General features: G+C 41.0%; 2 protein-coding genes across 5 annotated transcripts in view; both read left to right on the top strand.

Annotated features, from left to right (window-relative positions):
* The first annotated feature begins 15,805 nt into the window (after positions 1-15,805).
* LOC131191675 (acetylcholinesterase-like) lies at positions 15,806-44,694 on the top strand. 4 transcript variants are annotated; one of them, XM_058170061.1, is made up of 5 exons: positions 15,806-16,175; positions 17,179-18,702; positions 41,742-41,896; positions 42,432-42,480; positions 44,221-44,694. In XM_058170061.1, exons 2-4 carry the CDS (start codon positions 17,204-17,206, stop codon positions 42,464-42,466), a joined length of 1,689 nt encoding a protein of 562 aa, XP_058026044.1. In that variant the 5' UTR covers positions 15,806-16,175; positions 17,179-17,203; the 3' UTR covers positions 42,467-42,480; positions 44,221-44,694. The 4 variants fall into 4 exon arrangements, with proteins under 4 accessions (XP_058026044.1, XP_058026042.1, XP_058026043.1 ...); XM_058170059.1 differs by lacking the exons at positions 41,742-41,896; positions 42,432-42,480; positions 44,221-44,694 and adding exons at positions 20,427-20,581; positions 21,149-21,197; positions 21,483-22,430 and having other exon boundaries at positions 15,809-16,175; XM_058170060.1 differs by lacking the exons at positions 41,742-41,896; positions 42,432-42,480; positions 44,221-44,694 and adding exons at positions 20,427-20,581; positions 21,149-21,210; positions 21,483-22,430 and having other exon boundaries at positions 15,809-16,175.
* A 20,373-nt stretch (positions 44,695-65,067) lies between these two features.
* LOC131191677 (cholinesterase-like) overlaps positions 65,068-72,089 on the top strand; it is a 10,925-nt gene continuing 3,903 nt past the window's right edge. The window contains exons 1-4 of the mRNA XM_058170063.1: positions 65,068-65,424; positions 66,399-67,926; positions 68,489-68,643; positions 69,232-69,280. Coding sequence (XP_058026046.1) covers positions 66,425-67,926; positions 68,489-68,643; positions 69,232-69,266 — 1,692 coding nt within the window. The 5' untranslated portion in view covers positions 65,068-65,424; positions 66,399-66,424 and the 3' untranslated portion in view covers positions 69,267-69,280. The remainder of the gene's footprint in view (positions 65,425-66,398; positions 67,927-68,488; positions 68,644-69,231; positions 69,281-72,089) is intronic.

The following is a 72,089-nucleotide window of genomic DNA, read 5'->3' as shown; positions in this document are numbered from 1 at the left end:
TGTTGCTTGTATCCAATGATTTATATTAATTGTTTTATTTAGTATCCTAGTATGATCTATGTTGAGTGCTTATTTAATATTCTATGACTATCACTAAGTATTATGATTTCTGAGGAGTGTATCTTATGATGATTATAACTATGATTTATAACTTGTTACTTGTATGTACACCAGAGACAAATTCCTTGTGTGTCCAATCACACTTGGCCAATAATTCTCTTCTCTTCTCTTCTCTTCTCTTCTCTTCTCTTCTCTTCTCTTCTCTTCTCTTCTCTTCTCTTCTCTTCTCTTCTCTTTTCCCTTCTCTTCTCTTCTTATTTTTTGTGCTCTAAAAATATAAGTAAATGTCACGAAAATTTTACTGGATACATTCTTTGGTGAGTATATTTCAGTGCTTTAAAAATATATACTTTTAAAAAATAATATTTAAACGGAAAGGTTTATACATCCTCTCCATGACCAGTTTTCTTTGTTACCTTCTGGGAGGAGTCTTTGCGGTATCCAAACACACACACAAGTATGTATCTATGCATGTATGTATGTATATATATGTATATATGTGTGTGTGTATTATTTATCTATATCTGTGTGTGTATTATATATACACACACACACGTATATATACATATATGCACACACACACACTCTCACTCATTCTTTTGAGAGCGGCCATCAGAATTTGATTTTCAATGTGTGCCAGTGTGTACATAGAAAAAGTGACAATAAATATTATCTTATCTAAGTGCAATCAGGTTTTTAATCCATAGAGTGAAAGGGCTATTCATTTATCTTTCCAATGCTGAAGAATCATCTTTTAACCATAATAAGGGCACAAAGAATCCATTTATACTATCCTGTTGTCAAATTCCAAGTACTAGATATATATAGTAAATTCAAAGTATGTAGTTAAAAGGTATGCAGCTAAAAACATAAACTTTCTTGTACAAAATCCAAGCTGCATGCCAAATTATGCCATTTTTGAACCCAGATACCTTAAAATGAGAAGGCAGGAATTCTAATATCCATTAATGCTGCTATAAGCCTACTGATTGGATCATTTGTTTAAGCTTTTTAATCGTCATATGCACCTGTCAATGATATTTCTGTGGAAGAGAAGAGGGAACTCCCTTAACTCAACTCTATAAAACTCTTTATCTTTTTGTCAGTTTGCTTCAACACTTAATTATGTGAATTAATAGATTAATGAATTATTGATTTAGCTCTTGACTTGCTTTCCATTGGGCCAATAAGGTAATAGGCTTTCAGAGCTTCTTATAGTACAGAAATCCAATGCAAAATTATCTCCAGGCATTCACCAAGTCCAGGTCCATGATCATCTCAATGGTGCCATCTGCTGGCAATCACCAAACAGTTTTATTACCTCTAAATCAATGTTTCCAATCTTGTCAATTTCTCAGAAATTTACATCAGTGGTCATTGGCTTGGAATTTTAGGATTGACACTCCATATTGCTGAACCATTAATAAAATGGCCAAGAATGGGAAACAGTACTCTAAATTAAGCTACGAAAAATGGAATCAAGAATAGGTTTTGGGAAAAGGAGGACCTTGAAAAGTTTTGTGTGTTAAAAAAAATTATAGAAATTGTTTTCATGCTGATTATAAACTCCTGAGCTTAATTTATGCGTTCTGGTAAATCATTTCCTTAACTTACAGCATGTGACCAACTGTCTGGGTCACTATTTTGCTTTTAGCTTCACCTGCTGGTCTTCAAAGTTCTTAAAAACAAAACAAAACAGCAGAGCAGTTCCTGCAAGCCATCTTAACCCTATCCCAGTTATCCAATTAAAAGAGCACATTCAGCCAAATGTATTAATAACACATCGATGTCCCCTAAATCTTGCTGAAACAAAAATTGAGGAATCTGATTTACCACTTGTAGAGAACGAACTATTATACCAAAAGCGGAGGGCTCACTTAACCTTCACTAGTTGTGGCTTTGGCATTGGGATGATAGTAGAGTGTTCGAAGCAAGAAGGAACAGAACACATCTCTAGTGGTAACCAGTGGGGTTTGTGGTAACCAGTGATAAGAGTTTTTGACACATTTTCTGGATCATTTGTTGAGAACTGATTCCTCAGCTTTTCAGAGCAGCTTCTTTTTGCTCCTCTGATCTGCTTTGTTAATACCTTTCTGGCCTGATTGCACAGCATTCTATCTCTTTTCCTCCTAGGCTTCCTCTTTGGCACAATGTAGCTGCTTGAGTTTAGCTGTGAACCAAGGCTTGTTGTAATTGTATATTCACAGGTTTTTGATCAGCATGCATAGGTCTTCACAAAAACTAACATACGATGTTACAGCATCTGTGAATTCATCCATGTCTGCAGAAGTATCTTCAAAAACTTTCCAATCTGTGCAATCAAGGCAAGCCTGTAGCTTTAACTTTGCCTCCTCAGTCCTTCATTGATTTAATTGTTGGTTTTGTGGTTTTAAGCCTTTGTGTATAAACAGGTAAAAGGTGAATCATACAGTGATCAGAGTGTCCCACAGCTGCTTGTGGTAAGACCAATAAGCATATTTGAATGTTGTGTAGCAGTGGTTTAAAGTACTCCTGCCTCTAGTAAGACAGTTGACATGCTGAAAGTATCTTGGTAGTTCATGGCTTAAGCAAGAGTGGCTGACTAACACAATGAGGAACAAATCTACCATATTTTTTGGAGTATAAAATGCACCGGAGTATAAGATGCAGCTTACTTTTGGGGGAGGAAAATAGGGGGGGGGGAATCTGCGTACCAGGTATTCATCTGGCTAGCATCCTTAGTCTGCTCAGCTTCAGCGTATTAGTTTGCTGGTTTTTTATCCCCTGCTTGGGGATAAAAAATAGCTTCTAAGGCATACAGCTGAGAGGAAGCAGCAATGAGAAAAGCAGGCAAAGCAAGTGGAGATCGCTTGCTAGTGCCTAGTTAGGGCTGAAAAAAAGTTTCTAAAGAACAGCTGAGAGTCAGAGGGAACAAGCAAAGCATGGAGATCGCTAGCACCTCATTAAAGTACAGCTGAGAGTGGAGGGAGCAGACAAAGCTGGGAAGATCGCTTCACTCGCTAGCACCTGGTTAGCACCTCGTTAGAGCTGAAAAAAAGCTTTTTCGGAAGCTTTTGAAAAAAGCTTTTTTGGAAAAAGCTACATTCAGAGTATAAGATGCACCCAAATTTTCAGCCTCTTTTAAGGGGGAAAAGGGTGCATCTTATAGTCTGAAAAATACGGTAGGTTTTCAGCCCACATAATGTGGTCAGCTAGAGTTTGTAATGTGTTGTTTATGCAACCTTGTGGTGGAATATATGTTGCAAATAGAAGAAATGATGAAAACTTTTGTGGAGAATAAAATGGTTTGCAATTGATATTTTTTTTAAAAAATTATTTTCTTTTAATACAAACATTTCAACTTTCATTAAACAGTGTGTCGTCTGGGTACAATTTTTTGTGCAATAACCATTAACATTGATTTAACCATTCAAAATCAACCATGTTCATTATTTATCTATTTTTGAATTAATGCTAATACATAACATATCTACTATTGTAATATTTCTCTTCTTAGCTTATTTGACTTTGTAGTACATTTTCACTATTTCACTCCCCTGCTTTTATTTCTAATTTTCATATTTATTCTCTAATCATTGATAAAATAACCCCCCATATACGATAATAGTCCAATTCTTCCTTTTGTTAATCTATTCATTTCTGCACATTCTAATAATTTCTTAATCACATTTTCATCCATGGAGACCTCTTCACTTTTCCAATTTTGTGCAAATACAATTCTAGCTGCAGTTATTGCATGAATAATCAACTATACATTTTCTTTACTATAAGTTTCTGGTAAAATCCCCAACAAGAATAATACAAGTTTGAGATCAATATGTTGCTGTGTCATCTTCTCCAACCACATACAAATTTTTGCCCAATATTTTTTTGCTTCTACACAAGTCCACCACATATGGTAATACGACCCTGGTATCTGATGGCATTTTCAACATCCAGCTGATTTGTCTTTAAACATTTTTGTGAATCTTTCCAGTGGCAAACGCCATCTATAAAACATCTTGTACAAATATGTCATCAATTTGGAGGTGCTGTGCTCCCAGAAAATACTAAATCTAGGTCCCCCATGAATTCTGTTGACTTTTATCTCATGCCAATTTGCCTCGACCATTAGTAGATCAGATTCAGCTGTAATAGGTAGCCTGTAAGAATCTTGCGATAAAGTACTTTGAACTCAACTCCTTTTTTTTGGTTACTTGTACCTGACATTAAGTTATCATTTGATTTAGCTTTGTTCTGATGGAGCGACAAGGTGGTTCCATAACTCAGCATTTGAATTGTAATGATACATATTTAAGAATCTATAATGAAAACAAAATAGAGATGCGGTGGCTGAGTGGCTAAATCACTGAGCTTGTCGATCAAAAGGTTGGCAGTTCAGCAGTTCAAATCCCTAGTGCCGTGTAATGGGTTGAGCTCTGTTACTTGTCCCAGCTTCTGCCAACCTAGCAATTCGAAAGCACATAAAAAATGCAAGTAGAAAAATAGGGACCACCTTTGGTGGGAAGGTAACAGTGTTCCATGCATCTCTGGCATTTAGTCATGCTGGCCACATGACCATGGAAACTTCTTCGGACAGTGCTGGCTTTTTGGCTTTGAAACGGAGATGAGCACCGACCCCTAGAGTCAGGAACGACTAGCACATATGTGCAAGGGGAACCTTTACCTTTACCTTGATGAAGAAAAATAGCAACATCTTGACATGTTGGTTTCCTGAAGTCCTCATGAAGCACTGGACTTCATTGAGACAATGGTCTTTGGGAGTGGGATCTGTGTAGCCTTCACATTTAAGATTCCACAAATTCATATTGAGAAGGTGAATTATTTTTATGAGGCATTCTCACTTTTTGATGCTCTCCTTACACACTGGACAAGCAAGGTGCTCATTTATTATGGGGATCTTGACACAATGCTTCTGTTGCCTCTTATATTGTCCAACATTGAAGAAGCCAATCAAACCCCACTGGGGAAAGTTTGGATCTCCACAGCTTTGTGAGGTTTCACTTTAAGCACAACTTTTAGATACTGGGACATCAAACCCTTCCATGGAGCACTAACCTTCACCATCCAGGGAAACCAAAGATCCAAATTCCATGATCTTATTTTGATTCAAGATGATTCTCTTGAATCGCTTTGGTCAGAAATGTTTGACTTCCATGATTCCAACTATAGATTGTCAAGGAAGACATGGAAAAGGGGCCTTGTGAGAAGAAACAAGGCAGGCTTCCTCCCAGGTTGGCCCAAGAAAGGAATGTCCCCGGAGAGCTACAACATCTACCATGCAGTCTATGCTGTGGCACACGCCCTCCAGGATAATATCTTCACATCTTTATCTAGCCATGTTGTCATTCCAAGAGAAGACAAGGTAGATCTTCCAAACCTTCTACAACCATGGCAGGTAAGAGTGAATTCGACTTAAATGACAGCTGAAGTAAATCTGATGTATTGGATGGTTTTCTTTTCCAGAATCCTTTTATTTCATTCCGGCTCTGGGAATATCTTCTGGTATTTCCTTCCAGCATGTATACTTGGTCCCTCTACATTCGTTTTTTTAAAAAACAATGGGTGATTGGATCCTTCGTTTGCTGAAAGGCTTGGAAAGCACTTCCATAGACTCTATTGTTCTCCTATGCTGTGAATTGTTAATCACAGAAGGTCAATGTAGCATCCCCCTTCATTGTTTTTGGAAAGTTGTTGTGTTTGTATACCTAAAGATTGGGAAAGGCTGGAATGGACAATTTTAGGGTAGACCGACTGTGGTTTTGACCAGATCTAAGGATGTTTCTCAAGACTTGTTTTGCTATGGGAGATATTTCACAGACTTCCGTAAAGGAGAAGACTCATAATGAAACATGAATTGTGACAGCGTGATGCAAATATTGTGACTTATATAACCTTATCTAGTCTCCTAGGCTATGGCTTAGTGGGTCGCCCAAACTCAGAAACTGTTTAAGGTATTTGTAGGATTTCATTCATTGATTATTGAGTTTTATCTAGTATGATGAGCCAACAAAAAATCTTATAGAAGATAAAAAGATAATGTATAATTTCAGCAAAAATGATAAACCAATCAAGCAAGCAAGCAAGCAAGCTAATCATGTAAAATCATTGTTCAGTTAAACTATGGAAAACATCTGAAAAAATATCTAGTATGAGCTGATATTTAGTAACCAACAAAGCGATTTTGAGTGGCTGAGATGAAACATCTATAGAATAACTAAGTGCTATAGAAAAGAATGTACTTATAACATATGTCCCTATTTAGAATAGTATATTTGATTTATTAAACTTCCTCAGAGTTATTATGGAGAAAGTAAAAAAAAATAAAGCTGGAACAATTTTTCCATAATGCAAACAAGGCCAGCTTGTTAAATATTGTTAAATATTGCTAAAGAAAACCATTTTAGGCAACCATTTTTAAAATGGCAAATTATTCATCTTTATCTTGCTATTTATTGTACATAAATACACTGTACAGTTACAAAGTGACCAGTTTGATATAATGGTTAAACATCAGACTAGAAAATGGGAGACTATGAATTCTAGCCCTGACTGGGCATGAAACCAGTGGGTAACCTTGGTCCAATCATTTTCTCTCAGCTTTAGGAAGGAGGAAATGGCAAACCACTTCTAAAATTTTTTTGCCAAAAAGCCTGCAGGGATTTGTCCAAACATTCTCTAAAAATCAGACACAATTGAACAGAATAAAGGAGCTTATGAGCTTTCCTACCTCATACTGCATGCTAATATAAAAATGAACCTAATATGATGATATAATATTATATATATATATATATATATATATATATTATAATTTTAATTATATATATATATTCTTCAAGATATGCTGTTTTATCTATGACATTTGTTTGTGTATACTGTTGTGACAAAAAAAAAAAGATGATCCATTCAATCGTGTCCGAGTCTTGGCAATTCTATGGGACAAGTTGCTCCACATCTTCCAACAACCTAATATAGGTTCATTTTAGACCCACCAAAATTTAGTATTTTTATTTGGTACGCATTTGTAGCAGCACAAGACTCATTTTGTCCCTCAAGAATTAGAGATGGATTGGTCCAAAGTCTTGCACTGAGATTTGAGGGTAAATTAAACCCCCCACCCAATTCCCCCATTCCCCCCCCTCAGAGTTTCATCCGTACCCTATCCTTGGACCAAGCGCCTGTCTCCTCCTGGAAGCTTCCATGGTTAAAGAGAAACTAGAACAGGGGTGTCAAACTCAAGGCTCACGAGCCGGATCTGGCCTGTGGGGTGCTTAGATCTGACCCATGGGACCGCCCTGGAAACAATGAAGGACCAGCCCACGTTGCCTCTGCCAGTGAAAACGGAGCTCGGGAGCCCATTTTCGCTGGTAGAGCACTTGGATCACTACTGGCACCCCCAACACGAGTGATGTCGAGCTGGCCACGCCCACCCTGGCCCTCTGAGGTCAAATACAACCCTGTTGTGGAATCCCCTGGACACCCCTGGACTAGAATCTGGGTTTCCTCATTCTAGCCTAGTGCCTTCGCCATTACACCACTCTGGCTATAGGACTGAGAAGAAAGGAATGGACATGTTTTTCTTTTCTTCCTTTGCTGCAACCCACACACTGATTTGTTGTTTTCATTGCGCTACCCTCCACCATCATTGCCATGGTGAAATCTGTTTCCTATGTGGTCCTCGCCCGAATATAGAAATGTAGAGGAATATGAAGAAAGAGAGAGATGGAGAAAGAGAGAGACAGGAAATGTAATGGGCCAAACAACCCTGAGGTTCTGCCTGTTGACACTTCTGCAAATTCAAGGAAATTGCTCACTGGGCCGAAGCCGAAGCGGTTATTTTATTTCAGCATTTGGGCCTTCTTAAGGAGGAGCCAATCTCTTTAACTGGTAATGGTAAAGGTTCCCTTGCACATATGTGCTAGTCGTTCCTGACTCTAGGGGGCAGTGCTCATCTCTGTTTCAAATCCGAAGAGCCAGCGCTGTCCGAAGACGTCTCCATGGTCATGTGGCCGGCATGACTAAACACCAAAGGTGCATGGAACGCTGTTACCTTCCCACCAAAAGTGGTCCCTATTTTTCTACTTGCATTTTTATGTGCTTTCAAACTGCTAGGTTGGCAGAAACTGGGACAAGTAATGGGAGCTCATCCCATTACATGGCAGCGCTAGGGATTCGAACCGCTGAACTACCAGCCTTTCGATCGACAAGCTCAGCGTCTTAGCTACTCAGACACTATGTCCCGTGATCTTTAACTGGTAATATAAACTATTTCAAATGCTCTAACATGCAGTTAATCCTTCTGTGCTCTGCCTATGTCAGAAGGGGTGCTTCTGTCAGTACTGAAATAGACAACGTGAGAAGGACACCTGTGAAAAATACTATTAAAAACAGCAAGCAGGTGTTCAAAAAGACAAATGTAATGAAAGAGCAACCATAATGCATTACAATGTACACTATAACAAAGAAATTGAAGATTTAATCTACTTGTCTTCCTATCTATCTATGGATCTGTTTATTTGTCTATCTATCTGCATATTTATATCTGGGGTTTTTATTGAGGCCTTATTTTTATAATCTGTCCCAAATAACTGTGAATGAATTGGGTGGTCATAAAATTTTTCTTAATAAAATTTTATTTTATTTATTTTTATTTATTTAGTTTGTCAAACATGTATGAGATAACAGGTATAAATATAAACATGGACATGAGCACAGGTAATGAGTACAAATAAATGAGGATAGTGGGACAGGGACGGTAGGCACGCTGGTGCACTTATGCACGCCCCCTTAAGGACCTCTTAGGAATGTGGTGAGGTCCATGGTAGACAGTTTATGGTTGAAGCTGTGGGGGTTTGAGGATGTAACAACGGAGTCGGGTAGAGCATTCCAGGCATTGACCACTCTGTTGCTGAAGTCTTCTAAATCAAAGGTCTCCTTCTATCTCACCTTCCTCATGTCTCCCAATGCCACCCCTAGCCAGCTAACCAGAGTCAAGTATTTAAAAGTCCCAGATTTTTTTCAAACATTCAAACAACAAAAAACAACAGATTCGCAAAGATTAAAACACAGGGGAAAATGGATATTTCTGGGAAAGACCACCAAAGGATAATTTTAGGACCAGTAGGATATTTTTAAAAGAAAGGGGATGTTTTAAGAGAGGACCACACCAATGTGCTTCCATGAGTCACATGGGTATGGAAGCATTCTTAGATGGTTTTTAAGTCTTCACACAATGCTCTCTTCACTTTCTGAGGGCCACCTCCTGCATGTTCTTTCTTCCACTAATCTCTGAATTAGGGGCTCAGCAAGGCATTTGCTGAATTCCTCTTTCGGTGCTTTTTGATATTACCCCTCGGCTAAAAGAGAAGAAATAACTGAGCCTGCTGGCCAATTATCTAACATTCATTTTTAGCAAGTTGTGGAAAACCAACCATGTGTTTTGAGCAATAAATTATTATAAAACTCTGTCTTAGCATGACTCATCAAGTTGTTTACTTGAATTGGAAGAAGGAACCACATGACAATCTGGAATTCACCCATTTTGAATAATGCCAATTGATGAGATCTATAAGCCCTCAAACTACATTTTGGTGGGCAAAGAGTAGATGAAACTGAGATCTCCTCTAATAATATGGAATCTGGAGACAAAAATCACTTTTTCCTGTCTTGTCTGGGAAACCCAAAATCAGGTAAGTCTGGAAATTGTTGTAGTCTCATTGGAAGGCAAAGAACTTTCTTTTGCTTTCCTAATTAACTTGACAAAGTGTGTTAGACAATTATTGTCATCATATATGGAACTTCCTGACACAATTCTATATGTTAATCACTCATTGCTTCTGTGAGGTGTATTTACACCAGACTTTCACAATCAATCATAGGAATTTTAAAATCCTCACCATCTCTAACTATTTCTTTGCTCTTATCAAGTTCCAACTTTCACGGAGCCCCTTGCTGGGAAGACAGGTGTCTGCCCAGACACACTGTGGAATCTGCTTGGCTGGTTCAGATGCACCACTGCAGTTGTGTTCACTCTTCATTCATGTTTATTCATGAATTTAAGAAAAAACTCCAACATTTTCCATGCTGTGAAAAACTTCTGTATAGAATTCATTGGTTATATGTTGAAGGCCATCAGCCCAGATGGCTTTAAAACAGATTAGGCAAATTCCATGAGCAGAATAGTCAACAACCTTCGCTTTGTGGTGAAGGTTGTTGAGAGTGTGGTGGCACGACAGTTGCCCCAGTACCTGGATGAAACTGTCTATCTAGACCCGTTCCAGTCCGGCTTTCGGCCTGGTACAGCACGGAGACGGCTTTGGTCGCGTTGGTTGATGATCTCTGGAGGGCTCGGGACAGGGGTTATTCCTCTGTCCTGGTCCTTTTAGATCTCTCAGCGGCTTTTGATACCATTGACCATGGTATCCTGCGGTTGGGGGGTTTAGGAGTGGGGGGCACCATATTTCGGTGGTTCTCCTCCTATCTCTCTGACAGTGTTGTCGGTGTTGGCAGGGGGGCAGAGATCGACCGCAAGGCGCCTCATGTGTGGGGTGCCACAGGGGTCGGTTCTCTCGCCTCTCCTGTTCAACATCTATATGAAGCTGCTGGGTGAGATCATCAGTGGTTTTGGGGTGAGGTACCACCTGTATGCTGATGACACTCAGCTGTACCTCTCCACCCCTAACCACCCCAACGAAGCTGTTGAAGTGTTGTCCCGGTGTCTGGAGGCCGTGTGGGTCTGGATGGGGAGAAACAGGCTTAAGCTCAACCCCTCCAAGACGGAGTGGCTGTGGATGCTGGCATCCCGGTACAGTCAGCTACAACCACTGCTGACTGTTGGGGGTGAGTCATTGGCCCCAATGAAGAGGGTGCGCAACTTAGGCGTTCTCCTGGATGGACGGTTGTCTTTTGAAGAACACTTGATGACCGTCTCCAGGAGAGCTTTCTATCAGGTACGCCGGATCCGCCAGTTGTGCCCCTTTCTAGACCGGGATTCCTTATGCACAGTCACTCATGCTCTCGTCACTTCTCGCCTGGACTACTGTAATGCTCTCTACATGGGGCTCCCCTTGAAGAGCACCCGGAGGCTCCAGTTGGTCCAGAATGCGGCTGCGCAGGTGATAGAGGGAGCCACTCGTGGCTCCCATATAACACCTCTCCTGCGCAAGCTGCACTGGCTGCCTGTGGTCTTCCGGGTGCACTTCAAGGTATTGGTTACCACCTTTAAAGCGCTCCATGGCTTAGGACCGGGTTATTTACGGGACTGCCTTCTGCTACCATTTGCCTCCCACCGACCTGTGCGCTCCCATAGAGAGGGCCTCCTCAGGGTGCCGTCAGCCAAACAATGCCGACTGGTGGCTCCCAGGGGGAAAGCCTTCTCTTTGGGGGCACCTACCCTCTGGAATGAGCTTCCTCCAGGACTTCGACAACTTCCTGACCTCCGGACCTTTCGCCGCGAGCTGAAGACTTATTTATTCTTCTGTGCAGGACTGGCATAACAGGGAAATTTATTATTAATTTTATGGGGTTTTTATAGTTTTTTTTAATGTATATTTTAACAAATGGGCCAAACTGAATAGGTTTTTTAAAATTGTTTTTAAATTGTATATTGTATTTACTTATTGTTGTTTTATCTGGCTGTAAACCACCCTGAGTCCTTCGGGAGAAGGGCGGTATAGAAATTAAATAATAATAATAATAATAATAATAATTTATTATTATTATTATTATTATTATTATTATTATTATTATTATTATTATTATTATTATTATTATTATTATTATTATTATTATTATTATTATTATTATTATTATTATTATTATTATTATTATTATTATTATTATTATTATTATTAACAGAATGTTGAGGGACTGAAAGCATCGTGGTGAGACTGGCTGGAAAAACAGCAAGCTCCGATGAGCTCCGTGAAAATTCAACTGGACAAACTGCTGGGTGTGTGTGTGTCTTCAGATAGGAACCATCCTGCGGTGAAAGCGGGCGAGACACAACAGAAGGAGAGGCATCTCAGATGACCAAGAGGAATGGGTAAGTTCCTTGATAGGCCAGAGACAGCTGTTCGGACTGGCAGCGGGGGTGGCGGCCATTGCAAAATGACCGCTCTGAAGCTGGGGCAACTGGACTAAGCTTTTGTGCAGGAGCGGTGTTTGAACAGAGTGCTGGAACTGGGTGAGTGATTGGCCATAGGTAAAAGAAAATTTTGAATTTGGACATTAAAAGATGTTCCGGAGCTGAAATGAGCGGCTAATTGGCATTTTGGGAAATTCCATGGAGGGAGGAAGGTCAAAGCAGAGGCTAAAACATCAAAGCCCAAGAAGGTTTTTGCATTTACAATTGGATTTGGAGAAACTAAAAATAATAAAAGAAATGAACTCGAGGAAAAGTATTTTTTTATGTAGATTTAAAGTATTTTTGACAGTTTTGACAATTAATTGTCTTAAGCCTTAAGAGCACTGTGGATTTAAGAGAGACATCTGCTGGTGGAGAGTACCGCAATACTTGGTGGAAGATAGAAGAGAAAGTACAGTTGTAACCTTGACTACCAGAAAAGATAACTTGGAAACTGTGAGAACTTTTAAGGAGCATTTGTCTTTCTACATTGCTTGGTTTCTATTTTCTACGGCTGTGGAAGTTAATAAATTTTCAACTTGGAGTGGACTGGACAAATATTTGAATTGGACATCAGAATTAGAAAATAAAAAGATACAATATGGATTTTAAGTTCTAATTAAATGTGATATAATTTAAACGTTTTAACAATTGGTTAAACTGGCAATATGGAGTCTTGGATGTATGAGGAATTAATTGAGATGTTTAAAAATATGTGTGAATCTCAAAAAGGTAATAAAAAGTCAGAAATTTTGCTGGAATACACCGAGCAGAAAATAGGAGAGAAGGTGGTAAAAGAGAGCATAAATGAGGAGCAAGAAAATAATTGAAGGAAAAGGAATTGAAAACAAAAAGCAGTTAGATGATTTCACTGGGATTTATAGTGGCACAAAAAGAGCGGACAGGGGGAACGTCTCCCAAAAAAGAATCTATCAAAGGGTAAAGAGGGAAATAGTGGGAAGAGATTAGGAGAAAGCTTGGGGAGAACTATTCAAATAATATACTTAAAAGTGAGAAAAAGGATTCAGAAGAAAAGATACAATACATATAAAAAGAAAAAAAGAAAGAGAGAATGGGGTAAAAGGAGAAAATTACCAAGAATTGGAATTTTGGAGAGACCAAGGGAAAATGGTTAAAGAGGGGAAGATTAGTGGAAAAGAGGAAGGAAAATAAGGTATATATTAGTAGATTTAAGGGAATTGCATTAATATTATTAATTGTGGATGGTCAACCAAGTTAAAGAGTTTTTATGTCAGATTTGAATATGATAATGTATATTGCTCATAGTAAAACAGATGAAATGTGAAATGGCAATTTGGTTTAATTTTGAAGACAATTTAAATTAAGAGAAGATGTTAAAATGGAGAAATAAGATAATTAATTGATGTTATTGTAAGAGATTAGGAATTAAAGACAGATAGTGATATTGTTTATGTACCAAGAAGAAAATAAGATAAGAGAAAGAAATATGGAAAGAGAATATTATGGCTGAAATTGGAAACAGAGATATGATGTAAAATGGATTTGAAAAAAGACCAACATGGCAGAAGTTGAAATAATAAGATATGGTGAAAAAGGATTAATTTGTGATAAAGGATTATATAAAAGAGATAAATATTGGAAAAAAATGGGAAGATTAGAATAGATTATAAAGATATTATGTATAAGATGTATGATGTGACCTGGTCAACACTCTGTTCATAAAATATGAAAGATGAAAGAAAAATTCTAATAAAACTTGTTTCCCCCCCCAAAAAAACATGATTATATTGTCCAGGGTTAAGATGTTGGATGAGGAGCAGGGAAACCCAGGTTCTAGTCGCCTCTCAATCATGGAAGTTCCTTGGAGAACCATTCATTCTCCCTCAGGCCAAACTACCTCACAGGACTGTTGTGACAGGAGGAGGGAGCAATAAGTAGGTCACTTTGGGCTTCTGTTACAAAATGCACAATAAACATAAATTATAAAATGGACCTTAGAATGCTAGTTCGTGAGCCACCCCCTAATGGCCTCTTTGGGAAATCAGCTGATAAACTATATCACTGCCCTTCTCCTCCTCCTCCTCCTCCTCTTCCTTCTCCTTCTCCTCCTCCTCTCCTCCCCTCTTCCCCCGCTCCTTCTTTCCAGGTCAAGAGAGTGAGTGGACTAACAATATGGGTGGGACATAGGAAACTATGTGGAACCAGGATAAACACCTCCATTCTAAAATCACCATGATGTAAAAAAGATGTTGAGAGACTCGAGAAAGAGTGAAGAGAAGGGCAACAAAGATGATTAGGGGGCTGGAGGCTAAAACATATGAAGAACGGTTGCAGGAACTGGGTATGTCTAGTTTAATGAAAAGAAGGACTAGGGGAGACATGATAGCAGTGTTCCAATATCTCAGGGGTTGCCACAAAGAAGAGGGAGTCGGGCTTTTCTCCAAAGCACCTGAGAGCAGGACAAGAAGCAATGGGCGGAAACTAATCAAGGAGAGAAGCAACTTAGAACTAAGGAGAAATTTCCTGACAGTTAGAACAATTAATCAGTGGAACCACTTGCCTGCAGAAGTTGTGAATGCTCCAACACTGGAAGTTTTAAAGAAAATGTTGGATAACCATTTGTCTGAAATGGTGTAGGGTTTCATGCCTGGGCAGGGGGTTGGACTAGAAGACCTCCAAGGTCCCTTCCAACTCTATTGTTGTTGTTGTTGTTATTATAAAATTGATCGTTCTGTTTTTCCCTCTTATTTTAAAACTTGGCCTTCAGAGTTGTTGTGCAACTTGGACTTGGAGAGATAGAAACAAAATGAGTGAAACCCAAATATTTAATTCCCAATGAAATATGGTCTCTCATTTCTAATAATAATAATAATAATAATAATAATAATAATAATAATAATAATAATAATAATAATAACAACAACAACAACAACAACAACAACAACAATAATAATAATAATAATTTAATTTCTATACCGCCCTTCTCCTGAAGGACTCAGGGCGGTTCACAGCCAGATAAAAACCAACAATAAATAGATACAATACAAATAAAAAACCAATGTTAAAAAACTTATTCAATTTGGCCCCTAGTTAAAATACATTAAAACCATAAAACCCCATTAAAATTAAAACTAATAGTAAAAATTCTATGCCAGTCCTGCGCGGAAGAATAAATACGTCTTTAGCTCGCGGCGGAAGGTCCGGAGGTCAGGAAGTTGTCGAAGTCCTGGGGGAAGTTCGTTCCAGAGGGTAGGAGCCCCCATGGAGAAGGCCCTCACCCTGGGGGCCGCCAGCCGACTTTGTTTGGCTGACGGCACCCTGAGGAGGCCCTCCCTATGAGAGCGCACGGGTCGGAAGGCAAACGGTGGCAGTAGGCGGTCCCGTAAATAACCCGGTCCTAAGCCATGGAGCGCTTTAGAGGTGATAACCAGCAGGAGAAGAGCCTGATGGCCTACAAAGGGGCTCCAGAGCTATGTAGAATGTTTTATTTCAATGCACCTTCTTCAACAATCTAGTTGTGAATCATTTAGGAGCTCATCACCATATCCTGGGATGATTCATTCTGTTGCATAGGAGGTGTGCCACCCACAACTCCTTCCGACTACTTTCCCAATCCAGACACCTGACTTCTTCTTCAAGAGTTGCCGTAAACACCTGCAACGAAGCTTACAGAAACAGGTTGAGAAGTAAAGAGCAGAAATGGCCACCTCCATTGCTAAGTCTGGCTAAAAACACCTCTCAGCTAACTATCCTATAGGCAACTTCAAGCACCAATTCACTACTGATGATCGTAACTAAGGAATAAGCTGGTCTCCTATCCCACTTGGGCAAAAATTATTTACTAACTTGGAGGCTGGCTTTGTAAAACCAGTTGCACAACTGCATCAGACTGGCTGAAGAAATTTTGAAGAACTGTCACTTCCTCTTGCAAAGACTATAAAACTTGCTACTACCAAAAAATCAAAATGTTCTAGAAGAAGAGACCATCCCTTGCCAGCCATTAAAGGTAGGTAATTAACAGCTATTTATTTTTCTTCATTTTATTTTTCTGCATATTGGCACTAAGTTTTTTTTTAAAAAAGGAAAGTTCAGAAAAGATGAAAGTGAATCTAGTCCCTTTCCTTGATTATCTACATGTCCTTTGCTTAGTTTAAGTTCTTTCTGCATATCTAGCAATTATGAGAGGGAGGGAGGGAGGGAGGGAAGGAGAGAGAGTTTGGTCTAGTGGTTAAGGCACCAGACTAGGAACCAGAAACAATGAATTCTAGTTCTGCCTTAGCCTTAAAAACCAGCTAGGGGATCTTGGGCTGGTCACTTTCTCTCAGCCTAACTCACCACAGAGTTGTTGTTGTGGGGAAAATAGGAAGAGGAAGGAGTATTATAAATGTTCATCCCCTTGAGTTGTTTATAAAAATAATAAAGGCAGGATATTAAATAAATGTATAAATTTCATCCAGAAGCTAGAGACTAAAATAGAGAGGTTGGCTGGCTGGCAGGATAAACAACTGAGCTTTTAAAAATGGCAATACATCTCATTTCATACAATGCAGCAACATTCTTGAAAGATAAAAAGCATTTTTAAAGTTTACAGAATTAGAGAATATCAGAGTTGGAATGGACCTTGGAGGTCTTCTAATCCAATTCCTGCTTAAGCAGAAGATCCTATAGAATGACAGCCAAATGGCTGTTCAATCTCTTCCCACAACCTCTGGAGGCAAGCTGTTCCACTAATTAATTGTTCTCACTGACAGGAAATTTCTCCTTAATTCTAAGTTAAATTAATAAGCTTTAATAAGCTTTGATAAGCTTCCATCTGTTATTTGCCCTTAGGTGCTTTGGAGATTAGGTCAATCCCCTCTTCTCTTGACAGCCCCTCAGGAATAGAATAGAATAGAGCTGGAAGGGACTTTGAAGGTTTCTACTCCAGCCTCCTGGTCAAGCAGGAGAACCTATAAGGTGTGCTTATACAATAAGTGGAATAATCTCATATTGATTGTAACTTTTTCCAGGTCCACCGACTGTCCTACAGTTACAATGCCTTGTCTGCTATGCCCGTCTCTCTTGTGCTGCCTCCTCCTCCTCCTTCCTTTTCCATTAGCTTCCAGTTCTGCGTCTAAGGGAGACACAGTGGTCATAACCAGAAGTGGCCCTATTAAGGGCAAGCGGTTCCTGGCTGGCCTTAGATCTGTGACAGCCTATCTAGGCATTCCTTATGCTGAGCCTCCCTTGGGGAAGTTGCGTTTCCAGAAACCTCTTCCACATCAGCCATGGAAGCAAACACTGGAAGCAACCAGTTTTGGCAATTCCTGCCCTCAATTTATTTTCCGGGACGTCCCTGAAGCAGATATATGGTCTCCTAAAACACCACTGTCAGAAGATTGCCTTTCCCTCAACATCTGGGTGCCACATCCACAACCTTCTTCACCAGTCCCTGTTTTGGTCTGGATACACGGAGGGGGATATATAATGGGCACGTCTTCTGTGGACGCATTAAATGGGGCACCCTTGGCTGCCGCTGAGAACGTCATTGTGGTCACCATCAATTATCGCTTGGGATCCATGGGCTTTCTGTACTTGCCACCAGCTGCTCCAGGGAACCTAGGCTTATGGGACCAACAGCTGGCCCTGAAGTGGATAAAAGAGAATGCAGCTGCCTTTGGGGGAGATCCTTCTCGGGTGACCATTTTTGGCCACAGTGCTGGAGGAACTTGTGTGAATTTCCATCTTCTTGCGCCAAAAAGCCAGGATCTTTTCGCCCAAGGGGTGATCCAGAGTGGAACAGCCAATGGCTTCTATGCTTGGAGGTCTCCCGAGGAAGCCAAACAAAAAGCACTGGAATTTGTTCATCTGCTAGGCTGCTCCAAGGGCAATAATCCCAGCATAGTGCATTGTCTGCAAACAAAAAATGTTTCTGAACTTATTCGGCATGAAATAGCTCTGTTCTTAAAAGGTGGCTTCCTTGTGAATTTTCCCTTCAGGCCAACCACAGATGGGGAGTTTTTGCTTGGTGAACCAGAAAAGCTCATGGAGGAGGGGCAAATTCAGGTCAAACCAGTCCTCATAGGTGAAACCTCTGATGAAGCAGCCTCATTTGTCCACTTTGTTTTTCCTAACATCACCGACAATCTCATCAATCAGGAGCAGCTTCTGAAAGGGATACAGCTGTTGGTGCCAAATGCAACTGAAGATTTTATTCAGACTATTGCACTCAAATACAGTGAAGGAAATCACGGCCCAGCGAAATACCGCTCTGCTCTGTCCCACTTCTATACAGATCGGATGTTTGCATGCCCAATGAGGGAGGCTGCAGGAAATATCAGGAAAACTGGGAGTCCTGTATATGCCTATTTATTTGCACATCGCCCTTCATGGTCAGTTTGGCCTGAATGGATTGGGGCATCTCACGGTGCTGAGATTCCTTTTGTTTTTGGAACCCTTAAATCAGCGCTGCCTTTCAATCAAACATACACAGAGGCTGAATCCAGGCTGAGCCGTAAGATGATGCATTACTGGGCAGAGTTTGCCAGAACTGGGTAAGTGGTTCCCTTTTTAAAAAAAATTTGTATTTTAAATCCAAAGAAAGCCTTTCCCTTCAACAAAGGCACTTTATATCTAAAGTAATGAAGCCATAAAAGTAATGCCCGCTATTCTTTGCATATGTTTACAGGTTGCGTTAATACAAGTAGTTCATGATTTACGACCACAGCTGGGACTAGAATTCTGTTGCTAAGCAAGACAGTTGTTAGGTGAATCATGCCCAATTTAATAACCTTTCTTACCACAGTTATTAAGCAAATCACTGTAACTGTTAAGTACAATATATTGTTGTGTCTTGCCCGCCCTCCGAGCAGCCGGGGCCTTCTTACCTGCTCCCGAACACTGAGGAATGTATGCCTCCCGGCCCAAGTCCTGGCTCCATGCCCACACAAACTGCAGAAGAAGGAGCATCTCCCGGCCCCAGCCCTGACTCCATGCCCAGGCAAACGGAGCAGCTAGACCCCTCCCCCTCCTCCACAGCATGTGAGCCTGAGGAGGGTTTATTCCCAACAGCTGCTGATTGGTGTGACCCTCGCATCAGAAGGCTGGATAGGCGGAGGCAACAGAAGGAAGGGAGGGGCAGGCCTTAATGAGTGCTGAGTCATGGAGCCACACCCCATGGCCTATATAAAGGATCTGCTTTCTGGCAGTCTCTGAGTCAGGCAAAAGTCGAACTTATCTTGCTGAAGTCACTTACTGGTCTCCTGCCTGCTCTGAGGACTTTGCTAGGACTTTGGGCAGAGCTGCAGAGGCAAGCCTGATTCGGATTTCCCTGACCCGGCCGTCAGCGGAGGAGTGGGACACGACATATATGATTTTGTGAATCCAGCTTCCTCCACTAACTTTGCTTGTTGAAAATCAGCTGGAAAGGTTGCAAATGGTGATCATGTGACCCCGGGACATTGCAGCCATTGTAAATACATGCCAGTTGCCAAGTAGCCAAATTTTGATAACGTGCAAGAACCAGTTGTAAGTCACCTTTTTTCAGTGCTATTGTAACCTTGAATGGATGTTAAATGAATAGTTATAAGTCAAGGACTACTGTACTGGAAACAGCCATAAAATTTTTAAGGATTCTTAATAATGTCACTTATAGATAATTGTTCTTTTATGAGCTCAGTGGTATCACACATATTCCAGGGTACATTATTTCTCCAAGTGGAATAAAGGAGGCAAAAGGGAGATAAGAAACAGAGCATTACTCTACCATTAAGAGAACGAGCAAAGGCTTGGAAGGGAGTAAGTAGGGAAGGGGAAACTCACAAGAGGGAGGGTGCCCAGGGTGTGAGGATTGGGACTGGCAGATCCAAGAGTCTACGAGGAGCTGACCTGGGTTTGGATCAGCAAGGAGGAGACCCAAGAGATTTCACCAAGCCAAAATCCCTCGCTCCCTCAAAGTCCCCTTTGGGGGTTCCTCTTGGTTGTAGTTTCTCAAGTCAAAACCAGTCTCTTTGGGAAAGCTACATCAGAATAACAGAATTGGAAGGGACCTTGGAGGTCTTCTAGACCAACCTCCTGCTCAAGCAGGAGACTCGATTCCATTCTGGAGAAGTGGCTGTCCAATCTCCTCTTAAAAACCTCCAGCGATGAAGCACGCATGGCTTCTGAAGGCAAGCTGTTCCACTGATCAATTGTTCTCATGGTCAGGAAATTTCTCCTTATTTCTAGGTTGGTTCTCTCCTTGATTAGTTTCCATCAATGTCCTTTTCTTCCTCCATAGGAATCCCACTCGGTCCGCAGCCAGCAAGAATAAGTGGCCACTCTATAATGCCAAAGAAAAGAATCTCTTCCTTCTTAATACGAAGCCATTCCAGGAAAGAGAGATAGAACACTGTGATTTTTTAAAGAGGCTTTTTTCAAAGGCTGAAGAGACACGTAAGTTCAGCTTTTAGTTCTGCCTTTGGAAGGGAGTACTGGTTGATGAAAAAGGTATTTTTTAAAATATATCAACTATAATCGCCCATCTCACTCATAAAGCAATCTCTAAAAATTGATTTTATTGCCACTCTTTGCTGAAATATACTCATTTGATTTTACACTGGGCAATTTTGTAATGCTAGTGATACATTTTGTAGAGCAAGCATATTTCATGATGTCCTAAGAGTTAGGTCTCTAGTAATGTCCTCTAAGTAAGCCTTAGTTGCTCACATAAAGACAACAACAACAACAATGCATCCTAAAACATCTGGATCACTGCTTGACCACCATCGTCATTGACAAAATTCCTCTCAGGCAATTGTAAAAGGCAGCTTTATCTGGAATAGCTTACATCCTGCAATGATAATTTTAATATCATCAAAAAATATCTGCCCATTCCAATTTTTTGTGAAGGACAGAGTAGGTGGACAAAAAATGTTAAATCCAGTCTAAACATCTGGCTGACCATATGACAAACAATAATGTTTTGATATATATTTAATAAATATTTTCATTGTTCTGCAGAGGTGTCCCAATGTGATTTTCTTTCATCAGACTAAGAAGAAGACAGAAGGTAGGAATGAGGGGTATGTTCTCCACCTAGGTTATTCGTAAAAATAATAAAGGAGATATATATATAATAAACAAAAATAAATAAAATTATCTTATTCTAACTAATTAAAGAGAACAGCATCCTGGAATCTCTACTCTGCCTGTGTCTTGAACTGGCCTACTATGAAGGCTGCCACTTAGGTTGAACCTCTTTGAAAATGGCACCCATATCTCAAAGGCACCATTTGAAAACCTAGCTGCAGTTTTGTTGGCTTCAGAATAACGGTTGTGTGTTTATTTCTCTCAGGAATCAATCCAGACTTCTCTTTAAAGCCTGGGGAAATGATGACAAGCTGCACCAGAGAACCTTCCAGAAGCATCCATTGTCCTTTCAGGCTGGTGGGAAGTTGGAAGACAAATAAGGATACAACTAAAACCCACATCACTTTTGCTGTTAAAATAATAAATTGCTAGGAGTAATTTGTTATATCTTGATTTGAGACAGGCTTTTAATTAATCCTGCTCCCTCAAAAAGAATCTCTTAATAAATGCTGTCTGAATTCTTAGGATAAAAATCCTTTTATTTTCACAATGAAGGGAAATAGTAATAAGGATGTAATAAATAATAGTAGAATATAATATACTGGAATACTAAAATTAGTAGAAACTTGTTATTCTGTAAACATTTGTTTCCTGTAACACAAAAATGCTACATTATGCCTTCGTATTTGTATTTCCTGTAACTAACTTCCTGTAATAAACATATGCTGTATTAGGCCTCTGTAAAGTATCTGATATGTTCCTGCCATCAATCTGAATCCACATCAATCTTATTCCTGTTTTTCTTCTGCCATCCAAAGCCTGGTGCTTATCTCAGTTTGGAGCCACATACATCATCCCGGGGACAATTTACACCTCAACCCCACAACTTACACCTTTGATCTGTGTTGTGAAGCTCTCAGTTCCATTCCTGCAGCACCAGGGGACCTAGTGGCCAATTGGGAGAACAAAGGCATAGTCAAGGATGAGATAAGAGTAATTGGGAGGCATTTATCCTTTGCAGGGCTATTGGATAGAAACTTAAATTAGGAGGCTGGAATTGGGGACTTAACTGGTGCTTCTAACAGTATAAAAAGGATGCCATACCTTCTCTGAGGTATGGCCTTTCCTTACATGTCTCTTTTAGTATATGTTTGGAATGGTTTACCCAACTTTTTACTTTTGATCAAAATTAAACGCTGATTCTTTCTCACAAGCCTCCACTTAAGTTCTTTTGGCTCATTGTTGGCTTAACGACTTGCCTGCAGAAGCTGTGAATGCTCCAACACTGGAAATTTTTAAGAAGATGTTGGATAACCATCTGACTGAGATGGTGTAGGGTTTCCTGCCTGGGCAGGGGGTTGGACTAGAAGGCCTCCAAGGTCCCTTCCAACTCTATTGTTATATTATATTATATTATATTATATTATATTATATTATATTATATTATATTATATTATATTATATTATATTATATTATATTATATTATATTATATTATATTATATTATATTATATTATATTATATTATATTATATTATATTATATTATATTATATTATATTATATTATTATATTATATTATATTATATTATATTATATTATATTATATTATATTATATTATATTATATTATATTATATTATATTATATTATATTATATTATATTATATTATATTATATTATATTATATTATATTATATTATATTATATTAGTGCATAGCCAGACTTTACATTTCTGGCGCCCAAACAAGGACAGGGACTCAGAGGCACTGTTTTCCTTCAAGGTGGCAGTATTCAGTTTCCCACAAGCTGAACCCTCTTGAGGCTTGGCAGCGGCCTTCACCACGGTGGATGGAAGAAACTGGCGAGTACCAGAGATGACGTCAAGAGCGCTCCCGGCAAGTTTGAACCAGTGACATCGGCCTGGTCAGACATCGGCGGATTCTGATTCCAGCCAGACCTGAACAGCTTAATTAAAGAGGCTTGAACCATGTAGTGGGGAAGATTTTACTCTGCTAGGTGAGGTTGGGAGTGGAATGTTGCCTTATGTGTGTGTGAATGAGACGAGGGAAATTCCTACTAGAGGTTTGCCTTCGAAGTGAGTGCAGAGATCCAATCTGCGGTACTGGTTCTTCGAGAGGAGTCAAGCCAGAGACGATCGCTTTAAAAGGAATATGACTGGTGAAATAAAAGTCTGAAGTGCAGGGAAGGGTTCTGACCAACTTCAAGCTGACAGGGGAGATCTGAGAAATCCCTTAGGAAAAAGGGAGAGTTTGGTCAAGCTCCGAGCCTATGGAAAGGTCCGAGAAATCCCCCTTACTGAAAAATCCCCTTAGAAAGCTTGAGACTCAGGGGAGGGTTCTACCAACTCCGAACTGACGAAAAGGTCCGAGAAATCCCTTAGGGGAAAAGGGAATAACCACTAGGCCAAACATATACTACGAAGTAACTGCACACATTTTTGCGAGGGTAGTATGGTAGACAGATAACACCTCCTTCCATGTGTGTGTGTGTGTCATAAAAGCCAGGATGGTGGCTGAAACTATGTGATTGATTCACACAAAAAAGGGAATAGTTACCACCTGGAATTTGACATCATCTTTGCTTTCAAATTATATTATTGAATCTAAATCATCTAAGTCTGGATGTAATAGTGTTACCTCTTCTTTATCTTACTATTTATGTATTTTAAGTGCTTCATCCTACTCTTACCTAACATCAACAATGTCATCAAAAAAGCACAACAAAGAATGTTCTTCCTCAGCCAACTCAGAAAGCTCAGCCTTCCCAAGGAGCTGCTATTAAGTTGTATAGAGCAATTATTGAGTCTGCCATTTGCACCTCTATAACTGTCTGGTTTGGCATTACAAGCAAACAAGACAGACACAGACTTCAACAGATAATTGGGACTGCAGAAAAAATCATTGCAACCAGCCTGCCTTCCATTGAGGACCTGTATACTGTATATATCCTACAACATCTTGAATCTCCAGAGACCTATGCAAGAGTCCTCTTTGTAGACTTTAGCTCAGCATTCAATACCGTCATTCAAGACACTCTTCTAACTAAGCTAAACCAGCTACAGGTACCTGAACAGACTTGTAAGAGGATCATAAGCTTCCTAACAAATAGGAAGCAGCAGGTGAAGCTAAGCAGAATCATATCAGATACCTGTACAATTAGACACTCTCTAGGCGTCTTCTCCGGCGCTTCATCTCCCTCAGCTCCTCGGAAAACCAAGGAACTGGTTGAGACCGACGCCGGGTCAGAGGCCGCAAAGGCACGACACGGTCCAAAGCTCCAGCCGCTGTGAATGTCCGTATAGTAAGAGTCCGGCAAACAGGCCCATCCTGGACCAGTCAAGATGACAACTGATAATACCGGCAATTCTGGGTGAGCACAGTTGAGGAATAGTTCTTGGGCGGTAGATGGATAACACCGCCATGATTCAGTCAGTTTCACCAACCCCTCATTATACAGTCCCGAGGGGTGGTTAAAAGAGGATGGGGGAAGCTGTTACACCGCTAGGCCAGGGGCATCCACTAGGCCAGGCCGCTCAGCCGCTAAGCCATCTCTCTCCCAAGTCCGGGGGGGGGAGCAGGATCTTAAAAAGATCTTAAAAAGGTCCCCCCCCCACAGGCGGTCCATAGACGTCCTCTAGATGGTAGAGATGATAAAGAGAGGGCGTCCGCTAGGCCCGAGGACAGCCTCCAAGATGACACCAGCAAGGCCCAGGTCCCGATTACTCTGGCCACTGGTCACGGAAATTCCTGGGGACCGGAGCATGCAATCGCTCATAAACAGCGCGAGCGAGCCCCAAACCTGATGTGGCCCCCTTCCATCATATCTGCCTCCCACTTACCGTAGTAATAGCTCGACCCTGACAAACTGGAACGATACTCTCCACAACCCTAGGACCTATTAAGTTACCGTGAACACATGGTGGACCTAGCCCTTCCTGCCCCCACCCATCCACCCCTTAAAATTCCCATTAAAACTCCCTTAAAAACGGTTAAAACAGTTAATTAAAAATCCCCTAAGTCTCCTATTTTTGGCATGCCACCTCTCGGGGTTCCAAAACCTGTCCTCAAGATGGACCCTCCATAGTGAAGGGGCCAAACCCATGAGAGGGAATCTCGCAGGGCAAGAAGGTCAGCCGCTGTGAATGTCCGCATAGTAAGAGTCCGGCAAACAGGCCCATCCTGGACCAGTCAAGATGACAACTGATAATACTGGCAATTCCGGGTGAGCACAGTCGAGGAATAGTTCTTGGGCGGTAGATGGATAACACCGCCATGATTCAGTCAGTTTCACCAACCCCTCATTATACAGTCCCGAGGGGTGGTTAAAAGAGGATGGGGGAAGCTGTTACACCGCTAGGCCAGGGGCATCCACTGGGCCAGGCCGCTCAGCCGCTAAGCCATCTCTCTCCCAAGTCCGGGGGGGGGAGCAGGATCTTAAAAAGGTCTTAAAAAGGTCCCCCCCCCACAGGCGGTCCATAGACGTCCTCTAGATGGTAGAGATGATAAAGAGAGGGCGTCCACTAGGCCCGAGGACAGCCTCCAAGATGACACCAGCCGAAGGCCCAGGTCCCGATTACTCTGGCCACTCGGGTCACGGGAAATTCCTGGGGGACCGGAGCATGCAATCGCTCATAAACAGCGCGAGCGAGCCCCCGAAACCTGATGTGGCCCCCCCTTCCATCATATCTGCCTCTCCCACTTACCGTAGTAATAGCTCGACCCTGACAAACTGGAACGATACCCCTCTCCACAACCCTAGGACCTATTAAGTTACCGCCGTGAACACATGGTGGACCTAGCCCCCTTCCTGCCCCCCCACCCATCCACCCCCCCTTAAAATTCCCATTAAAACTCCCCTTAAAAAAACGGTTAAAACAGTTAATTAAAAATCCCCTAAGTCTCCTATTTTTGGCATGCCACCTCTCGGGGTTCCAAAACCTGTCCTCAAGATGGGCCCTCGATAGTGTAGGGGGCCAAACCCGCGAGAGAGGGGAATCTCGCAGGGCAAGAAGGTCAGCCGCTGTGAATGTCCGCATAGTAAGAGTCCGGCAAACAGGCCCATCCTGGACCAGTCAAGATGACAACTGATAATACTGGCAATTCCGGGTGAGCACAGTCGAGGAATAGTTCTTGGGCGGTAGATGGATAACACCGCCATGATTCAGTCAGTTTCACCAACCCCTCATTATACAGTCCCGAGGGGTGGTTAAAAGAGGATGGGGGAAGCTGTTACACCGCTAGGCCAGGGGCATCCACTAGGCCAGGCCGCTCAGCCGCTAAGCCATCTCTCTCCCAAGTCCGGGGGGGGGAGCAGGATCTTAAAAAGGTCTTAAAAAGGTCCCCCCCCCACAGGCGGTCCATAGACGTCCTCTAGATGGTAGAGATGATAAAGAGAGGGCGTCCGCTAGGCCCGAGGACAGCCTCCAAGATGACACCAGCAAGGCGTCCATCAGGCCCAGCTGCGATCTCCAAGCTAGGCTGCCCAACCGGCCCGGCCGCCAGAATAGGCCGCTGGAATAGGCCACTCGCCCGCTGGGCCCACTGGGCCACACAACCGGCTCCGACCCCCAGGCCAGTTCGCCGGGCCCAGCCGCCCACCGTTGGGCCAAGCCGTCGCCAGACCGGTCAGGCCAGGCCCGGCCGCCGCTACCGCCGCTGCCGCCGCTGATGGCAATGCCGCTGGGGGGAGAGAGCTCCAAGGCTCCTCCCGAAGCAACGCCGAGCCGACCGCCGCTGCCGCCGCTGCCGAAGGCCTGGCCGCCGCCGCCACTGGCGGGAAAGACCAGGCCAGGCCGCCATCACCGCAAAGTAGTCTATTGATGAGGGGAGAGAGCTCCGGGGCTCCCCCCAAGGCCATGCAAAGCCCGGCCGCCGCCACTGCCGCCGAAAAATTCGAAAAAGCCCAGCCGCGGCCGCTGGCGCTGGAAAAGGCCGGGCCATCGCCGTTGGGGGGAGAGCGCTCCGGGGCTCCTCCTGAAGCGACCCGGAACCGCCCAGCCCCAATCTACCCCTCCCCTGACTGATCGCACTGCCCTCTACCCGGGCGGGGGTACCAACCTGCCTTCCATTGAGGACCTGTATACTGTATACTGTATACCTGTATACTGCACGAATCAAGAAGAGGGTCATGAAAATATTTACAGATCCCTCACATCAAGGACATAAACTGTTTCAACTCCTACCCTCAAAACGACGCTATAGAGCGCTGCACAACAGAACAACTAGATACAAGAACAGTTTTTTCCCGAAGGCCATTCTCTGCTAAACAAATAATTCCCTCAACACTATTTACTAAATCTGCACTACTATTAATCTTCTCATCGCTCTCATCACCCATCTCCTTCCACTTATGACCGTATGACTGTAACTTTGTTGCTTGTATCCTTACAATTTATATTGATATTGTTTCCTGATTGCTTATTTGTATCCTATGACTATCATTAAGTGTTGTAAGTGTTGGACCTTGATGAAGGTATCTTTTCTTTTATGTACACCGAGAGCATATGCACCAAGACAAATTCCTTGTGTATCCAATCACATTTGGCCAATAAAAAATTCTATTCTATTCTATTCTATTCTATATTAAGATGACACTATAGGGCATTGCATGCCAAAACAATTAGACACAAGGACAAATCCCCCCCAATACCATTACTCTGCTAAACAACTAATTCCCACAACATTGTCTTATGTCCCTGGGATGTCAAACCACCTAGTAGCCTATATTACTATCTTTCCTAATACCTATTTCCTTATCTTCTTATGACTATAGCTTTTTTGCTTGTATCTAATGATTTATATTAATTATTTCATTTAGGATCCTAGTATAATTTATGTTGTTTGCTTATTTAGTAACTTATGACTATCACTAAGTGTTATGATTTCTGATCAATGTGTATTATGGTGATTATGATCATGATTTATAACTTGTTGCTTGTATGTACACTGAGAGTTTATGCACTGGAGACAAATTCCTTGTGTGTCATACTTGGCCAATAAAGAATAGTTCTATTCTATTCTATTCTATTCTATTCTATTCTATTCTATTCTATTCTATTCTATTCTATTCTATTCTATTCTATTCTATTCTATTCTATTCTTATTTTTTGTGCTCTAAAAATATCAGTAAATATCATAAAAATTTCACGGGATACATTCTTTGTATCCAGTAATTGTCCATTACTTTAAAAGCATACTGTATGTTTTTTAAAATGAGGTTTAAACGGGGAGGTTTACACATCCTCTCCATTTCTTTGTTACCTTCTGGGAGGAGGCTTCACAGTATCCAAATGTCATTTTGAATGTGTGCCAGTGTGTACACAGAAAAAGTGAGAATAAAGGTTATTTTATCTTATAGAATAGAATAGAATAGAATAGAATTTTATTGGCCAAGTGTGATTGGACACACAAGGAATTTGTCTTGGTGCATATGCTCTCAGTGTACATAAAAGAAAAGATACGTTCATCAAGGTACAACATTTACAACACAATTGATGGTCAATATATCAATATAAATGATAAGGATTGCCAGCAACAAGTTATAGTCATACAGTCATAAGTGGAAAGAGATTGGTGATGGGAACTATGAAACGATTAATAGTAGTGCAGATTCAGTAAATAGTCTGACAGTGTTGATGGAATTATTTGTTTAGCAGAGTGATGGCCTTCGGGAAAAAACTGTTCTTGTGTCTAGTTGTTCTGGTGTGCAGTGCTCTATAGCGTCGTTTTGAGGGTAGGAGTTGAAACAGTTTATGTCCAGGATGCAAGTGATCTGCAAATATTTTCATGGCCCTCTTCTTGATTCGTGCAGTATACAGGTCCTCAATGGAAGGCAGGTTGGTAGCAATTATTTTTTCTGCAGTTCTAATTATCCTCTGAAGTCTGTGTTTTTCTTGTTGGGTTGCAGAACCGAACCAGACAGTTATAGAGGTGCAAATGACAGACTCAATAATTCTTCTGTAGAATTGGATCAGCAGCTCCTTGGGCAGTTTGAGCTTACTGAGTTGGCGCAGAAAGAACATTCTTTGTTGTCCTTTTTTAATGATTGTTTTTGATGTTAGCTGTCCATTTGAGATCTTGCGATATGATAGAACCTAGAAATTTGAAGGTTTTTACTGTTGATACTGTGTTGTCAAGTATTGTGAGAGGTGGAGCAAGAAGGAACATAAAACATCTCTAGTGATATATTAAATATTTGGGTGAAGATGGGGGCTAGTTGTTCAGCACAAGCTTTCAAGCAAGAAGGAGTTATCTTGTCTGGGCCTGGTGCTTTTCCAGGCTTTTGTCTGTGAAATAGACCTTGCACATCATTTTCTGTGATCACCAGAGATGAGGAACCCAAAGGGATGGGAGGAGGCTTGTCTGTTGTTGTGTATCTGAGATGGAGACAGTGGTGATAGTTGACAGTAGTTTCCTCAAACCTACAGCAAAAGACATTTTCATCAGCTGCCAGGGGGTTTGCGGTAACCAGTGATAAAAGTTTTTGACACATTTGCTGGATCATTTGTTGAGAGCTGATTCCTCAGCTTTTCAGAGCAGCTTCTTTTTGCTGCTCTGATCTGCCTTGTTAATACATTTCTGGCCTGATTGCACAGCATTCTATCTCTTTTCCTCCTAGGCTTCCTCTTTAACACAATGTAGCTGCTTGAGTTTAGCTGTGAATCAAGGTTTGTATATGTAACTTGGAACTGTATATTCACAGGTTTTTGATCAGCACACATAGGTCTTCACAAAAGACCTATGCAATCAAGGCAAGCTTGTAGCTTCAACGTTGCCCCTCAGTCCAAGATTTCACTGATTTAATTGTTGGTTTTGCAGTTTAAAACCTTTTGTCTATAAACAGGTACAAGGTGAATCATACAACGATCAGAATGTCCCACAGCTGTTCGTGGTAAAGACCAATAAGCATATTCTAATGTTGTGTACCATTGGTTTAATGTATTCCTGCCTCTAGTAAGACAGTTGACATGCTGAAATATTTTGGTAGCTCGTGGCTTAAGTAAGCATTGTTGAAATCTCCTAACACAATGAGGAACAAATCTATGTGACAAGTATCTCCACATCTTCCAAGAACCTAATATAGATTCATTTTAGACCCACCAAAATTTAGTATTTTTATATGGTACGCATTTGTAGCAGCACAAGACTCATTTTGTCCCTCAAGAGTTAGAGATGGATTGGTCCAAAGTCTTGCAGTGAGATTTGAGGGTAAATTAAACCTCCCACCCAATTCTCCCATTCCATCCCTCAGGGTCTCATTCGTACCCTATCCTTGGACCAAGCGCCTGTCTCCTCCTGGAAGCTTCCATGGTTAAATAGAAACTAGAACAGGGGTGTCAAACTCAAGGCTCACGAGCCGGATCTGGCCTGTGGGGTGCTTAGATCTGACCCATGGGACCGCCCTGGAAACAGTGAAGGACCAGCCCATGTTGCCTCTGCCAGTGAAAACGGAGCTCAGGAGCCCATTTTCGCTGGTAGAGCACTTGGGTCATTACTGGCACCCCCAACACGAGTGATGTCGAGCTGGCCACGCTCACCCTGGCCCTCTGAGGTCAGATACAACCCTGTTGTGGCCCTCAATGAAATCGAGTTTGACACCCTTGGACTAGAACCTGGGTTTCCTCATTCTAGCCTAGTGCCTTCGCCATTACACCACTCAGGCTATAGGACTGAGAAGAAAGGAATGGACATGTTTTTCTTTTCTTCCTTTGTTGCAACCTACACTGGTTTGTTGTTTTCATTGCGCTACCCTCCACCATCATTGCCATGGTGAAATCTGTTTCCTATGTGGTCCTCGCCCGAATATAGAAATGTAGAGGAATATGAAGAGAGAGAGAGAGGGAGAAAGAGAGAGACAGGAAATGTAATGGGCCAAACAGCCCTGAGGTTCTGCCTGTTGACACTTCTGCAAATTCAAGGAAATTGCTCACTGGGCCGAAGCGGTTATTTTATTTCAGCATTTGGGCCTTTTTAAGGAGGAGCCAATCTCTTTAACTGGTAGCGGTAAAGGTTCCCTTGCACATATGTGCTAGTCGTTCCTGACTCTAGGGGGCAGTGCTCATCTCTGTTTCAAATCTGAAGAGCCAGTGCTGTCTGAAGACGTCTCCATGGTCATGTGGCCAGCATGACTAAACACCAAAGGCGCATGGAACGCTGTTACCTTCCCACGAAAAGTGGTCCCTATTTTTCTACTTGCATTTTTTATGTGCTTTCAAACTGCTAGGTTGGCAGAAGCTGGGACAAGTAATGGGAGCTCATCCCGTTACATGGCAGCACTAGGGATTCGAACCGCTAAACTGCCGACCTTTCGATCGACAAGCTCAGCGTCTTAGCTACTCAGACACTATGTCCCGTGATCTTTAACTGGTAATATAAACTATTTCAAATGCTCTAACATGCAGTAAATCCAGCCGTGCTCTGCCTATAATGTCAGAAGGGGTGCTTCTATCAGTACTGAAATAGACAACGTGAGAAGGACACCTGTGAAAAATATTATTAAAAACAGCAAGCAGGTGTTCAAAAAGACAAATGTAATGAAAGAGCAACAACTAATGCGTTACAATGTACACTATACCAAAGAAATTGAAGATTTAATCTACTTGTCTTCCTGTCTATCTATGGATCTGTTTATTTGTTTATCTATCTGTGTATTTATATCTGGGGTTTTATTTTTATAATCTGTCCTGAATCACTGCGAATGAACTGGGTGGTCATAAAAAATTTTTTAATAAAATTTTATTTTATTTATTTATATTTATTTATTTAGTTTGTCAAACAAGTACGAGATAACAGGTATAAATATAAACATGGACATGAGCACAGGTAAAGAGTACAAATAATTGAGGACAGTGGGACAGGGACGGTAGGCACGCTGGTGCATTTATGCACGCCCCCTTAAGGACCTCTTAGGAATGTGGTGAGGTCCATAGTAGACAGTTTAAGGTTGAAGCTGTGGGGGTTTGAGGATGTAACAACGGAGTCGGGTAGAGCATTCCAGGCACTGACCACTCTATTGCTGAAGTCTTCTAAATCAAAGGTCTCCTTCTATCTCACCTTCCTCATGTCTCCCAATGCCACCCCTAGCCAGCTAACCAGAGTCAAGTATTTAAAAGTCCCAGATTTTTTTCAAACATTCAAACAACAAAAAACAACAGATTCGCAAAGATTAAAACACAGGGGAAAATGGATATTTCTGGGAAAGACCATCAAAAGGATAATTCTAGGACCAGTATGATATTTTTAAAAGAAAGGGGATGTTTTAAGAGAGGACCACACCAATGTGCTTCCATGAGTCACATTGTTATAGAAAACTTAGGTCTTAAAGTGAGAAGACAAGACCACGAAGGATTTGAGAAACAAGAATTAATTTATTATTTGCGCAAATAGGACACAGACCCCCACTCACGTGGAAAACAAAGGTCTGAGCATCGAGCAAGGCTAAAGCATAATCTTTTATACCTTTGGTTACAGATATCACATAAGAAAAAGAAGAAGTTATCCTAATTGGTTGTCACAGACAAAAGCCCATATATGAACTACCATTATCATACACCATCCGGATATATATGTTGATTCATACGTTGCTATCGATGTCCCTTCTTACCACATATAGTTTCTGGAACAGGTTACAAAGAACAACACGTGAAATATTCCTGTGCTTTACAGAAAGCTTGCAACACCACACTTCTGCCAAGCAATATACTTCTGCTTTTATGTGACACGTCGACTTCTATTTCTAATACATCTTGTTATAATCCTAACAAATAAACATAAAGCACTTGTATTATAAAGCATTGGGGTCCCGCTTCAACATGGGTATGGAAGCATCTTAGATGCCTTTTAAGTCTTGACACAATGCTCTCTTCAGTTTCTGAGGGCCACCTCCTGCATGTTCTTTCTTTCACTAATCTCTGAATTAGGGGCTCAGCAAGGCATTTGCTGAATTCCTCCTTCAGTCCTTTTTGATATTACTCCTCAGCCAAAGGAGAAGAAATAACTGAGCCCACTGGCCAATTATCTAACATTCAGAACCTCAAAGGAAAAGGGGTAAAAATCATGCCTCATTTTTAGCAAATTGTGGAAAACCAAGCATGTATTTTGAGAAATAAATTATTATTATAAAACTCTGTCTTAGCATGACTCATCATGCTAAGTTGTTTACTGTGAATTGGAAGAAGGAACCTCATGACCATCTGGAATTCACCCATTAGGAATAATGCTAATGAGATCTATAAGCCCCGAAACTACATTTTGGTGGGCAAAGAGTAGATGAAACTGAGATCTCCTCTAATAATTTATAACATGTTCAATACAATTGAACGTGTCCAGAAATATTTTACAAGAAGAGTTCTCCACTCCTCTGAATACAACAAAATACCTTATGCCACCAGACTTGAAATCTTGGGTTTAGAAAACTTAGAACTCCGCCGCCTTCGACAAGACCTGAGTTTAACTCATAGAATCATCCATTACAATGTCCTTCTGTTGAAGACTACTTCAGCTTCAATCACAACAATATAAGAGCAAACAATAGATTTAAGCTTAATGTTAACCGCTTCAATCTTGATTGCAGAAAATATGACTTCCGTAACAGAGTTGTTAATGCTTGGAACACACTACCTGACTCTGTGGTCTCTTCTCAAAATCCCCAAAGCTTTAACCAAAAACTGTCTACTATTGACCTCACCCCATTCCTAAGAGGTCGGTAAGGGCCACAAACGTAAGAACACAAACGTGCCTACCGTTCCTGTCCTATTGTTTTCTTTCATTATATCCAATTAATATAGTTATTACATGCTTATGCTTATATATATATGTATGCTTATATATTATATAGTTACTTTCATGCTTATGCTTATATATACTGTTGTGACAAAATAAATAAATAAATAAATAAAATAAAATAAATTTGGAATCTGGAGAAAAAAAATCACTTTTTCCTGCCTTGTCTGGTAAACCCAAAATCAGGTAAGTCTGGAAATGGTTGTAGACTCATTGGAAGACAAAGAACTTTCTTTTGCTTTCCTAATTAACTTGACAAAGTATGTTAGTCAATTATTGTCATCATATATGGAACTTCCTGACACAATTCTATACGCTAATCACTCATTGCTTCTGTGAGGTGTAGTTACATTAGACTCGCATAATCAGTCATAGGAATTTTAAAATCCTCACCATCTCTAACTATTTCTTTGCTCCTATCAAGTTTTAACTTTCACGGAGACTCTTGCTGGGAAGACAGACAGATGCCCAGACACACTGTGGAATCTGATTGGCTGATTCAGATGCACCACTGCAATTGTGTTCACTCTTCATTCATGTTTATTTATGAATTTAAGGGGAAAAAAATCAACATTTTTCATATTGCGTAAAACTCTTGTATAGAATTCATTGGTTACAAGTTGAAGGCCATTGGCCCAGAAGGCTTTAAAATATATTAGGCAAATTCCATGAGCAGGATAGTCAAACAGAATGTCAAGAGACTGGAAGCATCGCAGTGAGACTGGCTGGAAAAATAGCGGGCTCCGATGAGCTCCATGAAAATCCAGCTGGACAAATTGCTGTCAGGGGGGAGGGGGATGTCTTTGGACCGGAACCATCCTGTAGAGATGATGAAGAAGGTGTCGTGTCCCACTCCTCCACTGACGACCGGGTCAGGGAAATCCGAATCAGGCGTGCCTCTGCAGCTCTGCCAAAGTCCTAGCAAAGTTCTCAAGACAGGCAGGAGACCAGAAAGTGACTTCAGCAAGATATGTTAGACTTTGCCTGACTCAGAGAATGCCAGAAAGCAGATCCTTTATATAGGCCATGGGGTGTGGCTCCATGACTCAGCACTTATCCAGGCCTGCCCCTCCCCTCCTTCTGTCACCGCCGCCTATCAATTCTTCTGAAGCGAGGGTCACACCAGTCTGCAGCTGTTGGCAATTGACCTTCCTCAGGCTCACATGCTGTGGGGGAGGGGGAGGGGGTCTAGTTGCTCCGTTTGCCTGGGCATGGAGCCAGAGCTGGGGGCTGGAGGTACTTCTTCCTCCTTAGCCTGTCTGGGCATGGAGCCAGGGCTGGGGCCGGGAGGCATACTAGGACATTCCTCAGCGTTCGGAAGCAGATAAGAAGGCCCCGGCTGCGGTGAAAGTGGGCGAGACACAACAGAAGGAGAGATATCTTGGATGACCAAGAGGAATGGGCAAGTTCCTTGATAGGCCAGAGACAGCTCTTCGGACTGGCCGTGGGGGTGGCGGCTATTGCAAAATGACCGCTCTAAAGCTGGGGCAACCAGAATAAGCTTTTGTGCAGGAGCAGTGTTTGAACAGAGTGCTGGAACTGGGTGAATGATTGGCCAGCTCACAAGTAAAAGAAAAATTTGAATTTGGACATTAAAAGGTGTCCCGGAGGTGAAATGAGTGGCTAATTGGCATTTGAGAAATTCCATGGAGGGAGAAGGACAAAGCGGAGGCTAAAACATACTAGCCCAAGAAGGTTTTTGCATTAACAATTGGATTTGGAGAAACTAAAAATAACAAAAGAAAAGAACCCGAGGAAAAGTATTTTTTATGTGGATTTAAAGTATTTTTGACAGTTTTGACAATTAATTGGCTTAAGAGTACTGTGGATTTAAGCGAGGCATCTGCTGGTAGAGAGTACTGCAATACTTGGTGGAAGATAGAAGAGAAAGTAAGAGAAAGGAATGTCCCCCCAAAAGAATCAATCAAATGGTAAAGAGGGAATAAAGGGGTAAAGAGATTAGGAGAAAGCTTGGGGAGAACTATTCAAATAATATACTTAAAAGTGAGAAAAAGGATTCAGAAGAAAAGATACAATACATATATATATATATAAAGAAAAATAGAATGGGATAAAAGGAGAAAATTAACAAGAATTGGAATTTTGGAGAGACCGAGGGAAAATGGTTAAAGAGGGGAAGATTAGTGGAAAAGAGGAAGGAAAATAAGGTATATATTAATAGATTTAAGATTAAGATTAAGATTAATTAAGATTAAGTAGATTGAAGGTTTAAGGGACTTGCATTAATATTATTAATTGTGGATGGTCAACCAAGTTAAAGAGTTTTTATGTCACATTTGAATATGATGATGTATATTGCTCATAGTAAAACAGAATAGCAGATGAAATGTGAAATGGCAATTTGGTTTAATTTTGAAGACAATTTAAATTAAGAGACGATGTTAAAATGGAGAAATAAGATAATTAATTGATGTTATTGTAAGAGATTAGGAATTAAGGGCGGATAGTGATATTGTTTATGTACCAAGAAGAAAATAAGATAAGAGAAAGATATATGGAAAGAGAATATTATGGCTGAAATTGGAAACAGAGGTATGATGTAAAATGGATTTGAAAAAAGACCAACATGGCAGAAGTTGAAATAATAAGGTATGGTGAAAAATGATTAATTTGTGATAAAGGATTATATAAAAGAGATAAATATGGAAAAAAATGGGAAGATTAGAATAGATTATAAAGATATTATGTATAAGATGTACGATGTCACCCGGTCAACACTCTGTTCATAAAATATGAAAGATGAAAGAAAAATTCTAATAAAACTTGTTTCCCCCCCCAAAAAAACAATGATTATATTGTCCAGGGGTTAAGATGTTGGATGAGGAGCAGGGAAACCCAGGTTCTAGTCGCCTCTCAATCATGGAAGTACCTTGGAGAACCATTCATTCTCCCTCAGGCCAAACTACCTCACAGGATTGTTGTGACAGGAGGAGGGAGCAATAAGTAGGTCACTTTGGGCTTCTGTTACAAAACGCACAATAACGGTGACATAAATTATAAAATGGACCTTAGAATGCTAGTTCGTGAGCCACCCCCTAATGGCCTCTTTGGGAAATCAGCTGATAAACTATATCAGTGCCCTTCTCCTCCTCCTCCTCCTCCTCTCCTCCCCTCTTCCCCAGCTTCTTCTTTCCAGGTCTAGAGAGTGAGTGGACTAACAATATGGGTGGGACATAGGAAATTGGTGTGCAACTTGGACTTGGAGAGATAGAAACAAAATGAGTGAAACCCATTGTTGGGATTCAGCCAGTTCGCATCACTTTGGGAGAACCGGTTGTTAACTTTTTGAGCAGTTTGGTGAACTGGTTGTTGGAAGAAATCATTAGGGCAGAGAACCGGTTGTTAAATTATTTGAATCCCACCACTGGTGAAACCCAAACATTTAGTTCCCAATGAAATATGGTCTCTCATTTCTAATGACAGGAGAAGAGCCTGATGGCCTACAAAGGGGCTCCAAAGCTATGTACAACGTTTTATTTAAATGCACCTTCGTCAACAATCTAGTTGTGAATCATTTAGGAACTCATCACCATATCCTGGGATGATTCATTCTGTTGCATAGAGTGAATTATCCATCCACAGCTCCTTCCGACTACTTTCCCAATCCAGACACCTGACTTCTTCCTCAAGAGTTGCCGTAAACACCTGCAGCTAAGCTTACAGAAACAGATTGAGAAGTAAAGAGCAGAAATGGCCACCTCCATTGCTAAGTCTGGCTAAAAACACCTCTCAGCTAACTATCCTATGGGCAACTTCAAGTACCAATTGACTACTGATGATCGTAACTAAGGAATAAGCTGGTCTCCCATCCCACTTGGGCAAACATTATTTACTAACTTGGAGGCTGGCTTTGTAAAACCAGTTGCACAACTGTATCACACTGGCTTTGAAGAAATTTTGAAGAACTGTCATTTCCTCTTGCGAAGACTATAAAACTAGCTGCTAGCAAAAAAATCAAAATGTTCTAAAAGAAGAGACCATCCCTTGCCAGCCATTAAAGGTAGGTAATTAACAGCTATTTATTTTTCTTCATTTTATTTTTCTGCATATTGGCACTAAGTTGTTTTTTTTAAAGGAAAGTTAAGAAAAAGGTGAAAGTGAATCTAGTCCCTTTCCTTGATTATCTACATGTCCTTTGCTTAGTTTAAGTTCTTTCTGTATATCTAGCTATTATGAGAGGGAGGGAAGGAGAGAGAGTTTGGTCTAGTGGTTAAGGCACCAGACTAGGAACCAGAAACAATGATTTCTAGTTCTGCCTTAGCCTTAAAAACCAGCTAGGGGATTTTGGGCTGGTCACTTTCTCTCAGCCTAACTCACCACACAGAGTTGTTGTTGTGGGGAAAATAGGAAGAGGAAGGAGTATTATAAATGTTCATCCCCTTGAGTTGTTTATAAAAATAATAAAGGCAGGATATTAAATAAATGTATAAATTTCATCCAGAAGCTAGAGACTAAAATAGAGAGGTTGGTTGGCTGGCAGGATAAACAACTGAGCTTTTAAAAATGGCAATACATCTCATTTCATACAATGCAGCAACATTCTGGAAAGATAAAAAGCATTTTTAAGTTTACAAGATTAGAGAATATCAGAGTTGGAATGGACCTTGGAGGTCTTCTAATCCAATTCCTGCTTAAGCAAAAGATCCTATACAATGACAGCCAAATGGCTGTTCAATCTCTTCCCACAACTTCTGGAGGCAAGCTGTTCCACTAATTAATTGTTCTCACTGATCTCAATTAATAAGCTTTAATAAGCTTTGATAAGCTTCTATCTGTTATTTGCTCTTAGGTGCTTTGGAGATTAGGTCAATCCCCTCTTCTCTTGACAGCCCCTCAGGAATAGAATAGAATAGAGCTGGAAGTTGACTTTGGAGGTTTCTACTCCAGCCTCCTGGTCAAGCAGGAGAACCTATAAGGTGTGCTTATACAATAAGTGGAATAATCTCATATTGATTGTAACTTTTTCCAGGTCCACCGACTCGTCCTACTGTTGCAATGCCTTGTCTGCTATGCTCGTCTCTCTCGTGCTGCCTCCTCCTCCTCCTCCTCCTCCATCCCTTTCCATTAGCCTCCAGTTCTACATCTAAGGGAGACACAGTGGTCATAACCAGCAGTGGTCCTATTAAGGGCAAGCAGTTCCTGGGTGGCCTTGGATCTGTGACAGCCTATCTAGGCATTCCTTATGCTGAGCCTCCCCTGGGGAAGTTGCGTTTCCAGAAACCTCTTCCACATCAGCCATGGAAGCAAACACTGGAAGCCACCAGTTTTGGCAATTCCTGTTCTCAATTTATTTTCCTGGAAGACCCTGAAGCAGAGATATGGTCTCCTAAAACACCACTGTCAGAAGATTGCCTTTCCCTCAACATCTGGGTGCCACATCCACAACCTTCTTCACCAGTCCCTGTTTTGGTCTGGATACACGGAGGAGGATATTTAGGAGGCACGTCTTCTGTGGACGTGTTCAATGGGTCATCTTTGGCTGCCACTGAGAACGTCATTGTAGTCACCATCAATTATCGCCTAGGAGCCCTGGGCTTTCTGTACTTGCCACCAGCTGCTCCAGGGAACCTAGGCTTATGGGACCAACAGCTGGCCCTGAAGTGGATAAAAGAGAATGCAGCTGCCTTTGGGGGAGATCCTTCTCGGGTGACCATTTTTGGCCAGAGTGCTGGAGGAGCTTCTGTGAATTTCCATCTTCTTGCGCCAAAAAGCCAGGACCTTTTTGCCCAAGCAGTGATCCAGAGCGGAACAGCCAATGCCTTCTGGGCTTGGAGGTCTCCTGAAGAAGCCAAACAAAAAGCACTGGAATTTGTTCATCTGCTAGGTTGCTCTGAGGACAATAATACCAGCATAGTGCATTGTCTGCAAACAAAAAATGTTTCTGAACTTATTCGGCATGAAATATCTCTGTTCTTAAAAGGTAAACTTGTAAATTTTCCCTTCAGGCCAACCACAGATGGGGAGTTTTTGCTTGGTGAACCAGAAAAGCTCATGGAGGAGGGGCAAATTCAGGTCAAACCTCTCCTCATAGGTGAAACCTCTGATGAAATGGCCATATTTGTCCACTTTTTTTTCCCTAACATCACTCACAATCTCATCAATCAGGAGCAGCTTCTGAAAGGGATACAGCTGTTGGTGCCAAATGCAACTGAAGATTTTATTCAGACTATTGCACTCAAGTACAGTGAAGGAAATCACGGCCCAGAGAAATACCGCTCCGCTCTGTCCCACTTCTATACAGATCGGATCTTTGCATGCCCAATAAGGGAAGCTGCAGGAAATATCAGGAAAACTGGGAGTCCAGTATATGCCTATTTATTCGCACATCGCCCTTCATGGTCAGTTTGGCCTGAATGGATTGGAGCATCTCACGGTGCTGAGATTCCTTTTGTTTTTGGAACCCTTAAATCAGCGCTGCCTTTCAATCGAACATTCACAGAGGCTGAAGCCAGGCTGAGCCGTAAGATGATGCACTACTGGGCAGAGTTTGCCAGAACTGGGCAAGTAGTTCACTTTATTTCTATAAATTTGTATTTTAAATCCAAAGAAAGCCTTTCCCTTCAACAAAGGCACTTTATATCTAAAGCAATGAAGCCATAAAAGTAATGCACGCTATTCTTTGCGTATGTTACAGGTTGCGTTAATACAAGTAATTCATGATTTACGACCATAGTTGGGACTAGAATCTCTGTTGCTAAGCAAGACAGTTGTTAGGTGAATCATGCCCAATTTAAAAACCTTTCTTACCACAGTTATTAAGCAAATCACTGTAACTGTTAAGTACAATATATGATTTTGTGAATCCAGTTTCCTTCACTAACTTTGCTTGTTGAAAATCAGCTGGAAAGGTTGCAAATGGTGATCATGTGACCCCGGGACATTGCAGCCATTGTAAATATATGCCAGTTGCCAAGCAGCCAAATTTTGATAACGTGCAAGAACCAGTTGTAAGTCACCTTTTTTCAGTGCTATTGTAACCTTGAATGAATGTTAAATGAATAGTTATATGTCAAGGACTACCTGTACTGGAAACAACCATAAAATTTTTAAGGATTCTTAATAATGTCACTTATAGATAATTGTTCTTTTATGAGTTCAGTGGTATCACACATATTCCAGGGCACATTATTTCCCCAAGTGGAATAAAGGAGGCAAAAAGGGAGATAAGAAACAGAGCATTACCCTTCCATTAAGAGAACGAGCAAAGGCTTGGAAGGGAGTAAGTAGGGAAGGGGAAACTCACAAGAGGGAGGGTGCCCAGGGTGTGAGGATTGGGACTGGCAGATCCAAGACTCTATGAGGAGCTGACCTGGGTTTGGATCAGGAAGGAGGAGACCCAAGAGATTTCACTAAGCCAAAATCCCTCCCTCCCTCAAAGTCCCCTTTGGGAGTTCCCCTTGGTTATAGTTTCTCAAGTCAAAACCAGTCTCATTTGGGAAAGAGCTACATCAGAATGACAGAGTTGGAAGGGACCTTGGAGGTCTTCTAGACCAACCTCCTGCTCAAGCTGGAGACTCGATTCCATTCTGGACAAATGGCCGTCCAGTCTCCTCTTAAAAACCTCCAGCGATGAAGCATACATAGCTTCTGAAGGCAAGCTGTTCCACTGGTCAATTGTTCTCATGGTCAGGAAATTTCTCCTTATTTCTAGGTTGGTTCTTTCCTTGATTAGTTTCCATCAATGTCCTTTTCTTCCTCCATAGGAATCCCACTCGGTCCGCAGCCAGCAAGAATAAGTGGCCACTCTATAATGCCAAAGAACAGAATCTCTTCCTTCTTAACACAGAGCCATTCCAGGAAAGAGTGATAGAACACTGTGATTTTTTAAAGAGGCTTTTTTCAAAGGCTGAAGAGACACGTAAGTTCAGCTTTTAGTTCTGCCTTTGGAAGGGAGTACTGGTTGATGAAAGAGATCGCCCATCTCACTCATAAAGCAATCTCTAAAAATTGATTTTATTGCCACTCTTTGCTGACACATACTCATTTGATTTTACACTTGGCAATTTTGTAATGCTAGTGATACATTTTGTAGAGCAAGCATATTTTATGATATCCCAAGTGTTAGGTCTCTAGTAATGTCCTCTAAGTAAGCCTTAGTTGCTCACATAAAGACAACAACAACAACAACAACAACAACAACAACGAATTCCAAAATATCTGGATCACTGCTTGACCACCATCGTCACTGACAAAATTCCTCTCAGGCAATTGTAAAAGGCAGCTTTATCTGGAATAGCTTACATCCTGCAATGATAATTTTAATATTCCAGTTTTTTGTGAAGGACGGAGAAGGTGGACAAAAAATGTTAAATCCAGTCTAAACATCTGGCTGACCATATGACAAACAATAATGTTTTGATATATATTTAATAAATATTTTCATTGTTCTGCAGAGGTGTCCCAATGTGATTTTCTTTCATCAGACTAAGAAGAAGACAGAAGGTAAGAATCCAGTTCTTGGTTGTAGTAATTGAGATAAAGTTGGATGATTTCAGAAGGGGCTAGACTTCTTTCTAAATAGTAGTTTCACACTGGCAATCTAAACCATTTTTAAGTAGCACTTTTGTGGCTCAGCTTCAATGTGTGAAATGGAAGCTCTCCAAGCTGATGCCAATGGCCTTTGTGGAAGAGAGAAACCTCTAGATCTCAGCATAAACAAATATAGATCTTGGGCATAGGGAGGGAAGGAAGGAAGGAAGGAGCCACCAAGAGTAACTTACAGAGAAGATTACTCAGTGCTGAGACAGAGAAAGCATAAGAATGGAATTCAGCCTGTGGGGGAAATCAGATTTCAGATGAATGGGACTATTTAATAGACAAATGGAGACATTGGGAAGGTGTCCTTGTAGCGCAGTGATAAATGTTATCCGAACTTTCCCATAGGCACCCCTGAATCTCAAGATGCAAATATTTCTTCTAAGGAAGACCATTGTCCTCTCTAGTTAACAGAAGGGCAGGAAGTTACTTGAGATAAGTTAGGTTATTAATTACCAATGTGTATGCATGCATATAAATCCCCCTCCATTTTGAAATGTATAAATATGAGTGAATCTGTCAGGTCTGCCATTGTAATGGCTTCAGCCTACTTCACTTTGCTGGTATCCTGCCATAAAATGTGGGGGAGGGGGAGAATGGGGGCGTAAGGAAGGGGGATGACAGGATGACAGAAACTGGAGGTGTCAATCTGGAACAACATCATGAGCATGAGAATGGAATGTGAAACTCCACCAAAGAGGCACCAAACCTTAAAGCTGTTACCAAAACTCCTAATATTATTGGAGTCTTAAAACTGGTCATGATGGGAGGACCTGGGAGAAGGGGAAAAGGCAGGCTTTGCGCAGGAATACTCAGATCCGGCTTTTCTTGCACTGTAACTACTTGACTTTAGTAAAAGTATACCTTTTGCTACAAATGGATTTGAGGGTCTTTCTTTCCTAATCATCCAAGCTGGGACAAGCCTGACAGCATCCTTTTCTCTGCAAGAGTTCCTCCCACTATTTTCTCGAGGGAATTTCTCCATTGCATACTGTTAATGGTAAATACTGCAGCGAACCTTGATTGTGTGCTTTGGGTCCTGCATTTTGATTCCATAAACTCCGCCATGTTGAGTATAAGGGAAATACAGAGCACCTTAGGTGGACTTTTAAGGTTAAGATAAAGGCACCAGGCTAGATATCAGGAAACTGTGAGTTCTAATCCTACCTTAGCCATGAAAGTCAGAAAGGTAGAATTAGCACTCACAGTCTGATAGCATTTAGTCTGATGCCTTAATCTCAAAAACCCATCTAAGGTGCTGTGTGTTCCCTTTATACTAAATAGGCTGACTTTAGACTAGTCACTCTCTCTCAGCCCAACTCACCTCACAGGATTGTTGTTTTGGGGAAAATAGGAGGAGGAAGGAATGAGGGGTATGTTCTCCACCTTGGGTTATTTGTAAAAATAATAAAGGCAAAATATATATAATAAACAAAAATAAATCAAATTCTCTTATTCTAACTAATTAAAGAGAACAGCATCCTGGAATCTCTGCTCTGCCTGTGTCTTGAACTGGCCTACTATGAAAGGCTGCCACTTAGGTTGAACCTCTTTGAAAATGGCACCCATATCTCAAAGGCACCATTTGAAAACCTCACTATAGTTTTGTTGGCTTCAGAATAACGGTTGTCTGTTTATTTCTCTCAGGAATCAATCCAGACTTCTCTTTAAAGCCTGGGGAAATGATGACAAGCTGCACCAGAGAACCTTCCAGAAGCATCCATTGTCCTTTCAGGCTGGTGGGAAGTTGGAAGACAAATAAGGATACAACTAAAACCCACATCACTTTTGCTGTTAAAATAATAAATTGCTAGGAGTAATTTGTTATATCTTGATTTGAGACAGGCTTTTAATTAATCCTGCTCCCTCAAAAAGAACATCTTAATAAATACTGTCTGAATTCTTAGGATAAAAATCCTTTTATTTTCACAATGAAGGGAAATAGTAATAAGGATGTAATAAATAATAGTAGAATATAATATACTGGAATACTAAAATTAGTAGAAACTTGTTATTCTGTAAACATTTGTTTCCTGTAACACAAAAATGCTACATTATGCCTTTGTATTTGTATTTCCTGTAACTAACTTCCTGTAATAAACATATGCTGTATTAGGCCTCTGTAAAGTATCTGATATGTTCCTGCCATCAATCTGAATCCACATCAATCTTATTCCTGTTTTTCTTCTGCCATCCAAAGCCTGGTGCTTATCTCAGTTTGGAGCCACATACATCATCCGGGGGACAACTTACACCTCAACCCTACAACTTACACCTTTGATCTGTGTTGTTAAGCTCTCAGTTCCATTCCTGCAGCACCAGGAGGCCTAGTGGCCTATTGGGAGAACAAAGGAATACTCAAGGATGAGATAAGAGTAATTGGGAGGCATTTATCCTTTGCAGGGCTATTGGATAGAAACTTAAATTAGGAGGCTGGAATTGGGGACTTAACTGGCGCTTTTAACAGTATAAAAAGGATGCCATACCTTCTCTGAGGTATGGCCTTTCCTTACATGTCTCTTTTTGTATATGTTTGGAATGGTTTACCCAACTTTTTACTTTTGATCAAAATTAAACGCTGATTCTTTCTCACAAGCCTCCACTTAAGTTCTTTTGGCTCATTGTTGGCTTAACGACTTAACGACTAACGATCTGCAGAAGTTGTGAATGCTCCAACACTGGAAATTTTTAAGAAGATGTTGGATAACCATCTGACTGAGATGGTGTAGGGTTCCCTGCCTGGGCAGGGGGTTGGACTAGAAGGCCTCCAAGGTCCCTTCCAACTCTATTGTTATATTATATTATATTATATTATTATATTATATTATATTATATTATATTATATTATATTATATTATATTATATTATATTATATTATATTATATTATATTATATTATATTATATTATATTAATTATATTATATTATATTATATTATATTATATATTATATTATATTATATTATATTATATTATGTGCATAGCCAGACTTTACATTTCTGGCGCCCAAACAGGGACAGGGACTCAGAGGCACCGTTTTCCTTCGAGATGGCAGTATTCCGTTTCCCACAAGCTGAACCCTCTTGAGGCTTGGCAGCGGCCTTCACCACAGTGGATGGAAGAAACTGGCGAGTACCAGAGATGACGTCAAGAGCGCTCCTGGCAAGTTTGAACCAGTGACATCGGCCTGGTCAGACATCGGCGGATTCTGATTCCAGCCAGACCTGAACGGCTTAATTAAAGAGGCTTGAACCACGTAGTGGGGAAGATTTTACTCTGCTAGGTGAGGTTGGGAGTGGAATGTTGCCTTATGTCTGTGTGAATGAGACGAGGGAAATTCCCACTAGAGGTTTGCCTTCGAAGTGAGTGCAGAGATCCAATCGGCAGTACTGGTTCTTCAAGAGGAGACAAGCCAGAGACAATCACTTTAAAAGGAATGTGACTGGTGAAATAAAAGTCTGAAGTGCAGGGGAAGGTTCTGACCAACTTCAAGCTGACAGGGGAGATCTGAGAAATCCCTTAGGAAAAAGGGAGAGTTTGGTCAAGCTCCGAGCCTATAGAAAGATCCGAGAAATCCCCCTTACTGAAAAATCCCCTTAGAAAGCTTGAGACTCAGGGGAGGGTTCTACCAACTCCGAACTGACGAAAAGGTCCAAGAAATCCCTTAGGGAAAAAGGAATAACCACTAGGCCAAACATATACTACGAAGTAACTGCTCACATTTTTGCGAGGGTAGTATGGTAGACAGATAACACCTCCTTCCATGTGTGTGTGTGTGTCATAAAAGCCAGGATGGTGGCTGAAACCATGTGATTGATTCACACAAAAAAGGGAAGGGATTGTTAGTGTTAACAGTTACCACCTGGAATTTGACATCATCTGTGCTTTCAAATTATATTATTAAATCTAAATCATCTAAGTCTGGATGTAATAGTGTTACCTCTTCTTTATCTTACTATTTATGTATTTTAAGTGTTCATCCTACTCTTACCTAACATCAACAATGTCATCAAAAAAGCACAACAAATAATGTTCTTCCTCAGCCAACTCAGAAAGCTCAGCCTTCCCAAGGACCTGCTATTAAGTTCTATAGAGCAATTATTGAGTCTGCCATTTGCACCTCTATAACTGTCTGGTTTGGCATTGCAAGCAAACAAGACAGACACAGACTTCAACAGATAATTGGGACTGCAGAAAAAATCACTGCAACCAGCCTGCCTTCCATTGAGGACCTGTATACTGTATATATCCTACAACATCTTGAATCTCCAGAGACCTATGCAAGAGTCCTCTTTGTAGACTTTAGCTCAGCATTCAATACCATCATTCAAGACACTCTTCTAACTAAGCTAAACCAGCTACAGGTACCGGAACAGACTTGTAAGTGGATCATAAGCTTCCTAACAAACAGGAAGCAGCAGGTGAAGCTAAGCAAGATCACATCAGATACCTGTACAATTAGCACAGGGGCCCCCCAAGGCTGTGTGCTCTCCCCACTTCTCTTCTCTCTGTATATCAATGACTGCATCTCTAACGATCCATTTGTTAAACTACTGAAGTTTGCAGGTGACATAATAGTGATTGGTTTCATTTGAGACAATGATGAATCCTCATACAGACGGGAGGTTGAATGACTAGCCTCGTGGTGCAACCAGAACAATCTGGAACGGAACACACTCAAAACCGTAGAAATGGTGGTAGACTTTAGGAGAAACCCTTCCATACTTCCACCTCTCACAATACCAGGCAACACAATATCAACAGTAGAAACCTTCAAATTTCTAGATTCTACCATATCGCAAGATCTAAAATGGACAGCTAACATCAAAAATGTCATCAAAAAAGCACAACAAAGAATGTTCTTTCTGCACCAACTCAGCAAGCTCAAACTGCCCAAGGAACTGCTGATCCAGTTCTACAGAGGAATTATTGAGTCTGTCATTTGCACCTCTATAACTGTCTGGTTTGGTTCTGCAACCCAACAAGACAGACACAGACTTCAGAGGATAATTAGAACTGCAGAAAAAACAAGTGCTACCAACCTGCCTTCCATTGAGGACCTGTATACTGCAAGAGTCAAAAAGAGGGCTATGAAAATATTTACAGACCCCTCACATCCTGGACATAAACAGTTTCAACTCCTACCCTCAAAATGACGCTATAGAGCACTGCACAACAGAACAACTAGACACAAGAACAATTTCCCCCCGAACGCCATTAGTCTGCTTAACAAATAATTCCCTCTACACTATTTATTAAATCTGCACTACTATTAATCTTCTCATTGCTCTCATCACCCATCTCCTTCCACTTATGACTGTATGACTGTAACTTTGTTGCTTGTATCCTTATAATTTATATTGATATTGTTTCCTAATTGCTTATTTGTATCCTATGACTATCATTAAGTGTTGTAAGTGTTGTACCTTGATGAAGGTATCTTTTATGTACACTGAGAGCATATGCACCAAGACAAATTCGTTGTGTATCCAATCACACTTGGCCAATAAAATTTTTTATTCTATTCTATATTAAGATGACACTATGGGCATTGCATGCCAAAACAATTAGACACAAGGACAAATCCCCCCCAATACCATTACTCTGCTAAACAACTAATTCCCACAACATTGTCTTATGTCCCTGGGATGTCAAACCACCTAGTAGCCTATATTACTATTATCCTTCTCATCTTTCCTATTACCTATTTCCTTATCTTCTTATGACTATAGCTTTTTTGCTTGTATCTAATGATTTATATTAATTATTTCATTTAGGATCCTAGTATAATTTATGTTGTTTGCTTATTTAGTATCTTATGACTATCACTAAGTGTTATGATTTCTGATCAATGTATATTATGGTGATTATGATCATGATTTATAACTTGTTGCTTGTATGTACACTGAGAGTTTATGCACTGGAGACAAATTCCCCCAATAAAGAATTGTTCTATTCTATTCTATTCTATTCTATTCTATTCTATTCTATTCTATTCTATTCTATTCTATTCTATTCTATTCTATTCTATTCTATTCTTATTTTTTGTGCTCTAAAAATATCAGTAAATATCATAAAAATTTCACGGGATACATTCTTTGTATCCAGTAATAGTCCATTACTTTAAAAGCATACTGTATGTTTTTTAAAATGAGGTTTAAACGGAGAGGTTTACACATCCTCTCCATGAGCGATTTTCTTTGTTACCTTCTGGGAGGAGGCTTCACAGTATCCAAATGTCATTTTGAATGTGTGCCAGTGTGTACACAGAAAAAGTGAGAATAAAGGTTATTTTATCTTATAAATGCAATCTGGTCTTTAATCCATAGAGTGAAAGGGGCAATACATTTATCTTTCCAATGCTGCAGTGTTACCTTTTAGCCATAATAAGGGCACAAAGCATATAATTATATTATCCTGTTGGCATATTCCAAGTACTAGATATACAGTAAATTCCAAGTATGTAGTTAAAAGGTATGTAGTTAAAAACATACGCTTTCTTGTACAAAATCGAAGCTGCATGCCAAATTATGCCATTTCTGCACCCAGCAATATTTACTAGATACCTTAAAGTGAGAAGGCAGGAATTCTAATATCCGTTAATGCTGCTATGAACCTACTGATTGGATCATTTGTTTAAGCTTTTTAATCCTCATATGCACCTGTTAAATCATAGTTTTAATTGTTTGTGAACATGATGTTTCTGTGAAAGAGAAGAGGGAACTCCCTTAACTCAACTCAATAAAACTCTTTATCTTTTTGTCAATTTGCTTCAACACTTAATTATGTGAATTAATAGATTGTTTTTTTTTTGTTTTAAAAAGTTTTATTTTGACATTCTTATCCAATAACATATCCAATAACATATTTAATGTACCCTCATATACAATTAATCGGATCTGCCTGGTCACCACCCCCTTCCTTTTCCTTTTACTCTCCTTCTTTACCTTCTTCTACTTTCCATAACCATCCTCCCCCTCTCTTATCTACATCCTCTCCTCTTTCCTCCCTATTCCTTTCTTTTCCCTCTTCCCTCTTCCTTCCTTCCTTTTCCTCCTCCTCCTCTTCTCTTTCCTCCTTCTCTCTTCTCCTTCTTTCCCTTCATTCTAAAGTAGTAACCAGGCAGGTCCGATCTTACATTAATTATACATCTTCAATCATCTTTGTACATTAACTATCAATCCATTTTCTACCCCTCCCTCCCTTCCTTCCTCCCCACCCCCAGGACTTCCGAGAACCGAGTACAGGGTATAAAACTAACAACAAAATTAAAATCTAGCACAAATCATAATCCATAGTCGTTCCTTAAAACCTCCACTCCCTTCCAAAGACAAAGAAGATACTTTTCTTCCACTCCATTATATATCAGACCATTCCACTCCTAGAATTCTCCAAAGTTTCCAATTGAGTTAGTGTTTATTCTTGAATAAAGTACGTAGTTTTAATATCCAACCTTCATCAATCAATATCAAAACAACATTCCATCTTCCAATATTCACCAAGGTTTCTTCTAAAATGTCTTTCTTCCTTAGCAATCTCTCAAAAATAGTTCATATTTCCGACTTAGTTTCTTTAATTTTTCTGTCCAACCTTCAGGGTAAGCAATAGTCCATCTTTTCACATCTTTAACATTTATATATACAACAAATAATATTACAAATATCCAAAGTGTCAATTGTAATAATTAAAATCTTCACTTTACCTTACTTATGTCAAATAACATTGTTAAAATTACACCTATATCATCCACAATATATCTATTATAACAATTACATTCTAATTAACATTACATCCATCTCTTAAATATAATATTTAATCCAAGTTCCTAAATTTTACTATCTATCCTCCAAAATTAAACAATATTCCATCTTCCTATTCCTTTATACCTTTAATATATCATATAGTACCCCTAAAATTACACATTTATATCCACAATAAGTCATTTACAAAAATTAACCATAATCATATTTAATAAAGTTAAACATTCTCCTCCTTCTTCTATCTTACACATTTTCAACCATCTATTCACCATTCAACTTAACATCTGTTAACAAAGAATTCCCAATCTTTAATACATTAGTATAAAAATCTCGTGCTTTACAAATTGTATTGAGAAAATACTTTTTCCTTTATAATTCAGTGTTAAACCTGCTGGAACCTCCCATCTAAAATATATCTGATGTTTCTTAAGCTCATCCACCAGAAAGGCAAATTCTTTCTCTTTCTTAACATTTTAGGAGGAATTTCCTTCATCATTATTATATCTTGTCCTAATATTTGAAATTTATTTTTATAAAATGCTTGCAAAATTCCATACCTAATCCTCTTATTTGTAAAATAAATAACCACATCTCTCGCTAAACACTTCTGCCTTGCCCACTAGGAATTAACACGATAAATTTTTTCAATATTAACTTCAAAATCTTCTGGTTCCATTCCTCTATCTGGGCAAGGGCCTGAATAAAATCTCTTTCAAATTTTCCTCTTTAAATTCTCTTAAACCCTTACCCTTATAGCATATTCCATTAATTTATATTGTAATATAACCCTTTCTTCCTCTGCCTTATCAGCCTTAACCTGAATATCATCTATTTTATTTTCTAAATTCAAATTAATTTGAACTTCATCTATTTTCCTTTGCAAATCTAAATTAATTTGGTTAAATTCATTCAGTCTTTCTTCTGTCTGTGTACTAGATAACAATAATGGAGTAATTGATTCCTTTAATTTTTTCATCTCCTTACTCTGCTCTTCCACCAAATCTTTAAAATCCAGTATTTCTCTCTCCATTTCATTAAATTTTGATCTATTTCTGAAAGATGAGCCTCCATAAGCTCCTGTAAAAAATTCCTTAGACTGTCTTTAATATCTTCTTTCAATTTCCGTACCTGAAGTGAAGATATTTCCAATAATTTAGAAGTGGTTAAATCTCTTTGCTTAAAAGCCATTTTTAAACTAAGTAATATCAAGAAGAAGAAGAAAAAGAAAAAAAAGGAGGGGGAGGAATAAAAGAAAAAAAACCCAATAAATTTTTCTTCTTAAACACTGTAAAAAAAGATAATAAAAGAAATAGATTTTTTTAAAAAAGAATTCCATTTAGAAAAAAATCTTGTTATTTTCTTCTTAGAGGTTCCTCACCAGCAATTGTAATCAGCATTTCCTTAGCTTTCACTTTCAAAAAACAAAACGCCATCTTTCTTCATCTCCACTCTTCAAATAACTTCTCTGTCAGGGAGTTAAAATCATCTTACAAGCAAATGCCAGCCTTCCTGCTTTCGATTCTTCCGTGTTGAAAATTTATCATAAATCCTCTTCAGTCACGGAGATGGACGCTGCGTTTTGCTCTGCTTTTGCAGAGGCGTTCTGGACTCTGGAGCTTTTTTGAACTATCGAAGGAGCGTTTCCCATCAAACCACCAGAAATCATTCTGGGGCTTTTCTTGGGGGCTCAAACTTCAGTTCAAATGCTCATCTCCCCCTCTTTGCCCGAGGCAGAGATTTACGAGCTGTTGACAGAAGATTAGCACTGTCTAAACAGCTCTCACAGAATCACAAAGAACGGGCGGACTGAAATTGCCGCCATTAACACAGCGGAGCCAAACCGGAAGCCCCGAATTAATAGATTGTTGAATTATTGATTTAGCTCTTGCCTTGCTGTCCATTGGGCTAATAAGCTAATAGGCTTTCAGAGTTACTCATAGTACAGAAATCCAATGCAAAATTATCTCCAGGCATTCACCAAATCCAACTCCAAGATCATCTCAATGGTGCCATCTGCTGGCAATCACCAAAAAGTTTTATTATTTCTAAATCAATAAGCATGAGTTGAATACATAAAATAGATACAAACAGAGGAAACATTAGGACCTGGACAGTAGGCACTCTGGTGCTCTTATGCACGCCCCTTACAGACCTCTTAGGAATGGGGTGAGGTCTACAGTAGACAGTCTAAGTTTGGGGGGGGGGGTTGGGGATGAAACCACAGAGTCAGATAGTGCATTCCAGGCATTGACTGCTCTATTGTTGAAGTATTTTCTGCAATCGAGTTTCCAATCTTGTCAATTTCTCGGAAATTTACATCAATGGCCATTGGCTGTGGAATTCAAGGATTGACACTCCATATTGCTGAACCATCAATAAAATTGCCAAGAATTGGAAACAGTACTCTAAATTAAGCTGCAAAAAATGGAATCAAGAATGGGTTTTGGGGAAAGGAGGACCATGAGTTTTGTGTGTTATAAAAAAATTATAGAAATGGTTTTCATGCTGATTATAAAGTCCTGAGCTTAATTTATGTGTTCTGGTAAATCTTTTCCTTAACTTACAGCATGTGACCAACTGTCTGGGTCACTATTTGGCTTTTAGCTTCACCTGCTGGTCTTCAAAGTTCTTAAAAACAAAACAAAACAGCAGAGCAGTTCCTGCAAGCCATCTTAACCCTAACCCAGTTATCCGATTAATACATTCAGCCATGTATTAATAACACATCGATGTCCCCTAAATCTTGCTGAAAATAAAATTGAGGATTCTGATTTACCACTTGTAGAAAATGAACTATTATACCAAAAGTGGAGGGCTCACTTATCCTTCAGTAGTTGTGGCTTTGGCACTGGGATGATAGTAGAGTGTTCGAAGCAAGAAGAAACATAACACATGTCTAGAGATATATTAAATATTTGGGTGAAGATGGGAGCCAGTTGTTCAGCACAAGCTTTCAAGCAAGAAGGAGTTATCTTGTCTGGGCCTGGTGCTTTTCCAGGCTTTTGTCTGTGAAATAGACCTTGCACATCATTTTTTTTGTTTTTGTTTACATTTATACCTCGCCCTTCTCCGAAGACTCAGGGCGGCTTACAGTGTATAAGGCAATAGTCTCATTCTATTTGTATATTTTACAAAGTCAACTAATTGCCCCCCCAACAATCTGGGTCCTCATTTTACCTACCTTATAAAGGATGGAAGGCTGAGTCAACCTTGGGCCGGGCTTGAACCTGCAGTAATTGCAGGCTTTGTGTTCTTAATAACAGGCTTTACCAGCCTGCGCTATTTCTGTGATCACCAGAGATGAGGGCCCCAAAGGGATGGGAGGAGGCTTGTCTGTTGTTGTGTATCTGAAATGGAGACAGTGGTGATAGTTGACAGTAGTTTCCTCAAACCTACAGCAAAAGACATTTTCATCAGCTGCCAGGGGGTTTGCGGTAACCAGTGATAAAAGTTTTTGACACATTTGCTGGATCATTTGTTGAGAGCTGATTCCTCAGCTTTTCAGAGCAGCTTCTTTTTGCTGCTCTGATCTGCCTTGTTAATACATTTCTGGCCTGATTGCACAGCATTCTATCTCTTTTCCTCCTAGGCTTCCTCTTTGGTACAATGTAGCTGCTTGAGTTTAGCTGTGAATCAAGGTTTGTATATGTAACTTGGAACTGTATATTCACAGGTTTTTGATCAGCACACATAGGTCTTCACAAAAGACCTATGCAATCAAGGCAAGCCTGTAGCTTTAATGTTGCCCCTCAGTCCAAGACTTCACTGATTTAATTGTTGGTTTTGCAGTTTTAAGCCTTTTGTCTATAAACAGGTACAAGGTGAATCATACAACGATCAGAATGTCCCACAGCTGTTCGTGGTAAAGACCGATAAGCATATTCTAATGTTGTGTACCAGTGGTTTAACGTATTCCTGCCTCTAGTAAGACAGTTGACATGCTGAAATATTTTGGTAGTTCGTGTTTAAGTAAGCACTGTTGAAATCTCCTAACACAATGAGGAACAAATCTATGGGACAAGTATCTCCACATCTTTCAAGAACCTAATATAGGTTCATTTTAGACCCACCAAAATTTAGTATTTTTATATGGTACGCATTTGTAGCAGCACAAGACTCATTTTGTCCCTCAAGAGTTAGAGATGGATTGGTCCAAAGTCTTGCAGTGAGATTTGAGGGTAAATTAAACCTCCCACCCAATTCTCCCATTCCATCCCTCAGGGTCTCATTCGTACCCTATCCTTGGACCAAGCGCCTGTCTCCTCCTGGAAGCTTCCATGGTTAAATAGAAACTAGAACAGGGGTGTCAAACTCAAGGCTCACGAGCCGGATCTGGCCTGTGGGGTGCTTAGATCTGACCCATGGGACCGCCCTGGAAACAGTGAAGGACCAGCCCATGTTGCCTCTGCCAGTGAAAACGGAGCTCAGGAGCCCATTTTCGCTGGTAGAGCACTTGGCTCATTACTGGCACCCCCAACACGAGTGATGTCGAGCTGGCCACGCTCACCCTGGCCCTCTGAGGTCAGATACAACCCTGTTGTGGCCCTCAATGAAATCGAGTTTCCAATCTTGTCAATTTCTCGAAATTTACATCAATGGCCATTGGCTGTGGAATTCAAGGATTGACACTCCATATTGCTGAACCATCAATAAAATTGCCAAGAATTGGAAACAGTACTCTAAATTAAGCTGCAAAAAATGGAATCAAGAATGGGTTTTGGGGAAAGGAGGACCATGAGTTTTGTGTGTTATAAAAAAATTATAGAAATGGTTTTCATGCTGATTATAAAGTCCTGAGCTTAATTTATGTGTTCTGGTAAATCTTTTCCTTAACTTACAGCATGTGACCAACTGTCTGGGTCACTATTTGGCTTTTAGCTTCACCTGCTGGTCTTCAAAGTTCTTAAAAACAAAACAAAACAGCAGAGCAGTTCCTGCAAGCCATCTTAACCCTAACCCAGTTATCCGATTAATACATTCAGCCATGTATTAATAACACATCGATGTCCCCTAAATCTTGCTGAAAATAAAATTGAGGATTCTGATTTACCACTTGTAGAAAATGAACTATTATACCAAAAGTGGAGGGCTCACTTATCCTTCAGTAGTTGTGGCTTTGGCACTGGGATGATAGTAGAGTGTTCGAAGCAAGAAGAAACATAACACATGTCTAGAGATATATTAAATGTTTGGGTGAAGATGGGAGCCAGTTGTTCAGCACAAGCTTTCAAGCAAGAAGGAGTTATCTTGTCTGGGCCTGGTGCTTTTCCAGGCTTTTGTCTGTGAAATAGACCTTGCACATCATTTTCTGTGATCACCAGAGATGAGGGCCCCAAAGGGATGGGAGGAGGCTTGTCTGTTGTTGTGTATCTGAGATGGAGACAGTGGTGATAGTTGACAGTAGTTTCCTCAAACCTACAGCAAAAGACATTTTCATCAGCTGCCAGGGGGTTTGCGGTAACCAGTGATAAGAGTTTTTGACACATTTGCTGGATCATTTGTTGAGAGCTGATTCCTCAGCTTTTCAGAGCAGCTTCTTTTTGCTGCTCTGATCTGCCTTGTTAATCCATTTCTGGCCTGATTGCACAGCATTCTATCTCTTTTCCTCCTAGGCTTCCTCTTTAACACAATGTAGCTGCTTGAGTTTAGCTGTGAATCAAGGTTTGTATATGTAACTTGGAACTGTATATTCACAGGTTTTTGATCAGCACACATAGGTCTTCACAAAAGACCTATGCAATCAAGGCAAGCCTGTAGCTTTAATGTTGCCCCTCAGTCCAAGACTTCACTGATTTAATTGTTGGTTTTGCAGTTTTAAGCCTTTTGTCTATAAACAGGTACAAGGTGAATCATACAACGATCAGAATGTCCCACAGCTGTTCGTGGTAAAGACCGATAAGCATATTCTAATGTTGTGTACCAGTGGTTTAACGTATTCCTGCCTCTAGTAAGACAGTTGACATGCTGAAATATTTTGGTAGTTCGTGTTTAAGTAAGCACTGTTGAAATCTCCTAACACAATGAGGAACAAATCTATGGGACAAGTATCTCCACATCTTCCAAGAACCTAATATAGGTTCATTTTAGACCCACCAAAATTTAGTATTTTTATATGGTACGCATTTGTAGCAGCACAAGACTCATTTTGTCCCTCAAGAGTTAGAGATGGATTGGTCCAAAGTCTTGCAGTGAGATTTGAGGGTAAATTAAACCTCCCACCCAATTCTCCCATTCCATCCCTCAGGGTCTCATTCGTACCCTATCCTTGGACCAAGCGCCTGTCTCCTCCTGGAAGCTTCCATGGTTAAATAGAAACTAGAACAGGGGTGTCAAACTCAAGGCTCACGAGCCGGATCTGGCCTGTGGGGTGCTTAGATCTGACCCATGGGACCGCCCTGGAAACAGTGAAGGACCAGCCCATGTTGCCTCTGCCAGTGAAAACGGAGCTCAGGAGCCCATTTTCGCTGGTAGAGCACTTGGGTCATTACTGGCACCCCCAACACGAGTGATGTCGAGCTGGCCACGCTCACCCTGGCCCTCTGAGGTCAGATACAACCCTGTTGTGGCCCTCAATGAAATCGAGTTTGACACCCTTGGACTAGAACCTGGGTTTCCTCATTCTAGCCTAGTGCCTTCGCCATTACACCACTCAGGCTATAGGACTGAGAAGAAAGGAATGGACATGTTTTTCTTTTCTTCCTTTGTTGCAACCTACACTGGTTTGTTGTTTTCTTTTTTTATTCAAAAAGTTTTTATTAGTCAAAAAAAAGGTTTATACAAATACATATCAGGTATGGTAAATTTTCATTTTTCTTATCTAAAATAAGAATTTTACTCAAATTTTTTAACACATACAACAGCCATATGGCAAGCAGGTAACACGAAGTAGCTAAGTTTACAAATTTTAAATACGTAATAAAGAAGGGTCAAGAATAAACAGAATATCGTACTAAAGAGAATAAGGAAAACCAACACAATCCCAAATATCTTTATCACTTCCTAGTTTTGGATCTCAGAACTCTGGGTTCAGCCTGACCCAACTCCAGGGCCGCAACAGCGGCAGCCGCTTCCGCCCCATGATCTATAACCTCCCCTTCTTCAATTCCTGGGTCATCTGATTCCAGTAGGGCTTTGTGTTCCTCCACGTAGGCCGTAGCCTCCGCAATTGTACTGATTTTTTTCGTAATGCCCTCCCGGAAAATCATCAATCCCTCTGGCATCAGCCATCTGAAGCCCACTCCCTTCTGGTACAATTTGCTTGACAAAAAATAATATTTCTTTCTTTTTTCACGTACCTGTCTGGGAATCTGCCTCAGAATGGCTATCTCCCTGCCCCTGTAAATCAATGCCCCACTCCTATGTTTTCTAAATTTCCTCCGGATCCACCAGGGGGCACTCACAGGAGCAACGAGTCCAGAGTACAGTTAGTCAACCAGGAAGCCGAAGGGAAGTGATGTCATCAAAATTCTCATAGTGAAGGCGGAAGCTGGACGCCACCACTGTTCCCCAGAAGGAGGGGGGGCCTCAAACCTTCCCTCCTAAATTTCTCCATCACCTCTTCTCTCCAGAGCTCCACAAAACCGGTAATCTTCTTATTTTAAGTTCTCCTCTCTCCAGAATAACTCGTGCTCCTTCCAACCGCAGGGGAGAAAAAACCCCCCCGCACTCCGGAGCATTCCACTCACGTTTACCGATATTCCCTTCCCTTCTCCTCCTCAATTCTTCTCCGTTCCCTGTTCACCACCAGGCTGCTGCAGTTATAAATCCAATGCCCCGGTGTCACCGGGCACAGCGGCCCAGGCGACGACCAAAATAATGGCCGCGGCCTGTGGCCTCCAAACCCCGCCAAGCCTAGGACACGCCAGCATCGGTCCCCACAGTCCTGTATGTCGGCTGGGAGACCCCTGGCGAGCCGTCCGTGCGGCAGGTGTCCTTTTCGGAACACCTGGCCCCTGAGGGCCTCGGCGGCGGCCGGATTCGGGCGCTGGAGGCAGGAGAAGCCTTCCAGACGTCCGTTGCCGCTGGACACCGGAAGTCGTCTCCCACTGGTTTGTTGTTTTCATTGCGCTACCCTCCACCATCATTGCCATGGTGAAATCTGTTTCCTATGTGGTCCTCGCCCGAATATAGAAATGTAGAGGAATATGAAGAGAGAGAGAGAGGGAGAAAGAGAGAGACAGGAAATGTAATGGGCCAAACAGCCCTGAGGTTCTGCCTGTTGACACTTCTGCAAATTCAAGGAAATTGCTCACTGGGCCGAAGCGGTTATTTTATTTCAGCATTTGGGCCTTTTTAAGGAGGAGCCAATCTCTTTAACTGGTAGCGGTAAAGGTTCCCTTGCACATATGTGCTAGTCGTTCCTGACTCTAGGGGGCAGTGCTCATCTCTGTTTCAAATCTGAAGAGCCAGTGCTGTCTGAAGACGTCTCCATGGTCATGTGGCCAGCATGACTAAACACCAAAGGCGCATGGAACGCTGTTACCTTCCCACGAAAAGTGGTCCCTATTTTTCTACTTGCATTTTTTATGTGCTTTCAAACTGCTAGGTTGGCAGAAGCTGGGACAAGTAATGGGAGCTCATCCCGTTACATGGCAGCACTAGGGATTCGAACCGCTAAACTGCCGACCTTTCGATCGACAAGCTCAGCGTCTTAGCTACTCAGACACTATGTCCCGTGATCTTTAACTGGTAATATAAACTATTTCAAATGCTCTAACATGCAGTAAATCCAGCCGTGCTCTGCCTATAATGTCAGAAGGGGTGCTTCTATCAGTACTGAAATAGACAACGTGAGAAGGACACCTGTGAAAAATATTATTAAAAACAGCAAGCAGGTGTTCAAAAAGACAAATGTAATGAAAGAGCAACAACTAATGCGTTACAATGTACACTATACCAAAGAAATTGAAGATTTAATCTACTTGTCTTCCTGTCTATCTATGGATCTGTTTATTTGTTTATCTATCTGTGTATTTATATCTGGGGTTTTATTTTTATAATCTGTCCTGAATCACTGCGAATGAACTGGGTGGTCATAAAAAATTTTTTAATAAAATTTTATTTATTTATTTATATTTATTTATTTAGTTTGTCAAACAAGTACGAGATAACAGGTATAAATATAAACATGGACATGAGCACAGGTAAAGAGTACAAATAATTGAGGACAGTGGGACAGGGACGGTAGGCACGCTGGTGCATTTATGCACGCCCCCTTAAGGACCTCTTAGGAATGGGGTGAGGTCCATAGTAGACAGTTTAAGGTTGAAGCTGTGGGGGTTTGAGGATGTAACAACGGAGTCGGGTAGAGCATTCCAGGCACTGACCACTCTATTGCTGAAGTCTTCTAAATCAAAGGTCTCCTTCTATCTCACCTTCCTCATGTCTCCCAATGCCACCCCTAGCCAGCTAACCAGAGTCAAGTATTTAAAAGTCCCAGATTTTTTTCAAACATTCAAACAACAAAAAACAACAGATTCGCAAAGATTAAAACACAGGGGAAAATGGATATTTCTGGGAAAGACCATCAAAAGGATAATTCTAGGACCAGTAGGATATTTTTAAAAGAAAGGGGATGTTTTAAGAGAGGACCACACCAATGTGCTTCCATGAGTCACATTGTTATAGAAAACTTAGGTCTTAAAGTGAGAAGACAAGACCACGAAGGATTTGAGAAACAAGAATTAATTTATTATTTGCGCAAATAAGACACAGACCCCCACTCACGTGGAAAACAAAGGTCTGAGCATCGAGCAAGGCTAAAGCATAATCTTTTATACCTTTGGTTACAGATATCACATAAGAAAAAGAAGAAGTTATCCTAATTGGTTGTCACAGACAAAAGCCCATATATGAACTACCATTATCATACACCATCCGGATATATATGTTGATTCATACGTTGCTATCGATGTCCCTTCTTACCACATATAGTTTCTGGAACAGGTTACAAAGAACAACACGTGAAATATTCCTGTGCTTTACAGAAAGCTTGCAACACCACACTTCTGCCAAGCAATATACTTCTGCTTTTATGTGACACGTCGACTTCTATTTCTAATACATCTTGTTATAATCCTAACAAATAAACATAAAGCACTTGTATTATAAAGCATTGGGGTCCCGCTTCAACATGGGTATGGAAGCATCTTAGATGCCTTTTAAGTCTTGACACAATGCTCTCTTCAGTTTCTGAGGGCCACCTCCTGCATGTTCTTTCTTTCACTAATCTCTGAATTAGGGGCTCAGCAAGGCATTTGCTGAATTCCTCCTTCAGTCCTTTTTGATATTACTCCTCAGCCAAAGGAGAAGAAATAACTGAGCCCACTGGCCAATTATCTAACATTCAGAACCTCAAAGGAAAAGGGTAAAAATCATGCCTCATTTTTAGCAAATTGTGGAAAACCAAGCATGTATTTTGAGAAATAAATTATTATTATAAAACTCTGTCTTAGCATGACTCATCATGCTAAGTTGTTTACTGTGAATTGGAAGAAGGAACCTCATGACCATCTGGAATTCACCCATTAGGAATAATGCTAATGAGATCTATAAGCCCCGAAACTACATTTTGGTGGGCAAAGAGTAGATGAAACTGAGATCTCCTCTAATAATTTATAACATGTTCAATACAATTGAACGTGTCCAGAAATATTTTACAAGAAGAGTTCTCCACTCCTCTGAATACAACAAAATACCTTATGCCACCAGACTTGAAATCTTGGGTTTAGAAAACTTAGAACTCCGCCGCCTTCGACAAGACCTGAGTTTAACTCATAGAATCATCCATTACAATGTCCTTCTGTTGAAGACTACTTCAGCTTCAATCACAACAATATAAGAGCAAACAATAGATTTAAGCTTAATGTTAACCGCTTCAATCTTGATTGCAGAAAATATGACTTCCGTAACAGAGTTGTTAATGCTTGGAACACACTACCTGACTCTGTGGTCTCTTCTCAAAATCCCCAAAGCTTTAACCAAAAACTGTCTACTATTGACCTCACCCCATTCCTAAGAGGTCGGTAAGGGCCACAAACGTAAGAACACAAACGTGCCTACCGTTCCTGTCCTATTGTTTTCTTTCATTATATCCAATTAATATAGTCATTACATGCTTATGCTTATATATATATGCTTATATATTATATAGTTACTTTCATGCTTATGCTTATATATACTGTTGTGACAAAATAAATAAATAAAATAAAATAAATTTGGAATCTGGAGAAAAAAAATCACTTTTTCCTGCTTGTCTGGTAAACCCAAAATCAGGTAAGTCTGGAAATGGTTGTAGACTCATTGGAAGACAAAGAACTTTCTTTTGCTGTCCTAATTAATTTGACAAAGTGTGTTAGACAATTATTGTCATCATATATGGAACTTCCTGACACAATTCTATACACTAATCACTCATTGCTTCTGTGAGGTGTATTTACATCAGACTCGCATAATCAATCATAGGAATTTTAAAATCCTCACCATCTCTAACTATTTCTTTGCTTCTATCAAGTTCTAACTTTCACGGAGACTCTTGCTGGGAAGACAGACAGATGCCCAGACACACTGTGGAATCTGATTGGCTGATTCAGATGCACCACTGCAATTGTGTTCACTCTTCATTCATGTTTATTTATGAATTTAAGGGGGAAAAACATCAACATTTTTCATATTGCGTAAAACTCCTGTATACAAGTTGGTTACAAGTTGAAGGCCATTGGCCCAGAAGGCTTTAAAACATATTAGGCAAATTCCATGAGCAGGATAGTCAAACAGAATGTCAAGAGACTGGAAGCATCGCAGTGAGACTGGCTGGAAAAATAGCGGGCTCCGATGAGCTCCATGAAAATCCAGCTGGACAAATTGCTGTCAGGGGGGAGGGGGATGTCTTTGGACCGGAACCATCCTGTAGAGATGATGAAGAAGGTGTCGTGTCCCACTCCTCCACTGACGACCGGGTCAGGGAAATCCGAATCAGGCGTGCCTCTGCAGCTCTGCCAAAGTCCTAGCAAAGTTCTCAAGACAGGCAGGAGACCAGAAAGTGACTTCAGCAAGATATGTTAGACTTTGCCTGACTCAGAGAATGCCAGAAAGCAGATCCTTTATATAGGCCATGGGGTGTGGCTCCATGACTCAGCACTTATCCAGCCCTGCCCCCCCCCTCCTTCTGTCACCGCCGCCTATCAATTCTTCTGAAGCGAGGGTCACACCAGTCTGCAGCTGTTGGCAATTGACCTTCCTCAGGCTCACATGCTGTGGGGGAGGGGGAGGGGGTCTAGTTGCTCCGTTTGCCTGGGCATGGAGCCAGAGCTGGGGGCTGGAGGTACTTCTTCCTCCTTAGCCTGTCTGGGCATGGAGCCAGGGCTGGGGCCGGGAGGCATACTAGGACATTCCTCAGCGTTCGGAAGCAGATAAGAAGGCCCCGGCTGCGGTGAAAGTGGGCGAGACACAACAGAAGGAGAGATATCTTGGATGACCAAGAGGAATGGGCAAGTTCCTTGATAGGCCAGAGACAGCTCTTCGGACTGGCCGTGGGGGTGGCGGCTATTGCAAAATGACCGCTCTAAAGCTGGGGCAACCAGAATAAGCTTTTGTGCAGGAGCAGTGTTTGAACAGAGTGCTGGAACTGGGTGAATGATTGGCCAGCTCACAAGTAAAAGAAAAATTTGAATTTGGACATTAAAAGGTGTCCCGGAGGTGAAATGAGTGGCTAATTGGCATTTGAGAAATTCCATGGAGGGAGAAGGACAAAGCGGAGGCTAAAACATACTAGCCCAAGAAGGTTTTTGCATTAACAATTGGATTTGGAGAAACTAAAAATAATAAAAGAAAAGAACCAGAGGAAAAGTATTTTTTATGTGGATTTAAAGTATTTTTGACAGTTTTGACAATTAATTGGCTTAAGAGTACTGTGGATTTAAGCGAGGCATCTGCTGGTAGAGAGTACTGCAATACTTGGTGGAAGATAGAAGAGAAAGTAAAAGAAAGGAATGTCCCCCAAAAAGAATCTATCAAAGGGTAAAGAGGGAATAAAGGGGTAAAGAGATTAGGAGAAAGCTTGGGGAGAACTATTCAAATAATATACTTAAAAGTGAGAAAAAGGATTCAGAAGAAAAGATACAATACATATATATATATATAAAGAAAAATAGAATGGGATAAAAGGAGAAAATTAACAAGAATTGGAATTTTGGAGAGACCGAGGGAAAATGGTTAAAGAGGGGAAGATTAGTGGAAAAGAGGAAGGAAAATAAGATATATATTAATAGATTTAAGATTAAGATTAAGATTAATTAAGATTAAGTAGATTGAAGGTTTTAGGGACTTGCATTAATATTATTAATTGTGGATGGTCAACCAAGTTAAAGAGTTTTTATGTCACATTTGAATATGATGATGTATATTGCTCATAGTAAAACAGAATAGCAGATGAAATGTGAAATGGCAATTTGGTTTAATTTTGAAGACAATTTAAATTAAGAGACGATGTTAAAATAGAGAAATAAGATAATTAATTGATGTTATTGTAAGAGATTAGGAATTAAGGGCGGATAGTGATATTGTTTATGTACCAAGAAGAAAATAAGATAAGAGAAAGATATATGGAAAGAGAATATATGGCTGAAATTGGAAACAGAGATATGATGTAAAATGGATTTGAAAAAAGACCAACATGGCAGAAGTTGAAATAATAAGATATGGTGAAAAATGATTAATTTGTGATAAAGGATTATATAAAAGAGATAAATATGGAAAAAAATGGGAAGATTAGAATAGATTATAAAGATACTATGTATAAGATGTATGATGTCACCCGGTCAACACTCTGTTCATAAAATATAAAAGATGAAAGAAAAATTCTAATAAAACTTGTTTCCCCCCCCAAAAAATCCATGATTATATTGTCCAGGGGTTAAGATGTTGGATGAGGAGCAGGGAAACCCAGGTTCTAGTCGCCTCTCAATCATGGAAGTACCTTGGAGAACCATTCATTCTCCCTCAGGCCAAACTACCTCACAGGATTGTTGTGACAGGAGGAGGGAGCAATAAGTAGGTCACTTTGGGCTTCTGTTACAAAACGCACAATAACGGTGACATAAATTATAAAATGGACCTTAGAATGCTAGTTCGTGAGCCACCCCCTAATGGCCTCTTTGGGAAATCAGCTGATAAACTATATCAGTGCCCTCCTCCTCCTCCTCCTCCTCTCCTCCCCTCTTCCCCAGCTTCTTTCCAGGTCAAGAGAGTGAGTGGACTAACAATATGGGTGGGACATAGGAAATTGGTGTGCAACTTGGACTTGGAGAGATAGAAACAAAATGAGTGAAACCCAGATTCAGCCAGTTCGCACCACTTTGGGAGAACCGGTTGTTAACTTTTTGAGCAGTTTGGTGAACTGGTTGTTGGAAGAAATCATTAGGGCAGAGAACCGGTTGTTAAATTATTTGAATCCCACCACTGGTGAAACCCAAACATTTAGTTCCCAATGAAATATGGTCTCTCATTTCTAATGACAGGAGAAGAGCCTGATGGCCTACAAAGGGGCTCCAAAGCTATGTACAACGTTTTATTTCAATGCACCTTCTTCAACAATCTAGTTGTGAATCATTTAGGAGCTCATCACCATATCCTGGGATGATTCATTCTGTTGCATAGAGTGAATTATCCATCCACAGCTCCTTCCGACTACTTTCCCAATCCAGACACCTGACTTCTTCCTCAAGAGTTGCCGTAAACACCTGCAGCTAAGCTTACAGAAACAGGTTGAGAAGTAAAGAGCAGAAATGGCCACCTCCATTGCTAAGTCTGGCTAAAAACACCTCTCAGCTAACTATCCTATAGGCAACTTCAAGTACCAATTCACTACTGATGATCGTAACTAAGGAATAAGCTGGTCTCCTATCCCACTTGGGCAAACATTATTTACTAACTTGGAGGCTGGCTTTGTAAAACCAGTTGCACAACTGTATCACACTGGCTTTGAAGAAATTTTGAAGAACTGTCATTTCCTCTTGCGAAGACTATAAAACTAGCTGCTAGCAAAAAAATCAAAATGTTCTAAAAGAAGAGACCATCCCTTGCCAGCCATTAAAGGTAGGTAATTAACAGCTATTTATTTTTCTTCATTTTATTTTTCTGCATATTGGCACTAAGTTTTTTTAAAAAAAGGAAAGTTAAGAAAAAGGTGAAAGTGAATCTAGTCCCTTTCCTTGATTAGCTACAGGTCCTTTGCTTAGTTTAAGTTCTTTCTGTATATCTAGCAATTATGAGAGGGAGGGAGGGAAGGAGAGAGAGTTTGGTCTAGTGGTTAAGGCACCAGACTAGGAACCAGAAACAGTGAATTCTAGTTCTGCCTTAGCCTTAAAAACCAGCTAGGGGATTTTGGGCTGGTCACTTTCTCTCAGCCTAACTCACCACACAGAGTTGTTGTTGTGGGGAAAATAGGAAGAGGAAGGAGTATTATAAATGTTCATCCCCTTGAGTTGTTTATAAAAATAATAAAGGCAGGATATTAAATAAATGTATAAATTTCATCCAGAAGCTAGAGACTAAAATAGAGAGGTTGGTTGGCTGGCAGGATAAACAACTGAGCTTTTAAAAATGGCAATACATCTCATTTCATACAATGCGGCAACATTCTGGAAAGATAAAAAGCATTTTTAAAGTTTACAGAATTAGAGAATATCAGAGTTGGAATGGACCTTGGAGGTCTTCTAATCCAATTCCTGCTTAAGCAGAAGATCCTATAGAATGACAGCCAAATGGCTGTTCAATCTCTTCCCACAACCTCTGGAGGCAAGCTGTTCCACTAATTAATTGTTCTCACTGATCTCAATTAATAAGCTTTGATAAGCTTTGATAAGCTTCTATCTGTTATTTGCTCTTAGGTGCTTTGGAGATTAGGTCAATCCCCTCTTCTCTTGACAGCCCCTCAGGAATAGAATAGAATAGAGCTGGAAGTTGACTTTGGAGGTTTCTACTCCAGCCTCCTGGTCAAGCAGGAGAACCTATAAGGTGTGCTTATACAATAAGTGGAATAATCTCATATTGATTGTAACTTTTTCCAGGTCCACCGACTCGTCCTACTGTTGCAATGCCTTGTCTGCTATGCTCGTCTCTCTCGTGCTGCCTCCTCCTCCTCCTCCTCCATCCCTTTCCATTAGCCTCCAGTTCTACATCTAAGGGAGACACAGTGGTCATAACCAGCAGTGGCCCTATTAAGGGCAAGCAGTTCCTGGGTGGCCTTAGATCTGTGACAGCCTATCTAGGCATTCCTTATGCTGAGCCTCCCCTGGGGAAGTTGCGTTTCCAGAAACCTCTTCCACATCAGCCATGGAAGCAAACACTGGAAGCCACCAGTTTTGGCAATTCCTGTTCTCAATTTATTTTCCTGGAAGACCCTGAAGCAGAGATATGGTCTCCTAAAACACCACTGTCAGAAGATTGCCTTTCCCTCAACATCTGGGTGCCACACCCACAACCTTCTTCACCAGTCCCTGTTTTGGTCTGGATACACGGAGGGGGATATTTAGGAGGCACGTCTTCTGTGGACGTGTTCAATGGGTCATCTTTGGCTGCCACTGAGAACGTCATTGTGGTCACCATCAATTATCGCCTGGGAGCCCTGGGCTTTCTGTACTTGCCACCAGCTGCTCCAGGGAACCTAGGCTTATGGGACCAACAGCTGGCCCTGAAGTGGATAAAAGAGAATGCAGCTGCCTTTGGGGGAGATCCTTCTCGGGTGACCATTTTTGGCCAGAGTGCTGGAGGAGCTTCTGTGAATTTCCATCTTCTTGCGCCAAAAAGCCAGGACCTTTTTGCCCAAGGGGTGATCCATAGTGGAACAGCCAATGCCTTCTGGGCTTGGAGGTCTCCTGAAGAAGCCAAACAAAAAGCACTGGAATTTGTTCATCTGCTAGGTTGCTCTGAGGACAATAATATCAGCATAGTGCATTGTCTGCAAACAAAAAATGTTTCTGAACTTATTCGGCATGAAATAGCTCTGTTCTTAAAAGGTAAACTTGTAAATTTTCCCTTCAGGCCAACCACAGATGGGGAGTTTTTGCTTGGTGAACCAGAAAAGCTCATGGAGGAAGGGCAAATTCAGGTCAAACCTCTCCTCATAGGTGAAACCTCTGATGAAATGGCCATATTTGTCCACTTTTTTTTCCCTAACATCACTCACAATCTCATCAATCAGGAGCAGCTTCTGAAAGGGATACAGCTGTTGGTGCCAAATGCAACTGAAGATTTTATTCAGACTATTGCACTCAAGTACAGTGAAGGAAATCACGGCCCAGAGAAATACCGCTCCGCTCTGTCCCACTTCTATACAGATCGGATCTTTGCATGCCCAATAAGGGAGGCTGCAGGAAATATCAGGAAAACTGGGAGTCCAGTATATGCCTATTTATTCGCACATCGCCCTTCATGGTCAGTTTGGCCTGAATGGATTGGAGCATCTCACGGTGCTGAGATTCCTTTTGTTTTTGGAACCCTTAAATCAGCGCTGCCTTTCAATCGAACATTCACAGAGGCTGAAGCCAGGCTGAGCCGTAAGATGATGCACTACTGGGCAGAGTTTGCCAGAACTGGGTAAGTAGTTCACTTTATTTCTATAAATTTGTATTTTAAATCCAAAGAAAGCCTTTCCCTTCAACAAAGGCACTTTATATCTAAAGCAATGAAGCCATAAAAGTAATGCACGCTATTCTTTGCGTATGTTACAGGTTGCGTTAATACAAGTAGTTCATGATTTACAACCACAGTTGGGACTAGAATCTCTGTTGCTAAGCAAGACAGTTGTTAGGTGAATCATGCCCAATTTAAAAACCTTTCTTACCACAGTTATTAAACAAATCACTGTAACTGTTAAGTACAATATATGATTTTGTGAATCCAGCTTCCTCCACTAACTTTGCTTGTTGAAAATCAGCTGGAAAGGTTGCAAATGGTGATCATGTGACCCCGGGACATTGCAGCCATTGTAAATACATGCCAGTTGCCAAGCAGCCAAATTTTGATAACGTGCAAGAACCAGTTGTAAGTCACCTTTTTCCACTGATCAATTGTTCTCATGGTCAGGAAATTTCTCCTTATTTCTAGGTTGGTTCTCTCCTTGATTAGTTTCCATCAATGTCCTTTTCTTCCTCCATAGGAATCCCACTCGGTCCGCAGCCAGCAAGAATAAGTGGCCACTCTATAATGCCAAAGAACAGAATCTCTTCCTTCTTAATACGAAGCCATTCCAGAAAAGGGTGATAGAACACTGTGATTTTTTAAAGAGGCTTTTTTCAAAGGCTGAAGAGACACGTAAGTTCAGCTTTTAGTTCTGCCTTTGGAAGGGAGTACTGGTTGATGAAAGAGGTATTTTTTTAAATATATCAAGTATAGAGATTGCCCATCTCACTCATAAAGCAATCTCTAAAAATTGATTTTATTGCCACTCTTTGCTGAAACATACTCATTTGATTTTACACTGAGCAATTTTGTAATGCTAGTGATACATTTTGTAGAGCAAGCATATTTCCTGATGTCCTAAGAGTTAGGTCTCTAGTAATGTCCTCTAAGTAAACCTTAGTTGCTCACATAAAGACAACAACAACAACAACAACAACAACAACAGCAATGAATTCCAAAATATCTGGATCACTGCTTGACCACCATCGTCATTGACAAAATTCCTCTCAGGCAATTGCAAAAGGCAGCTTTATCTGGAATAGCTTACATCCTGCAATGATAATTTTAATATCATCAAAAAATATCTGCCCATTCCAATTTTTTGTGAAGGACAGAGTAGGTGGACAAAAAATGTTAAATCCAGTCTAGACATCTGGCTGACCATATGACAAACAATAATGTTTTGATATCTATTTAATAAATATTTTCATTGTTCTGCAGAGGTGTCCCAATGTGATTTTCTTTCATCAGACTAAGAAGAAGACAGAAGGTAGGAATCCAGTTCTTGGTTGTAGTAATTGGGATAAAATTGGATGATTTCAGAAGGAGGCTAGACTTTTTTGTAAACAGTAGTTTCACATTGGCAATCTAAACCATTTTTAAGGAGCGCTTTTGTGGCTCAGTTTCACTGTGTGAAATGGAAGCTCCCCAAGCTGATGCCAATGGCCTTTGTGGAAGAGGAACCTGGAAAAACCTCTAGATCTCAGCATAAACAAATACAGATCTTGGGCATAGGGAGGGAAGGAAGGAAGGAAGGAGCCACCAAGCGTAACTTACAGAGAAGATTACTCAGTGCTGAGACAGAGAAAGCATGAGAATGAAATTCAGCCTGTAGGGGAAATCAGTTTTCAGATGAATGGGACTATTTAATGGACAAATGGAGACATTGGGAAGGTGTCCTTGTAGCCCAGTGATAAATGTTATCAGAATATTTCCATAGGCACCCCTGAATCTCAAGATGCAAATATTTCTTCTAACTAAGACCATTGTCCCCTCTAGATAACAGAAGGGCAGGAAGTAACTTGAGATCAGTTAGGTTATTAATTACCAATGTGTATGCATGCATATAAATCCCCCTCCATTTTGAAATGTATAAATATGAGTGAATCTGTCAGGTCTGCCATTGTAATGGCTTCAGCCTACTTCACTTTCCTGGTATCCTGCCATAAAATGTGGGGAGGGGGAGAATGGGGGCGTAAGGAAGGGGGATGACAGGATGACAGAAACTGGAGGTGTCAATCTGGAACAACATCATGAGCATGAGAATGGAATGTGAAACTCCACCAAAGAGGCACCAAACCTTAAAGCTGTTACCAAAACTCCTAATAATAATGGAGTCTTAAAACTGGTCATGATGGGAGGACCTGGGAAATGGAGAAAAGGCAGGCTTTGCACAGGAATATTCAGATCTGGCTTTTCTTGCGCTGTAACCACCTGAGTTTAGTAAAAGAATATCTTTTGCTACAAATGGATTTGAGGGTCTTTCTTTCCTAATCATCCAAGCTGGGACAAGCCTGACAGCATCCTTTTCTCTGCAAGAGTTCCTCCCACTATTTTCTCGAGGGAATTTCTCCAGTGCACACTGTTAACAGTAAATACTGCAGCGAGCCTTGATTATTTTCTTTGGGTCCTGCCTTTTGATTCCACAAACCCCTCCATGTTTAGTATAAGAGGAATGCAGAGCAGGTTAGTTTAGTTTAGTTTTTAGTTTTATTAGATTTTTATACCGCCCTTCTCCCGAAGGACTCAGGGCGGTGTACAGCCGAACTAAAATACAGAGTATATACAATTAAAAGAAATTAAAAGAAACTATTAATAAATGGCCGATAATTTAAAAATTTAAAAAATTTACAAATGTTTAAAATCTCTAAAACCCCAATTTAAAATCACTATTTATGCCAGTCCTGCTTGAATAAATAAGTATGTTTTTAGCTCACAACGGAAGGTCCGAAGATCAGGAACTTGACGTAAGCCAGGGGGGAGTTCGTTCCAGAGCGTCGGTGCTCCCACAGAGAAGGCCCTACCCCTGGGAGCCGCCAGCCGACATTGTTTGGCGGACGGCACCCTGAGAAGGCCCTCTGTGAGAGCGTCTGGTCGATGGGAGGCATACGGTAACAGCAGGCGGTCTCGTAAGTACCGGGTCCTAAGCCATGGAGCGCTTTAAAGGTGGTAACCAGGATCTTGAAGCGCACCGAAAGACCACAGGAAGCCAGTGCAAACTACGGAGCAGAGGTGTTACGTGGGCGCCTCGAGCGGCTCCCATTACCACTCGCGCAGCTGCATTCTGGACTAACTGCAGCCTCCGGGTGCACCTCAAGGGCAGCCCCATGTAGAGAGCATTGCAATAATCCAGCCGAGACGTAACCAGAGCGTGAGTGACCGTGCATAAGGCATCCCGGTCAAGGAAGGGACGCAACTGGCGAACCAAGCGAACTTGGTAAAAAGCCCTCCTGGTGACGGCTGCCAGATGTTCCTCAAAGGACAGCCGGCCATCCAGGAGGACGCCCAAGTGGCGACCCCCCTCCTTGGGGGCCACTACCCCCCCCCCAACAGTCAGCTGCGGATGCACCTGACTGTACCGGGGTGCCGGAATCCACAGCCACTCCGTCTTGGAGGGATTGAGCTTGAGTCTGTTTCTCCCCATCCAGACCCGTACGGCTTCCAGGCACCGGGACAGCACTTCGACCGCTTCGTTGGGGTGGTCCGGGGTGGAAAAGTACAGCTGACTGTCATCAGCGTACAGATGATAACTCACCCCGAACCCACTGATGACCTCGCCCAGCGGCTTCATGTAGATGTTAAACAGGGTAGGCGAGAGAATCGACCCCTGGGGTACCCCACAAGTGAGGCCCCTCGAGGACGACCTCTGCCCCCCTGTCAACACCGACTGCGGCCGGTCAGAGAGATAGGGGGGGGACCACCGATAAACGGTGCCTCCCACTCCCAATCCCTCCAACCGGCGCAGCAGGATACCATGGTCGATGGTATCAAAAGCCGCTGAAAGATCTAATAGGACCAAGGCAGAGGAACAGCCCCTGTCCCTGGCCCTCCAGAGGTCATCCACCAACGCGACCAAAGCCGTCTCCGTGCTATAACCGGGCCGGAAGCCGGACTGGAACGGGTCTAGATAGACAGCTTCCTCCAGGTGCTGGGGAAGCTGCCATGCAACCACACTCTCTACAACCTTCGCTAAAAAGCGAAGGTTGGAGACTGGACGATAATTTCCCAAAATAGCTGGGTCCAGGGAAGGCTTCTTCAGGAGAGGTCTCACCACCGCCTCCTTCAAGGCGGCGGGGAAA

Source organism: Ahaetulla prasina, chromosome 2 (assembly GCF_028640845.1).
Source record: "Ahaetulla prasina isolate Xishuangbanna chromosome 2, ASM2864084v1, whole genome shotgun sequence".
NCBI classification, from domain to species: Eukaryota; Metazoa; Chordata; class Lepidosauria; order Squamata; family Colubridae; genus Ahaetulla; species Ahaetulla prasina.
The sequence above is the reverse complement of the archived record's forward strand: the minus strand, read 5'-3'. Positions and strand labels throughout refer to the sequence as shown.

What these genes read in the sequence shown, in the direction of transcription:
- LOC131191675 (XM_058170058.1), top strand. Translation starts at nt 39,034, where the DNA reads ATGCCTTGTCTGCTATGCTCGTCTCTCTCGTGCTGCCTCCTCCTCCTC. An exon ending in GCAGAGTTTGCCAGAACTGG is followed by an intron (nt 40,539 to 41,741) that starts GCAAGTAGTTCA and finishes CTTCCTCCATAG; the next exon opens with GAATCCCACTCGGTCCGCAG. An exon ending in TTCAAAGGCTGAAGAGACAC is followed by an intron (nt 41,897 to 42,431) that starts GTAAGTTCAGCT and finishes ATTGTTCTGCAG; the next exon opens with AGGTGTCCCAATGTGATTTT.